Source organism: Sceloporus occidentalis, unplaced genomic scaffold (genome assembly GCF_023333645.1).
Source record: "Sceloporus occidentalis isolate IW3139 unplaced genomic scaffold, rSceOcc1.0.p SCAF_5, whole genome shotgun sequence".
Classification (NCBI taxonomy): domain Eukaryota; kingdom Metazoa; phylum Chordata; class Lepidosauria; order Squamata; family Phrynosomatidae; genus Sceloporus; species Sceloporus occidentalis.
The window spans coordinates 108,199,170-108,271,258 of NW_028316985.1; the positions used below are offsets into that span (position 1 = coordinate 108,199,170).

The window sequence follows — 72,089 nt, forward strand, 5'->3', positions numbered from 1 at the left end:
CTAATATGAATTCAAATTAACCCACTTTGAATTTCAGGACTAGTTTTTTCTGACTGTGATTAAGTTCTATTGTAGGAGGAGGGCCTAGACAGAATCATGCTGGTGTCTAACAAATGACTAACTTCCCCAACAGAAGAAGTGGGGTATTTTTATCTGATGTACAACATCTGCATTCAGTTCAAGGCCATGGAAGTGGAGTTGCTCATGTGGTGTCCTTGCACATGTGGATTTCTGGGCTGGTGTATACTAATTTTCACCTCCTGAAATTGGTAGTAATATTAATCTGGCTACATATTAAGTCACACATTTCATTGCTCATTTAGCTGCCATACTACACACAGACTGTGTAGCCCACTCAAGACATTACTCCACAGAGAGTTACACTACATAACACCGATGTAGGATCTCAACTATGAAATGATTCAGTTTGTTCATTTCAGAAGTAATGAGTTGTAAGCTGTGTAGTTACCCCAAATGAGTTTCCTTTTGGGAAGAGACCTGAAGGCCTGATGAACCAACATTTCAAAAACAAAGTAATTAGGAGGACAAAGAGTACCTTTTAATTTTTTTTTAATTTCTCAAATATTTGTCAGATTAAACTAAACAAAGAAGCCAACAAACATATATCATTTAAAAAATGAGGAATTTTTTTCTAGTTACTTTCTATTGTTTATGAAGTGTGCTTTAAAACATATTTACTGGGAATCAATTTGTGTAAAAGGTTTATATACCCTTAAGTTTTCAGACAACTACTAATGTAATTTTAGGATACTGGCCTTACTTCAGTGGTTTAGTAAATAAGCTGTTCTTTGTTCTAAATGTCTTTGTTCTGGTATTACTTAGTTTTTATTGATTCTTTGTTACCTACTTTGGAAGCCCTCCAGGGTTAAAGAGCTAGACAAAGTTATACAAATAAAAACTTTACAAAAATGCCCTTTGATTTAACATATGCTATTAAAGATGTTCCATCTTTAGTCAAATCCCAAAATGCCAGGAATTCACAACCATTAAGGGCCATATGGTTAACAGGGCTATGGTTATGGTAGAGTATCTGTGTTGGGGTTAGTTTCTTTTTCTTTTTCTTTTTTTATAATAAATTTTATTAAACATTTTAAAATTAAAAAAAACCAATACAGTCATATTCACATTAATTAACATGTATTCCAATACATCCTATAAAATATTTTTCTTCAGTTCTTAATAAAGTTGATTACTTCCTAGATTACTGACATCTCATTTGTTCTTTATTATCTTAATTCTTTCAACTGAACTCTACATAAACCTGTTTCCCCTACTGAATCCTATATAAAAAAGAAATATCTTATTCAAACATCCTAATACATCAGCGTTTTCTACTTTTTCCTGTAATTATTAACTTATCCATCATTGAATATTTCCAATCTTGTTGTGACTTACGCCTCATTTTCTAATCAGTTTCTGTATATTCTACAGTCTAGAAGTCAATAATATTGGTTTTACATTTCCACTGCTATTAATTCTTCTTATTATGTTTCTATTATAGTAGACATTTTATGCTCTTTTGCACTAATCAGATATGTCTTCCAAATTTCCCATTCCTCATTAAATTCTTCCACATTTTTATCATTAACCAGATGTGTCAGTTTATCCATCTCAAATAAATCCAACATCTTCCATCTCCATTCTTCTTTTCCAGGACACTCCTCTTTCTTCCAATTCTTCGCGTATATCATTCTAGCCGCGGCCAAAGCATACAATAATACTTTTTCATATATTTTTTTACCATATTCCTTGATGTCAAATATATTTAGGAGGTAAAATTTAACAGTCGGTCTTCCCTTCAATCCAATTTTTTTTTCATTTCAATATGTATCTTTTTCCAAAATTGTTTTGCTGTAGGACACTTCCACCACATATGTAAATAACTACCTGTCTCTTTGTTGCATTTCCAACACAAGTTTTTATTTTTCTTAAACATTTTTGCTAATCTAAGTCGGGTACGGTACCACCGATACATGGACTTATATATATTTTCTTTTGCGTCAACACTTATCATTTTTTTAATTTTTCCCCTCCAAAGGTTTTCCCATTCATCCAATTGTATTGTTTCATTTATATCTTTGGCCCATTTAATCATGAATTCTTTTACTGTTTCAGATTCCAATTCATACTCCAATATTAGTTTATATATATTTGAAATTTGTTTTTTTTTATCTTTTATAATCTTTTCTAAATTTGAATCACCCTCCCCAATTCCTTCCTCTTTTACATCAACTAGAAAGCGTTCTTGAATTCGTCTATAGGCAAAGCAGCTACTAACAATATCCTCAGCTTGTAATTCCTCCTGTGTTTTCATAATCCTATTCCCCTCAACCATTTTAGTAATATCATTATATGTCACCCAATCATCCTTTTTATATTGTTCGCTTCCAAACATAGCCTCATTTGTCAATGCCCATAAAGGGATTCTAGGACACCACTTTTTCTTAAATTTTTGTCAGTTCTGTAATAAAGATTTCCTAATAATATGATTATTAAAATTTTTGTCTAGTTTTATTTTGTCATAAAGTAAGCATCCATGTAAACCAAATTTCAATTCAAATTTTTCTAAATTTAATTTTCTTTTATTTTCTAATCTTATCCAGTCCAGAATCAAATCCAAAGAGCATGCTTGGTAATACCATTTTAAATTTGGAAGTGCCATTCCCCCTCTATTCACTGAATCATACAATATTTTCATTTTAATTCTGGGCTTTTTCCCATTCCAAATAAATTTAGATAAATCTCTCTCCCATTGTTTGAACGGGACATCACTAATTATAATAGGGAGACTTTGAAAGAGAAAAATAATTTTTGGGAGTACATTCATCTTAATGAGGGCTATTTTTCCCATCCACGATAATTTCAAATTTCTCCATCTTGCCAAATCACTCTTAATATTGTTCCAAATTTTCTCCTAATTATTTTTAAAAAGTTCTTTATTTTTTGTTGAAATATGAACGCCCAGATATTTCACTGATCTTTTAATTTGAAAGCCCATCATCTCTTTTAATTTGATAATTTCCTCCTTGGAAAGCCGGATTGATCTTTATTAATCCAATTAATTAAAACTTTTTTCATTCTATCCGCCAAAATTGCAACAAAAATTTTATAATCTGTATTTAATAGAGCAATCGGTCTATAATTTTTCACCAAAGCCAAATCTTTACCCTCTTTTGGAATTAAACTAATGTCTGATTGTGTCCATGTAGGTGGTACCTTATGTGTTGGGGTTAGTTTCACAAAAGTTGCTTTATAAACTGAGAAACTGAGTCAATGGAAAATAAATCAACTGGTAGTACCTTTCAAACACTTTGAAATCATTGATCAAAATGAAAACTCATATAAATTAACAATTTCATAAGAGATGTACCCTCAAATTGCTGTGATTAATTCTCAAAAAACCACCAACATAGTTTGGGGCTAATCCAATGAGTAGTTTTATTATCAGCCATAGATTCTACTGCCCCATTTTTGGTTATATGGGGAAATTTGTTTGCCCACATAAAGACAAAAACTAAAAAGGGAACTTTATGAAAAAATGAATGCATTGTTATTTTGTGTGTGCGTGTCAAATCTGTGTTTGTGTGTGTGTGTGTGTGGGGGGGGTGGTTATGTATAAAATAGGGCCAGAATTCTACAAGTACTACCTAGTTGTGTTACTATGTCATAGGTAAGTAGCATTTCCTGTCCCGTCCTATCACCAAGCATACTTTACTGGGCATCAGCCATATAAAGAGAAGAGGGTCCACTCTGCTGGTGACTGGGCAATAGTGCAATGCAGATCTGTTATGGGTGCATAACTCCAGGTTATGCATCTGTAAATCTGATCCTGGATTCTAGCCTGTTTTGTGCAAAAAACCTTAGATGAAATTTTCTCACATGTTAGTCAAATTTAATTAAAATGAATAAACAAACATACCATTGAAAAATATGCACTGTCCAGGAGGGGGGAGAAAGTTTAAGATGTTCCATCCTCACATAGAACAATGAAATAAGCAAGTTCTAAGTTCATCTTTATTGCTGTCATAGACCAGCACCAGGTAAAAGGCGGATACAGAATAAAAAATAAAAGTAAAAGTAAAAACAAGGTAAACATCAGCTAAAAACAAGGCATAAACACAGATTAAAAACAGTATTTAAAATATCCTTTTAATATCCAGTGTGGCAGAGCAAGTTTAATACTAGCCTACTGTGGATTTTAACCACAGTTGCACAGAAACTGGCAGCATTATATGTTATATCCACACTGGTGTCTGAAACAGCAAAGAAGTGTAAAATTGACTGGTGTGTCCTTGATGTTTATACAATAAAGGTTAAAAACGAGTGAGGCTGATGTCCCTGTAGTATGATCACCCGAGTAATATGTGCTCTGTTGTCTCTATTTGGCCAGAGTCACAGGGGCATAGTCTGTCTGAGAAGGGGATCTTCTTATATCAGCCTTGAAGAACAGCTGAAAGAAGGGCATGGCATCTTGCCAAAGTAAAGGCTTTGTGACAATAGAGAAATAAGCAAAGATTTACATCCCTTTTTCAGAAATATACAATTTATGAATTTAGTGATATGTAATATTTGATTTTAACTGTGTGCTTTTATGTGGTTTGTTAACTGTCCTGAGTGACATCCTCTGAGTAAAAACTGACGTACCTACAACAATAATGAATGAATAAACATCAAATAGGCTTGTACAACATTAAAGACAGACAAGTTCAGTTAATTTCCATTGTGTAAGGATAGTAAATCTCAAACCAGTTGTGATTACTCTGCCCAGTAATGTTTTCAGCAGCCACTCATGCAGGAGGTGGCAAGTGTGGGCTGGATCTTATTTGAATAGAACTGCATAAAGCCCAGTCTGTGTCTGTTACAGTTCCATTGAGACAAATACAACATGGTAAGTAAATCATCTAATGTGCATCTACCAAACTGACCTCAATTAGCATTTGCAATTGTCACTAACTTGCTACTATACAATTTGAAAAGATTAATTGGAACCATAAGGAAGTATTCCAAAGAGACAGCACATGGGCACCAGCCTTGCTCAATTGTTCTAATTCTTTATGACGGCTGATATTTGTGTAGCAAAGAGCAAATGTGCATTCTCAGAAGCTAATGAAAACCTTTCAACAGAAACATTACAATGATCTTTGGGTTGGTAACTGGCCTCATAAAAGTGTGGTAATGGATATTTTAAGCATCTATTTATTCGTCTATTTATTTGTCGATTTTTTTTAAAGTAAGCATAACAAATAGATAACAAGGTTATGGACTGGGGCACTGTTTCAGAAATGAATTCATGGAGAGAAAGTATTGTATTCAATGTTGTTAAAATATGGTGACATTTTAAGGGTAATAACAATAATGATGTTATCACCTATTCTTGTAAAGTAAATGATGGGTTTGGCATACTCATCTAGCATGGAAGCTTAATTTACTTGTTCATAACAGTAGTGCAGAGAACCAGTGATTTTTGGTGGAGTTATAGGAAGTTTTGAATGCAATTCCTAAGGTTTTCTGGAGTAAAGAAATGCCTTTTAAACCAGTTTATACACGTACAGTAGAACAATATGCTCTAGTCCAAACTACTTGAAGAAAAGGTTTCTGGTACCACAAACAAGAGAGATTTAGTGAAACAAGCAATTTGTTCTTTGATCTTGAAATAAAAGAAAAACTAGTTCACTTACTGTTGCTCCAGATTTTCATTTTACTCTTAAGCACCTTGTTTCACTAAGAAGACTCAGGAATGTGGCTGGTAACTGAGGGTTTTTTTTGTAATGGTCTGCGAACTGGAAAGGACATTGTACATTAGTTAAATAATCTAACAAATTAGGTTCTTTATTTCTACTTAGAAATCTGCCTTCTGCATTAACTGGAAAAATTAGGTTGACATTTAAAGTTTAAATAATACACAGGCTATTTTCAAGACATTGTTCTCCAATGTAAATTAAAATGTTAACATTGTACTAAACTCTCTAATGTTAAAAGGAATGCTCTTTGGGGACATTTTCTTTTAAATGCAGCACAGGCATATTTTTTTAAAAAAATACTCTACAGTTAAAAAATAATATAGATGATTCATAATTAACAGACGTTCTTTACTGTTGCCAGTTGACTTACCTTATCATAAAACAGACACATATCTTGTATATCAAGAGGCCTTAATTTTAAGGAACAGTCTTAACATTTTTTAAAATGAAAAACAGGACTTCAATAATATGATTTCAGTCATAGGATCCAGGTGGCATATAATTTTGGTGTTTGCTATACCAGAATATATATATATAAACTGCTTTGTGAAATGTACTGCATGTCAAAGAAAGGAATAGCTCCCCTGACATAAATGTCTCTGCAGTTTTATATAGAGAGGCCTTCCATAAATTCTCTCTCCTGCCTAGTAAAACTAAAACAAGACATTTGGGGATTGGGAAAGGTGTGTGTAGCACTGGGAGAGCATATCTGTCAACACCAGCTTCCAAGCACTTATCCAAGACCAACCAACCTCACTGAACTTTCCTGATGCATCTGAGACATTTACAAATAATCCCCTAAACATGCAGGGGTAGCTGTGCTGGTCATTTGGTAAATTCAAACAAAAATCCACCAAACAGTGGTATCTTTATTGGCCAACCAAAATGTTGCAACCTTTCAAAGCTCCACTGGCTTCTTCATCAGGCAAGATGTTACATACCAAACAGGAAAAAAAAAATGGAGATATTAATAAGATGCCTGCATTTTGTTGTTTCTGTCCCTAGTTAAGAAGGTATGGGGAGGGCATCTTTAGCAGACTGGCCCCTCTTCCTCTGGCCATGTGCCAACAGGGACATTTTCAGAGTCCAGGAAATTTAAAGTCCATTTGCATATTAACAAGGAATCCTCTTTTGCAATCCAATATGTATACACATTTTTGTTTGAAATAACCCACTGATTACCCTGAATACAAGTAATGCTTTCTATGGTCACTGGGGCACTGAAAAGAATTATTGATGAGTTCCATTACACTGCATAGTAATACAATTTAGTATTAGGAGTATGTAGTACATCTTTGAGAATGTTTTGCATACGACTGAGGAAAAGTCAAGCATGAGACCAAGGGTGGCCAACATTTCCAGCTTTCTTGAGGGCAAGGCCTGGCAGGGTGAGTGTCATCCACAGGTACGCAGTTCCCTTCTTGCTCACCTGCTCACTTATGGGTGACACCTTGCCTGCCAGATCTTGCTCTCATATGTAAAACATTCTCAATGATATACTACCTTTAATATTGAACTGAATTGCTGTACAATATATTGGAACTGATCAATCATCATTTGCAGTGCTCCAATAACCATTGCTACAGAGTATTTTTTAATCAATTTATTCCTTCATATCCCTCCCTTTCCCTCATATTGAGATTCAAGGCAGCTTACAGAATATTTTAACAAGAACTGTTTTTTTTTTAAAAAGCATCAGTAAAAATATATAAACAGTTTTTTTTAAAAAAAAGCAATTATGAAGCATTTTAAAAAGCAATTAATGCAGCCAAAGAGATTATTTCTTCTCCATAAGAAGGCTTTTCCATTTTTAAACCCCCCCCCCCCACCAATTATTGTTCAGATAATGAGAGAAAGTGATACGGCTGCATGACAAGTATTTCCCACCTCACCATCCAGCACAGTATGAGCCTATCAGAACTGTTTCAGACCATATGCTTGAATTCACAGAAATAAGTTTGCTACAAAACCACAAGCATTTGAATGTGCCCCTGTGAAGAACTTTATAGTTCTGTCATCATATCTGCATGCTGCCCTCAAAGTCAACTGAGCTACTTTATTAGATTCCCCCCCCCCATTTGTTTCTGCATGGTAAACTCCAAACCTGCCGTACTATTGCTCTGAACACCTGTTCTCCCACACCTGTTTCAATTTAGAAACCATATGCTGGAGTCACAAACTAGAACCACCACAGACAGGATGTGGTTTTACATAAATATTTCATAAGCTTACTGCTGCATTTCAGAAATTGTCAGAAGCCATTGATTTTGCTGAGAATCTAGGTGGAGATAGGATATTTACTTGCTATTGCAATTTGCTCTTTCCGCAGAGGGAGTTGAAATTTATGGAGTCATAACTAGACCCCCATATAGAATAACAACACTGGATAAAGTGTGTGTGTGTGTGTGATATAAAACTTTCATTCCACTAATATACACACACAACTATATAGATATAAATGTATCTACTTCAGAAGAGAAACAAAGAGGAGGAGGAGGAGGAGGAGGAGGAGGGTGATTCATTTTCTGAAAGGAATAACGGTACTGTACAAGCAACATAATACAAGTCAATGACCATCAGGGGCCTTAACCCTAACAATGGATGAGAAATTCCTTGGGGTTATATTTTAATGCATACTTACCAATTCACACTTCTAGCTCAAAATCCAAAATGGATTTGAGTCACAATGTGGCCCTCCTACTCTGTTACCAAAATGCCAGGGTCTCAGAGGGTACCCACAACCAATATTTAATAGGGAGAATTTTATTAGCTCAAGCAAAGCAGTTGACAGGGCTTTGTGTAACTAAAAGCAGGGGTTAAGCCTGATAATAATAATAATAATAATAATAATAATAATAATAATATACCAGTTCTGAAAAACAGGACTTCAGAAAGTAAGGTGCAAATGTAGGGTTTTTTTATAACAGCAAAAGAGAAATCAACTTTCATACAAAAAACCACACACATGCAAGAAGTAACAATGTAAAAGGTGTTAGCAGATAGTGTTTTTCAGGATTGCCAAGGTGATACTGTACCTGATTCCAGAAGCAGTGTTCTGTTCCAGTCAGGAATTCTGTGAGATGAAAGTAGCTCAGCACACTGCCAGTGGATCCGGGGTGGTCAGTGATTACTGAGGAGTCAGGTGAGATACAGATAGAATATCTGTCTGACCTCAAAACAAGACCAAATTAGAAGTGCCTGAACAGGAATACTTATAGGACAAAATGTATACCCCAGTGGTATTTATTTTCTATAAAAGGAGGATGTTGGCAGATAGTGGGCTTCATGTTGGCTTACGGGGCAGGAGCTGTATATGGCACACAGGTTGCACTTTCCCCACCCTTGCTTTATCTGAACTACAAATTTCAACTACGGAATGAAGAACAAGGAAATGAATGATGAGGGTGTGCTTGTCACGTTTGCAGATGACACCAAACTGGGGTAGCTAACACCACAGGGGACAGGATCATCATCCAAAATGAGTGTAACACATGTAAGATTTGGGACAAAATTAACAAAATTAACTTCAACAGGCAAAAATGTAGGATACTACACATGGGCAATAAAAATGGAATGTAAAGATAGGATAGGTGACACTTGGCTTGATGGCAGTACATGTGAAAAGGATCTAGGAGTCATAGGGGCTAAACACACTGGCACAATATGCCGGCTTCTTGGCAGCTTGGGGGTGTGGTGGCTGCGCACCGCATGCTCTGCCTCTGCCCCCAAGCTGGCGTCATGCCACACATCTGCACACTCACACAGTGGACAGTGTTTTGGCATTTCAGCGGTGTGGCTTTAAGATGCCACATGCCACCGAATGTGGAAAACTGATGTCGTGGCAGCAAAGGTGTCTTTTTCCCAGAGCAAAAATAATAATAATAAAAAAACCAAACCAAACCAAACCAAACCAAACCAAACCAAACAAACAAAAAACCAAAAAACAACAACACAGCTTTCTGCTGCTTCTTTTTGAACCAGGAAATGCTGGATTGGGGCATGCGGTTGCTGCGATTCTGATCCGGCGCTCAAAGGGACAGCCAGTCTATTTAGCCCCTTAGTAGACCAGAAGCTGAAAGTGAATCAACAGTGTGATGCAGCAGCTAAAAAAGTCTATGTGATCCTAGGCTGCATCAATATGACTGTAGGGTCTAGACTGAGGGAAATAATAGTAGCACTCTATTCTGCTTTGGTCAGATCCGACCTGGAATACTGTGTCCAGTTCTGGACACTACAGTTCAATTGATATTGACAAGTTGAAGTGCATCCAGAGGAGGGTGGGGAAAATGGTGAAAGATCTAGAAACCAGTGCCCTATGAGGACCGGCTTGGGCAGCTGGGTATATTTAGTTTGGGGAAAAGAAGGTTAAGAGGTTACCTGATAGCCGTGTTTAAATATTTGAAAGTATGTCATATTGAAGGTGGAGCAAGTTTGTTTTGTGCTCCTCCAGATACTAGGACATGGAGCAATGGATTCAAGCTACAGTAAAAGAGATTCCACCTAAGCATTAACAAAAAATTCCTGACAGTAAGAGCTGTTCATCAGTGGAATACACTGCCTCACAGTTTGGTGGCATCTCCTTTTTTTGGAAGTTTTAAAACAGAAGCTGGATGGCCACCTGTTGGGAGTGCTTTGAAGATGTATTCGTGCATGTAAGGGGGTTGGAGTGCTGCCACTTGAGCATTGCTGCCACCATTGCAGGCGTTGATGGGTGGAACAGGGAAAAAGCCTCTGCCACCCAAGCTCCACTGCCGCCACTACAGACACTGGGAAGGTGGTGAGTGGGACAGGGAAAGCCTCCACTGCCCAAACTCTGCTGCCACTACTTCAGGCACTGGAAAGGTGGTGGGATTAAGCTTCAATTTGTTTTCCCTCATCCAGTCCATTACATCTGCCACACATCAGTTTAGGACAATAACAACTTCCTTGGAATTAAGTGGAAAAGAGTGGTAGAACTATTATCAGTGTATAAGTAACACTTTACTCCAAAACTCAAGACAACATTTCCCAAGAGTTTCATGTAGATGTTGAAAAGCATAGGGGACAGGACTGAACCCTGAGGGAACTCACAGACCAGTGCACAGGGAGTTGAGCAGGAGTCCCCCAGCACCACCCTCTGGAATTGGCCCTCCAAGAAAGAATGGAGCCTTTGTCTTATTCTCCATCCACATAACACAAGGGCTCCACATGGTAGGAGAAGTGGTAGATAGGTATATGATATGTGTAGTAATGCATGGAAGAAAGTAGGTGAAATGAAGCATCATGAATAATTCTAACTGGTATTAGTGTATGTCGAATTGATGATTTTTATAATTTGTTGTATATAAATATATGTAAAAATATTTTTAAAAAGAAAAGAAATAAAGAACGGAGCCCCTATAAAACAGTACCTCCAAGCCCCATCGCAGAGAGGTGACTCAGAAAGATAGCATGATTGATGGTATCAGAAGCTGCTGAGAAGTCCAGTAGAACCAGCAGGGACACACTCACCCTCTCCAGTTCCCTGCATAGGTCATTCACAAAGGTGACCAAAGCAGTTTCTGTCCCATAACCAGGCCTGAAACCAAACTGACATGGATCTAGATAATCGGTCTCATCCAGGAACCCCTGGAGTGCTTTGATCCTTATCAAACAGTTTTTTCTAGTAAAAAAAATGTGTTTTTGTGAAATGTATAAAGTGCAATAGTTTCTATTTATTCAGCTTGGCTTCTTGGGAGAGTTCAGGCTTGGTTTGCCATAAGACCCATTTATTTATCTTTTGAGAAGTCCATGAGATCTATAGAACTCTCCTCCAGCCCGATGGTTCAAATCAGTTGATTTTCTTTCTATCAGCTTTCTTCACTGTCCAGCTTTCACAACTATATGTATAAATGAGAAATGTGATGGCATGAGCCATCTTGACTTTAATATTCAATGGGGCAGTCCAGTCCACCCTAAAAGAGTGGGCTGGACTTGCTGGTTTTACCTGTGGAAGGATGTCGCAGCTGCCAAACCTTGCAGCATCCCTGCACAGTAAAAAGAACCCAGTTCTTCCTGGTTCTTTTTGCAGCACCTGGCTTACATCATGAGTGCACCATTGGCGCACTCGTGACATAAGTGATGCACAGCAACCTGTGGATGCTGCATGGCGGCAATGTCATCATGGCAGTGCCCACTTGGACGGGATGCTGCCATGAAGCTGTGGCTGTGACATACTAGGGTTAGGGACTGTGCGGTTAGTGTACGGTCCCTAACCCTAGAACCACCACCGCCATGCCACAAAGTGCCTGTCTGTATCGGGCCAATGATATATTTTTACACTAAAGGATCTTGTCTAGTTACCTTATAGCTGCTCTCCCTAATCATTTTCTGATTTCTTATCTGCAGTCCATATTCTGATTAATGACTTAGCCAAGGTATGGAAAATCTTGACCTATTTCAATGTCTACATAATTTGCTTTAAAGCTGTGAAAATCATTTGTGGTCATTATTTTTGTTTTCCTAATATTCAATTGTAAACGTGCCATTGCACTTTATTCCTTGATTTTCTTCAGTGGTCATTCCAAGTCTTTGATATTTTCTGCAAGTAGTATGGTATCATATGAACATCTTAGGGCATTCTCACACAGAAAAACAGGTGCGGGTTATATTTGGTTTGTATCCATCTCCAATGGATCTTACTGCGCTGCCCCATGCCCTGGAAGTAGGCAGCCTGTATGCAACCCAGGGTTCTCCAGCAGCTTTTCAAGAATGGGATTTTCCCATTCTTGAAAACCATATGTAGTCCATGCCTGTTTTCCCAGGCAATAATCTTCATAAACTGTGAATATTCCCTCCTCCAATTTTCACAATTCCTCCCTCCAAGTAGAATTCTGCTTTACACATGATACATTCAGCATATAAGTTAAACGGATAGGGTAATAAAATGCACCCTTGCATGGCTCCCTTGCCAATTGGAAACAATTCAATTTCTCCATATTCTGTCCTGATGGTAACCTCTTCTACTGAAATACAGGCAATGCATTAGGAAAATCAAATGTTGGTGCACACTCATTTCTTTAACAGCAACCACAGTGATAGAAGATAGGATCCATGTTAGCATGATGCTCAGTGAAGAAAACCAAATAATGCTTTATTCATTATTCTCTGTCTCTTCCAGGAAAAAACAAAACTGGCTGCATATTTCCTGCATTTCAGGAGGCTATTAAAGGCACAGGAGCCAGGCCAGTAACAAACTGGCAGCAGTAGCTGTGAGATCTCCAACATACAGCCAATTTTTCTCTAGTTTTGTCCCTGTTATGCAAATCCTTTGGGGTTTATTGAGCCCTCTCTGTGCAGCAAAATTCTACGCACCATAAAAGATGGCAAAGCAAGGAAAAAGCTTCCATAGTTAATTGTCCCTATGGCTGACGGCCTCACTTTTGCCCTTTACAATGCAGTTTGAATCTGAATTCATTATCCTGTATAGAGGCAGTGAATCATCATGGGTGACTTTGTTAATGTAAAACTGAATGTTTGTTAATTAATGGTTGGGATAAACTAGAGCTCTATCACACTCATTCCTTCTTATTGTATAAAGAGCAGCAGCTGCCAACATTTTAAAAAAGCCAATTATGTTCATAATAGCTTGTGCTGCAGCAAAATTTATAGGCTGGTGGAAAAGGAGATCATCTTTTCATTCATTTTACTCTTCTCTCTTTACAGTAGTGTTGTCAGGTGTCCCTAGTTTCATACACTGCAGTTTCTTTAACCCATTGGTTTCCACATCAAAGTTTTTGTAATGTGCATGAGTCACTGCCAAATTCAAGAGGAAAAACCATGGTTTATAGCTTGAATCTCCTTGATCTTTATAGAGGCTAAAACAGAATATTTGACTTGATATAATTTGACCTTGGGCACTTTCACACTATGATTGCTATAATTTTCCACTTTAACTGTCCCATTCTAAGGAATTCTAAGATTTTCAGTTTGCAGGGAATGTAGAATTCTCAGCTGGAGCACACATGTATATTGTGTGCCTTCAAATAATTTCTGACTTATGGTGACTCTAAGATGAACCTGTCATAGAGTTTTCTTCCATCTATCCATGTATCTATCTTGATCCAAGGCAAGACATAGGTCGGTTACAGAATGCCCGTTTGGGGCGGCCTGCACCCGCCCCTTTCCCTGGTGTATCGGGGCCTCAGCTGCCAGAACGGCAGCCTCTGAGGCCCCAATCCACCGCTTTTCAGGCCGTGGGGAAGCTGCAAAAGGCTGCTTCCCCATGGCCTGGAAAGGGGTGTCCTTGGGGCTTCAAGCCCCAAGGACACCTGGCGATGGCGGGGAGGAGGAGAAAGGGGCCGCTTGGCCCCTTTTTTCTCTGCGTCACTGGCGCAGCCATGTAAAGTCTGTGCCCAGCGACACAAACGGCAAAAGGAGCTCCGTTTCAGAGCTCCTTCTGCGGCCGGGGAAAGGGTGCACTATGTGCCCTGGCGTGGCATGATGACGTCATGTCCGCGCCGCCCCATATAGAGGCGGCGCGCTTGTGACGCTGTAATGGCGGCACCATCTACATAGGGTGCCACTATTTTGTACGGACTGGGTCCGTATTAGGGTTAGGGGTGTCCAGAAGGGGCACCCCTTCCTAACCCTAGTACGGACCCAGTCCGTACTTTAAGGCCTGTGTGTAACGGGCCATAATTGATAAAAGCACATTTAAAACATTAAATAAATAACTAAAAACCAGTTATACACATGCCAAAGGTATCTTTAAAACCAGTTCTAATGCCAGTTTTAAAAACAGAACAAACATCCCTAATTTTAAGAGACACAGGGCAAATGAATAGCACAGTTTTCACTGCCTATCAGAAACTCAGAAGGGATGAAGCTTGACCTTCCATGGGAGGGAGTTTCACAGTTGGGGTGCTGCTACAGAGAAAATTCTGTCATGGCCCCAAACTATTTAGGACCAGCATCTTGAATTGCATTCAGAGTTCTTGTAAGAGTGTTGCTGTTAATTTCCCTTGAGTCGACTTCAACTCAGGTGACCCTGTGGATGATACCTCTCCAAGACGCCTGTTCTTCACTGCTCTTCTCAGGTCCTGCAGGCTCAGCACCATGTCCTTCCTCCCTGATCAAGTCTAACCATTTAGCATGTGGTCTTCCTCTCTTTCTACTGCCTTACAGCTTTCTTAGCATTGTTGTCTTTTCTAATTATTCATTTCTTCTCATGATGTGGCCAAAGTACAACAGCCTCAATTTAGTCATCTTGGCTTCCAGGGAGAGTTCCAGCTTGATCTGTTCTAGAGTGCATTGGTTTGTTTTCCTGGCTGTCCACAGTATTCTCAATACTCTTCTCCAGCACCACATCTCAAATGAGTTTTCTTTCTGTCATCTTTCTTCCCTATTCAACTGCCACATCCATACATGGTGATGGGGAATACAGTGGCTTGGACAATACTCACTTTAGTTTTTACAGTTATATCTTTACACTTTATGATCTTGTCCAGTTTTTTTTATAGCTACCTTTCCAAATTCTGGTTTTCTTCTGATTTCTTGACTGAAGTCTCCATTCTGATTGATATTTGATACAAGGTATGGGAACTCTTTGACTAGTTACATTTTCTTCTTATCTAGGATGAAATCATGTTGATCTTCTGTGTCATTATTTTTATTTTCTTAATACATTCAGTATTAAGCCTACCTAGGCACTTTCTTCCTTGACCTTCTTCACTAATTATTCCAGGTCTTTGTTTCTGCTAGTATTATGGTGTCATCTGAGTTATTGTTCCTTCCTCTGATCTTTACACCTCTTGTCTCTGATTCTAAACATACTCTGAATACAATATTTTCTGCATACAGGTTAATAGGGTGATAATATGCAGCTTTGTCTGCCCCTTTTGCCAATTGTTATATAACTATATATATATAAAATTAGGGTTATATGGTTTCTAAAACATGCTTGATAACAGTCTGATAGCTGTATTTTGGTCTAGCTGTAGCTTCCAAACATTTTTTCAAGGGCAGCCCCATATAGATTGAGTTACAGTTGTCAAATAAGGAGGTTATTGAGTTATGAATCACTGTGACCAGATCTACCCTCTTTAGGAAATGGCACATCCAGCATGTCAACCAAAGCTGGGCAAATACATTCCTGGCCACAGCAGCCACATTCATTATTTCCTTGTCATTAACTGTAAAATAAAGAATGTTGTAAAAGCATGCTGATGACAATCCCAGATGACCTCCCCCAGCAGCATAATATTGGTATTAAAAAGCATAGGCACTGAACCTTGTGAAACTCCATAGGTCAATAGCCAGGAGGCTGAACAACAGTTCTCCTAGCACTATCATCTGGGAATATTCAGCCCAAAAGGTTTGGAACCACTGCAGCACAGTGATTCCCAGTCCCACATCAGCTAAATATCCCAGAAGGATACCCTGGTTAGTGGTATCAAATGCCACTAAGAGTCTAGTAGAACCAACACAGGTACCCCCAGATGCCCAATGCTATTTCTGTCCAATAATCAGGCCTCAACCCAGACTGGAATGGATCCAAATAATCCCTCTCATCCACAAAAGCCTAAAGTTGTGTTGGCATCATGCTTTCTAAGACCTCACTTTAATAAGGAAGATTAGAAACTGGCTAACAATTATCTAAGGTGGTGGGGACCTGGTGTCTTCAGCAATGCTCTTCCAATTACTTCTTTTAGAGGGGTTGGAATGTAGTCTTCTTTTAAAAAAGCATACCACCCAGTTGGCCAGACCTCCTCTGGCAGATTTAATCAGCTAGGATTAAAGGTTAGTTAGTACTGCACGGAAGATGACAATGGAAAACTACCTCTGAATCTGCTTTGCCTTGAAAACCCTATGACAAAACGTCATCATGTGCGGACTTATTGTTGTTCATTCTGATGGGCTTTCATGATTTCTCTATGTAGCTGAAATTTGATTGTACCGTGTTTATATACCATAGTGCTTTTGAAAAACACCCAAAGGATCCACAAATCAATAGTGAATGTTAGACCCTGGAACAAATACATTTAATTTCTGTATGCCACTGAAATAGACTGGTGATCCCTGAAAGTGGTTTTTAATGTTGGTGACTATTTTTGCTGCATGTGAGATACAACTATCTTAGATTAGCCTGTAAAATCTTTGATGTACAGGCTAGATGTATAGGTGAGGAAGTTTATAATACAGTGCTCAGTATTTGGAGATGCTATTCATTCATGCATATCATTATCCGTGTCTCAGGACTATTTAATGGCAAAAGATAAGAAAGTCCAACAAAATAAGCAGTTAGGAAGGACAGTGGAACAAAGTAATTGATTAGATATTTTGCAGGACAAAATTAAGTAACTGACATTGTTACATACAGTATGTGGAAAGAGTTTTTTAAAGGACAGATCAAAAACACACTTTAGTTCTCTTTTGTAAAGCTGGCCGAGTGAACACGGAAGTATGCAGAGTATGCTGAGCCTTAAATCCTAAATCCATTCTTGTGATAATTTCCAAGTTGTAATCTTATATTCATCCGCAAATACTATACCTAGGTGCTTAGTAATTCCCTTAAATTCTGTAAAGCATATCTCAGCTACATGGTTTAAGACTGGATTCAGCAGTACTGATATTGCTTTGGATTAAGCAGCAAATCCTCAGCCCTACTAATGGACAGGATGTTCAGCCAGCACTAGTTGGAAGACTGCAGATAAAAACTGGACATTTTCTGCGCCACCTACTAGCCTTTACTGTAAGCTGTGTGGGTGAAAATGGTGCCAGATCAGTAAAAGTGTAGAACTTTCTGGAACCATGATTAGAGTTGCTGTTAGTTTTGGTCCCTCATGCCCTTCCTCCTGTGAGCAATAAAAAACCAACGCATATAAATTAAGGAGTCCTCGCCTCGCTAGAATGGAGACAAAATGGAAATGACTACAATGACTTTCAGCCTACAGTTAAAAGCATATGAGTGTTGGTAATTAAAAAGCTAAGAACTCCAGTCCTAATTCCAGAAGGTTCTAGAGAGGCAGATTTGCCTCCAGAGATACAGATTTGGACACTTCCAACGAAGAAACCCAGTAAAAGAAGGCACTATTTTGACACCCAATATAGTTGGCACTAAAAACTGAACAGTCTACGTTCCTTTCATATAAAAGCATTAGATTTTCAGCGAGCCCTGCTGTTTCTTGAACAGAATTGATTAAGTAATAAATAACTTAAAAATAATCACTCTGTTGTTACCAGCCACAAATAAATCAGGAAGCAAATGGAATGTAATACAGAGTGTATTAGAAAAATCACAGTATATAGAGAGCCCTTTATAGATTCATCATACTGTATATAAAAAAGAACTAATCAATTTGAGATCTGTTTCCTAATATAGGAGGACCACAGAAACGCAATGTGCCCTGCTGCAATCTTATAATGAATTTCTGAAAAGAAGCAGCACTGAAGACAAATATTGTCTCACTCTAGGCAGATCGCTTGCAGCAACATTTTCTGACATTTGGAGTGAAAAGCAAGAAGAAACTATAGTACTGTCACAGCTATGCCATTTTGTTGGGCACAGTGAAGGTAACACCATTGCTGTAGGTTTTTATATAGCTAAGGTGTGTGTTTAGCAGCCATGGACAATTCGACCTTAGTGTCTGTAATGCAAGTTATACTCTTCTGCTTTTTCTCTCTCACCTCCATGGGTGTTCATCTGGGTGGGGAGAACCAATCTTGCAAGGAAAGCATGAAAAAACAGTGTTTAGAAATTTTGAATCTAAGTAAAGAAAAACACACTGAGCCTGAATGAAAAGTAGCCTCGGGCACTTGCAAGGGTGTGATGTTGAGAGGCTCATGTTAAAGTGCACTTTGCCTGTTTGTGTGCCACTATCCCACCACACCTCCAGTTTTTATTAAACGCACACACACCTACAAGACATTATAGATGATTCAAAACACTGCATAGCTCTTGTTATTTTGCCTCATAAGGAAAATAATTCTCTACTTTGTCCCTGGGACTTCCTGCTACTTAAGGAAGAGTTGAACAGGGTGGCCATCAGGCCCTAGGCCAGATGTATTCTGGGGACACCCTGCCCTTGGCCAATTTCCTGACTGCCTTGCCTTTTTAAAAACCTGGTTATATGGTGGTGGCAATGACATTTTTGACTGGCTTGTTGCCTACAAACATAAAAGAGAAAGTACGAAATGGCCAATTGAAATGAGCTGCAGTTGTGTACAATTTTAAATTAAAATATTTCCCCAAATTTAAGGAGCAGTGAAATCAATCAGATGCAGGCTAAAGCTACATCTACACTGCAGAATTAATTCAGTTTGACACACATTAACTGCCACAGTTCAAGGTTATGGAATTCGTAGTTGTGGAAGATACAGTCAACCCTCTATGGATTTTTTATCCATGGATTCAACTATCCACTGCTTCAAAATATTATATATATATATTCCAAAATGCAAACCTTGATTCTGACATATTATACAAGTGACATTTTATTATTCCATTTAATGGCACTTGAACCTCCACAGAATTTGTTATCTATGGGAGGGTGGTAGTCCTGGAACTAAACCCCAGTAGATATCAAGTGGTCCACTGTGTTTAACCTTATCTTTCAGAGAACTCTGGTGCCCTAACAAACTACTAATCCCAGGATTCCATAGGATGGAACTATGACAGTTAAAGCAGTGTCAAACTGCATTAACTCTATAGGCTTAGGGCAAATAGGTCAATGAGGGCATCAAAGTAGAAAGAGGTCAGATTTCTTGTCCTTCAAGTGTCCTTTTTGGCCATGAAACTACAAAAGCTTTAAAATAGTGATAGTGATAATAACATGATTGCACAAAGGATTATCTTTCATTCTGCAATGAGAAACATAAGCGTGTTGGTATCAAGCAAAAAAGAAAATACTTCAGCAGCAAATGATTAAAAGATTAGCTAGCACCAAGGTAGATTCTGTTCCAAAATTCTTCTAAACTTTTCAGCTTTGTTCCACTACAAATCCCATGCTGTAATGTGATTCTGAAATAGGCACATGCATTTGTTGACTAGTCTTGAAATAATGAGACTGGATAGAGTATCTGGGGTTAAACAAGGGCCATCTTTATTGATCTAATACCTATTTAGGTGCTTGAGGCCTGGGACTGAAGGGGGAAGCAACCTGGTGCAGGTTTAGCTGAGACACAGATGTCAGCCTATGATAGCTCCCCAGCAAACCTTGGGCAAAATACCAGACCCAGAAGGTAATCCAAAGAGACTGGCTGCTATCTTATTTTAAAAGGCCAACCTGGAGAGTTCCCTCCCAAACCCCAAATACTTTATAAGAGAGAGTAAGCCCCCAGATCACCCCTAAGAACAGACCCTTTTACAAGCCCCCTGTCTCCTGGAGACAGTTCCAGAGTCCAATTTTCCACCACAAAGGGGCTACCAAGGTGTACATTGATCTCATATCTTTTCATTGAATTACCTGCCTTGGCCAAGGGACAAGTGTCTGCTTAATCCCTTTTGCTGACCAGGCCTGAGAAAGTAGTGTTCACCCCCCTTTTGGCAAATCCCCCAAGAAAACCAAATTAATGTGGACAGCTCAGTCCATCAGAAGCATATGTTTGGATGTGGAAGAAAATGGCCCAGTCTCTTCCCATGGCATTCCAGATTTCCCTATTCACCCATCTGCAGGCCAGTCCAACCATCTAGGGTTCCCCCTTGGCCACTAAACTTGTGTGGCAAAATGACCGACCAAATAACGGATGCCTCAGCCATGTATCTATTGTGACTCAGAAATCATGGAGGGCCTGACAGATTAGGGCTTTGCCCTTAGGAAGGCCAAAGTCATTCCTACCAAGATGAATGGCCTGTAAATCAGGGGGTTGTTCCATATGCCCCTCAAACAGAACATCATCACACCACACCATTTCAGGCCTTTCATGCCATGCCACTCCACCATGGCAGCACTTCCCAGGCCAAGCTGCTCACCTAAATGACTGTTCCTGGCCTGTTGGGCCACCCAGTAGACCATGGTATGACCACAAATCAGGACCCGATGTCTCAGCCAGCAGTACCTGGAAACGAAAAAAAAACACATGTTAGATAGTACTCCCAGGAAATTCCACCAAACAAATATACCTCTTGAAGGCAGCAAACCTCATTCTCCCTATCTGCTGAATGTCCTGCTGTTTCAGGTCAATGGCTGAAGCAGTTGATACTGCCCCAATCCTGAAAGAGCGTGTGCTAAAGGTGACATCTGAAATCCTAAGCACTGCATGTCAGGGGGTGACAGGCCCTTAAATAGCCTCCTGCTCATTCCCACTTGGCCCTATGATTTCAATAGCAATAGCAATAGCATGTACATTTCTATACTGCTTATCAATGAACTAAGCACTCTCTAAGCAGTTGACAGTCTGTAAGCTAATTTCCCCCCACAAGCTGGGTACTCATTTTACTGACCTATAAAAGGATGGAAGACTGAGGCAACTTGGAGCTCTGCTTGGGATTGAACTCACAACCTTGTGGCTGCAGTACTGGCATTTACCCACTGTGCTAGGCTCCCTTTAGGTTTGTTCCACTATAAATCCCATGATGTAATGTGATTCTGAAATAGGCACAGGCATTTGTTGAAAAGCCATGAAATAATGAGACCAGACAGAGTATTTGGGAGTTAAACAAGGGTCATCTTTATTGACCTAAAATCTGTTTAGGCCAAGAGACACCCCCCCCCCCACCTTTCCTGGTCTCCTCTCATGGAGCCCAACAAAAAGCCCCTTCCCCCCATAGTGCCTTTTGGTATGCAGCTTTCAGGGTTTAGGAAATCCTCTTCAGCAGCTCCTGCTATGAATGCCTAAACTGGAATCTCATCCAGTATTTCTGCCAATACACTCTCTGCAGTGTTCCCAGAAGAGTTTCCAGAGTTCTCCAGCCAGCAAAACAAGCTATAATTCCCCACGTACTCCGTACAAAACTGTATGGACATACAGATTATCACATCCTGACAACCACTTGAAAATTGCTTTGAAAACCTACCAAGTAATTCCCTATCAATAGATGCTGACCTAGATTTCTTCAAGGAGATATGAACTTAGAATTTGGAAAAGTTACTTTTTAAAACCATAAATCCCAGATTATCCATGCTGTCTGAAGGATATTGGAAGCAGTAGGAAAAAAATAAAACAAAAATAAAACAAAGTTTCCAAGCTCTGGATTTGAAATAACACCTGTACAGAGACACTGTGATGTGATTCAAAATAGTTTTACCTTTTGTTCTTAGCTTATACTTCATTTCCGTGACTTGAAAATTTGTTCTGGTTTTAATCTTAGAAAACAGGAAGAAATGAATAAATGTTAACTTTGAGATCTACCTTTGTGCCAGCTAATGTTTTAATCATTGGTTGCTAAAGCATTTTCTCTTTTGTTTGATATCACACTCCTTAACATGTTTCTCCTTTCAAAATGAAAGCTAATCCTTTGTGTTAAACAACAAAAGAAGCTTAAATACAGGTGATAATTATTATTACTATTTTAATACTTTGGTTCAGGAAAGAAAGAAAAATTGGTAGACGTAAGAGACATTTTTCAACACTGTTCTAAAAGTGTTGTGCAACTTGTAAATTAGATCTATCTCGTGACCAAGATTATGATCCTATGCAGAGATATCTGAAAGTCAGTCCCACTGAGGTTGTTTTCAGTTTCTTGCTACGATGGTTGCAATTGTTGCTCTTTCTTCAAAGAACATGTTTGCAGTGATCAGTATCTAAGAGTATCATTGGGGGACTATAAACCTGTTCCAGCCCCCTTCCATCAGATTTCTGCTATCACTAGCTGTGCAAAGCAGCTTAACAGAACTGGGGTGCATTCTCATGGTCAATCAGGGTGTGTGTGTGTGTGTTTTGTGTGTTTATGGTGAGGCTCCTAGGCACCTTACAGCTGCATTTGTGCATTATACAAGTTTGCTAGATGTCTGGGAAGACAATGGCTATTCCTTTTCCCCACAGGGCAGAATCCTGTTGTAGACTTATGCTTGTGTAATTCCTGGTTATGAAAGTGTAAATATTTTAAAGGGTGTTGCACAAGGGGGTATACTCTGCCTCTTTGTGCAGTATCATTCCCTGGCTGTGAAAGGACAGCCAGAGAGCTCCCAAGCACAACTCCAGCCCTGACCACTGGTAGGTCATGGAGGTATACCTAGGTGTTACCCTGCCACATTTTTGGGCAGCTAGGAAGGCAGAAGATTTCAATCTTGTTTGTGTGAAGAAATGTTAGCTCTTATCTGTCCACACAGGGCTATGTAAGAGGCATCCAAGGGCAGTCCCATGGCTAAATATTTGTTGGGATGCAGAAAAAGTACCTGTAGAAAGAATCCTAGATTGACTCAATCTCTCTGGAATATCCAAACCATCTACTAAAAGGATCAGGTCCATTACCTTGGACAGATCCTTTAAGGTTTGGTCTAAATTCTGGAACAGATTTACTGCCTCACTATGGAGCTGCCAATTGCAACAGATTAAATGCAGAAGCAAAATTGCTGCATTGGATGGCTTTGCTTTAGAGATGGTATGAAAAGAGTAAATTGCCCCTTCATTGAAAAGACTTTGAACATATGAAGTAGTACTCTAGCATAGCCTCATACAGTATGTTGCAAGGCCTCATCATCAGGAAAGAAGGCTTAGAAACAAAACTCAAACCCCCCCCCCCCACACACACACATTTGGGCAAAACGGGCCACAAAAATGCAGTTTTTAGCCTTCTCCTAAGTAAGCTAAAACTGCATTTTTGTGGCCCATTTTGCCCAAATGTGGAGTTTTTTGGGGGTGGGGGTGGGGGTTGAGTTTTGTTTTTAAGCTTCCTTTCCTGTTGGTGAGGCCTTGCAACATACTGTATGAAGCTATGCTAGAGTCTTACTTCATATGGCCCAGATAACTGTGGCCCAGTAATCTGGCCCAGTTTACTGTGAGAGCAGAACTCCAACATATTGATGTGTGCATTGTTGTTGTTATTTGCTGTCAAGTTAACTTTGGTTTATGGTGACACTATAAATGAAAGGCCCCTTAGAGTCTTGGTCAGTAGCCTAAGGACCATAGCTTCCTTGGCTGAATCAATCCACCTGTTATCGTCCTCTTTTCCCCATTGTTTTCCACTATGCTGAGCACTATAGTCTTTTCTAGTGTGTTATGTCATTTTATAATATAGCCAAAGTATGACAGACCCAGTGTTGTCATTTTGGCATCTTGTGAGAATTAAGACCCGAATTGTTCTAGGATCCATTTATTTCCTCTTCTTTTTTTAAAAGCAGCCTAAGGCATCTGCAGAAGTCTCCTCTATTACCATATTTTTTATGCCATGTATTTGACATGTTTTATTGTTGTAATTTGCTGATTGCTGTAATCCCGCCTCGATCCGTAGGGAGAGGTAAGAAATAGAAATAATAATAATAATAATAATAATAATAATAATATTTCAAAGTGTTTATTTTCTTCCTGGCAGTTTTGTTCACTGTCCAGATTTCATATCAATACACAGAACTCATAAGCACTATGGTATGGATAATTCTGCCTTTGGTATATACTGGTCTGTCTTTACACTTGAGGATCTTGTTCTGCTTTCTTCATAGCTGCCCTTCCAAGTCATGAGTGTATACATGGTAATAAACTCTGACTTTGATTGCACAAAGTGTGATTTGGGTGTGACAGATTGCACTAAATGCTAGTGTGAATTCATTGGATCTAAGACTTCAGTGTTCCATTCTTTTTAGCTATGACTGATACTGATTGTAGTAGTTTCACTAATAACTGAAAATCCTAATGAGAGATTGGGTTGTGGTGGTGGGAGGAAATGAAAGACAGAAAGAGAGACAGAGCAAGCTCAAGGGAATGATAGAGAAGGTACTTCATTATAGCGCTTTCTTTTGGACAGCAGAGGAAAAATAATTAGAGCAAATTTAACAATTCTCTGTCAAAAAGGCTCTTAGCAAAAGTGAAATATGCCTATTAACATGGTAGATTACTCTTAATTTTGGAGAGCTTCAGTGTGGTTGTTGCTGTATTCAATGTGGCCATGCGTAGCAAACAACTGGCCTCCAATTACTCAGCAAATCACCGCACATGGTGGATTAAAACTCTGTTTCCTCAGTTCTGAATAAAAGCTTCTAACACTTGACCTAAAATAGAAATCCATTATCCAGCACTTAACGTTCACAGGACTTGTCAGAAGAGAAGTGGAGTGAAGCACATAAGTCCTTCAAGCCTGGGCCCCTTGAGATATGCATAGCTCTCATCAACATAAATGGGTTTACAAGGAGTGCCTGGCTTGTGTTTTGTATAATGTTTCACTCCGTTGTGTTATAATTCATCATTTAGAATGTGCCCCTTTCTCTCTGTGTTAAGACTATCATCTTTTGAGCCCAGGTCCATCATTAATTATTGCATCTCTATTTTCATTTCTGATTTTGGGGGATTGGGGAGAGTAAAGTTGGGGCAAGTTAAACAGTTAATCAGTTGTTGTCATGAAGGACTGAGCACACAAACCTCTAGATACTGCTTACACTATCTCTGGGTCACAAATCACATAGACAAATATTCTTGTCTATAAATGGATTTTAAAGCATAAGCATTATACTGAATGCATCAAGGGAGGGATAAGCTGTCCCAATTTTTATGTGTTCATCTTAAACAGTTGTTATATGCACATGTACCCCAGACATGAATAGTTACAGGGGTTCCATACATAAAGCTAACAAGTAAATCATTGGAGATATAGGCTGTTTCAATGACATAAATCTATGCAAACATATACATAGGCTTAGCATAAGGTGAGTGTTAAATTCCTGACTGTTGGCCAAGTTGATTGGGGCTTCTGGGATCTGAAGGGTTCGCTAGTTTAGAGCATTATCATTCCAATAAATTCCAATAAATGTTCAGGAGAACCCATAGTACCACCCTAGGACTTGCTGCAAAGAGCTCAGCCAGCTCTCTTCTCCTTTCAGTCCAAGTTCCAACATAAACAGTCTGAAAGTTAAACTAAGCTTTCTTCTATTTATAGATTTTAGAAATGACAGTTTAGGAGGAGCAGACAAGAGAAAAGTAAAGCCCATCCAGACAGAGAGAAAGAGATGGGAAGAAAAGTTGAGTTAACTCTTGACATTACCTATGCCTTCTTAGGCCAGCCTCTTTCCCATTAAAACACATTACCAGAATGCTACTATCCATCTCCTGTCTATTTTCATGTCTTGGAGTACACTGCCCTAGGAATCTATGCAGATAGCTCTCCCTACATTAATCCTAGATTAAAAAATTACATAATTGGTAGGGATTCAAGATAGCTTTGCCATCAGAGTCACTGGACTGTAAGGGATGCCTTCAAGGTCATCTAGACAAACCTCTTACACATTATGAAACCAAGCCCTCCCTCCAGTCCATCTGCCTTGGTCCAGGCCTTGGAGGTAGAGAGGAACTGCTGGACCTCCTACCCTTTCCCTCCACCATTCCCTTCTCCTTCTGTGTCATGTCTTTTTAGATTGTAAGTCCGAGGGCAGGGATCCATCTAACTAAAAAGATTGCATGTACAGCGCTGTGTAAATTTACAGCGCTTCATAAATAAAGGTTAATAATAATAATAATAATAACAATATGCATAGATCCTACATACTTATAGTCAATGGCCTAGTGAGCTAGGTAGGATTCACAAGGTAAAAGTTCCAGGACCTTTTAATTATCAGGGCCTGTCACATCATCAGTGGGTGCCTTGCCACTATTCCGTTGCCTCTGATTTTGGGCATAATCACCACAGTAATGAGCAGGGATTGCTTTTCACAGTAATGGGCCAGGCTTCCTTTTGTAATCCAAAATATTTGGATGTGGTGTTACAAGAGAGATGAAACCTAATATAAGTTGTTTCAGATCAAAACCCTAGCCTGTGTGCTCTTGGTTTCTACATGGGGGTGTTGTATGGAGAGTAGGCTGGTAAAGATCTGCACTTCGTATCAGTACATCATTATGTACACATGTGATCAGAACTATGTAATTTTTTATTCTAAGAGTAATGTACATAAACCTATCATCATACATCCAAAATACACTGCAGAAATAATCCAGTTTCAGACCACTTTAACTGCCCTGGCTCAGTGCTAGGGAATCCTGGGAATTGTAGTTTATTGTGGCACCAGAGCTCTCTGACAGAGAAGACTAAATGTCCTTCGAATTGGGCCAGGGCAATTAATGCAGTCTCAAACTGGATTATTTCTGCAGTGTATTTTGGACCGTAGATGCCTAAAGCAGTACCTCTTCCCATGTAATTTAGAACTCTCATTTTCACAAATTCATTGAGTTAGGAGAGACCACAAAGTCCATTTAGTCCAACCCATTGCTTTGTAGGAATATGTAACTAAAACAATGCTCATCTGTTTAAAGACCTCCAAAGAAGGAAAGTCCATCACCTTTTGAATCACTTAACATCACTAAATTATGCCTAATGTTTAGGTGAAAGCTCTTTTATACTTTGATTCCATTGGCTTATGTTCTGGTTTCCAGAGCAACAGAGGGTTTTTAACCACACAAAAAGAATGCTATAGGAATACATTTGAATATTCATGGGAATAATCTGTACTGTATTTTAAGATGAACACTCTAGAAATGGGAGTGGGGTCAGTACATAGAATCAGATGCCCTTGCTATAGCTCCTCTTCATGGAATGTGTCAAAAATGCTAAAATTAATTAATAAAAGTTGTGGCATAGTGGTTTGAATGTTGGACTATAATTCTGGAGATTAGGGTTCGAATCCCCACTGAGCCATGAAACCCCTTGGGAACGTCATACCTTCTGAGCCCCAGAGGATGACAATGGCAAGCCCCCTTCTGTCAAAAGAATTGCCAGAAAAATCCTGTGATGAGTTTGCCATAAGGCACACAACAACAACAACAACAACAACAACAACAACAACAACAAATGATTCTGAAGCGAAATAGAGTGGTGTAGTGGTTTAACTATGGGGACCAGGTTTTGAATCACCACTCAAGCCACTGGGTGATCGTGGGCAAGTCATACTCTCTCACACTCATAGGAAGGCAAAGGCAGCCCTCCTCTGAACAAATCTTGCTAAGAAAACCCTGTCACTCTAGGGCTACCATAAATTGGAAATGAGTTGAAGACACACAACAGCAACTGCTCCTGAAATCAGGCTCAATTCCATTTTGCAAAATAAATCTATGTGAAACTCAGTATGTGAATAGGAATTAAAAGTAGCAGTTTCCACCCCCAGCATATATTGACTGGGATCTTAATACATGCACAAAACACCACAATCGTCAAGCTTTTTTTGGTTGGATGCTGGATTTCCTGTAATAACCATGTTTTCTTCCTTTTCTCTCTCAAGCATAAGTTCAATCAATCAATTGATCAATGCACAGCAACAATAACCCTATGCAGTCATTATCTGAGAGTGTTCAATCAATACTTGAAGAAGGGAGCATGCTAGCTATCTCCAGTGCAGTTACCTCTCCTCACATGTAGACTGACAAGTCTGAATAGGAAAGTTTTCCCTAGATGTGGACACTCCCCACCATTGGAAACAACTCACCTCCTTCTCCTCTGGGTCTTACTTACACCTGCTTAAAATAAAGTGCACACTACATATTGTTTTCTATTCAAGGTTCAGGCTGCTTCCACTTACTTTAGCTGCTCCTTTTTTTACCAAGCATGCAAAGTCCTAATTGAACTATTTCGAGGGATGTGCTATCTCCCACAGCTTTATTCCTTAAACATTTGTTGCACTTCTATAAAATTCAAGACTCTCTTAGTTCTCATGGTACCTCTTATGTATGAGTGGTGTGGCTTGGGCTACTTGAGTAATGGCACTCACAGCCTGATTGTCAGAAAGAGAAGGAGGCATACATTATTTCTCTACTGCAAAGGCTGCATAGCCCACTTCTTTGGGAAACATTCACCCCTCAATAAATCCACATGGGAATGATACCATTAATGAAAGCAATGCTCTATGCCTTTGACCCTCCCCAACCTCATCAATAGCCTCTTTGGTAATAATACTGACAGGCAGCCTTTGATAAATTCTCTGCTGTCTGAGAGAGACAGAAAGTCAATCCAATGCTCTGCCTCCCAATTTTACAAGATAACAATTAATGCTAATGGGTTGTCAACAGTTTCCTGGTACAGGGCTTTGCATTGGTCAACAGGCAGAGCCTACCAGAGGCATCAAAATGAAAAGAATCCGGATAACTATCTCATCAGTATCATGGGGTCAAAGACATCACAAATCTAGAGCAAAGATGGAAAGTGAAGTTTGCCTGTCCTAAGAATCTAAATTTGATCACAATGGTAAAAGAAGGTTGTTTCAAAGATCACATGAAGTAGAAACTGTAGGAAGAATGTTGGAACTTAATAAACACAAGCCCCATTGAAAATCCTCATCATCACCATCATCATCATCCTGCTTCTTCCCCCCAACCCCTATAGAACCTCACAATTTAAAAGAACACGATAACAATCCACATGGATTGTGGATTCTGTTCATATACGACCAGGAGAAAAACACACCTGCTTTGGACAATTCATTCCAATGCTCTTCAACCAACAAATCTATAGGTTTTATGGATAGAAATCATTTTCATAATCTCTACCCAATGACAACACACTTCTACAGTGCACCCGTGTTATACATGGGTGCCTTTTACGCGGCTTGGTGCACCAGGATCACAAGCCCCATTATTCTCAATGGGGCTCGAGCATAGGTGGAATTTGCCTTATGCGGCGAGGTTTGCAATGGATCCCTCACCTAGGGCAACTGACCACTGTATTATCTTATCGAAAGATTGTAAAGTTGGTGTTAAAAATTAGTTAGTTACCTCTTTCATTCCACAAAACAATTTGTTACCCAGTATAGGTAGTTAGATAAAAGTAGCTACTTGCTTTCTCCTATCTCAAATATAACTCAGAAAAAGTTGTCTTGCAGTTACTTTAAAATAAGTCATGTGAACACTATAAGCTGCTGACCTGCAGCACAAAGCATATTGTTTTTCCTTCCATCTCACTGTTACCTTAATACATTACCAATAACTAATTTCTGTAACTAGTTTTTTTCTAAGCTCTGATCCTAATATAACATACTTTTAAAAGTCAGCATTTTTCAAGGTATTTCAGTATGGGGTGGAATTAATATTTTATTTAACAGCTAGCTCTTACAGAGAGATGATGGGTACAGGAAAACTTTTCTGATTGGCAAAAGAGTTTGTAAAAGTATAGCCTTTGCATTTAAGTTACATCTCTTCAAACAGCAACATTACAAATGGACTGTTGCAATTGTGGCTGGTGGTGAATACACTCCAGCCTTTTAAATGCATGCTAAAAGAGTTATCCAATGTACCAAATCTATTTTGGGGATGGGATTCAGTACCTTAGGTTCAAAATAAAGCCCAGGGTGACTTCATCACTCAGCTGATATGAAAACTATCAGCTGACATTGCATTATTCTTTTAGTTCTGTAGCTCAGTGATTCAATGTAGATTTTCCTTTTCCAGTATTGAAGGGTTGGGTTTTTTTAATTATTCATTTCAACTAGGGGTGTAAAATGTTTCTTCTTAAATGAAGCAAGTAGTATATTAGAAATGTTCTTCCCACTGTGAATTTGGAGCTATTTGCAATTCTGGTCTAATTCTGTGCAAACTTCATTCATGGTTGTTTTGTTTAGAAAAAGCGTTTTCTGTGCAGGAAACGATATTGCTTTGCAGAAATATTATTTTCTGTCCTGAAAAAGCTGTTTCCTGTTCAGAATAGCTGTTTTCTATGCAAACCACCATATGCAAATAACATATGGAGCAAGTCCTCAACTGCAGCATTTTCTGAGCAGGAAATGATATTTCTATTCAGAAAAGCTGTTTTCTGTGCAGAAAAACAACCGTTTACTGTGTAGAAGAACCATGTGCAACGTTTGATCAGTCAAAGTATACATTTATACAATATACAAGTATACAGAACTGTGTAAATTCCTTCCTGTCCAGGATTCTTTTCAGCAGGGTTTTTTTAAAACTAGAAAAACCTGCTTTTTTGACAATTTTAGAATATGTTTGACTATTGTTTCCATGCCTTATTTCAGTCATGTGGGTGCAGCCACATGTCCTGTTTCCACAGCAGATATGTCAATGGAGGTCTACTCAGTAGTGACAATGGTGGAGAAAGGTAAGAGGCACCAATGGTAGTGGCTCCACAACACAGAGACAAACTGAGATTAAGACTGGGTCAGGATAGCATCTGGCCCATGTTATCCTGACCCATCTGCTCAGCTGCTACATTTCATGTGTTTCAGAAGACTGAGATTTTCCCCACAACCTCCCAATATTCTTCAGACAACATGACCACCACAAGGTGTTCCTTCTTGTCTAGCAAAATTCAGGAGGTGAAAAATGTATACTTTTATTGATCATTTCAATAGGGTCTTGGAGGATACGGATTATCTGGACCCATTTCAAACCGGCTTCCGGGCGGGCTATGGGGTTGAGACTGCCATGGTCGCCTTAGTCGATGATCTCCGTCTGGGCATGGACAGGGGTAGCGTGTCCCTGTTGGTGCTCTTGGACATCTCCGCGGCCTTCGATACCATCGACCATGGTATCCTTCTGGATCGCCTGGGAGAGTTGGGTATCGGGGGCACTGCTTTGCAGTGGTTCCGTTCCTACCTCTCGGGTAGATTCCAGATGGTGGAGCTGGGGGACTGTCGCTCCGATAAGAGGGCCCTCACATCTGGGGTCCCTCAGGGAGCGATTTTGTCCCCTATGCTATTTAACATTTACATGAAGCCGCTGGGAGAGATCATCCGGAGACACGGGGCGCGGTGTTATCAGTACGCTGATGACACCCAAATAGTCTTCTCTGTGTCTCCGACTGATGCAGTGACTAGGGATGGCATCTCTCCGCTCAATGCCTGTCTGGAGTCGGTAATGGGCTGAATGAGGGAAAACAGACTCAGCCTGAATCCAGAGAAAACGGAAGTGCTTGTGATAGGTTCTCCTGGTCTTGGGAAGGAGGTCTGTCCACCTGTCCTGAACGGGGTCACACTCCCCATAAAGGACTCAGTTCGCAGTTTGGGGGTGCTCCTTGACTCGTCGCTTCACCTGACTCCTCAGGTGGATGCGACAGTTAGGAGCACCTGTTATCAGCTTCGGCTGATACGCCAGCTGCGTCCCTACCTTGACCGGGGGGACCTTGAAACAGTGGTGCATGCACTGGTAACCTCTCGACTTGATTTCTGCAATGCGCTCTACATGGGGCAACCCTTGTACCAAGCTCGGAAGCTGCAGTTGGTTCAAAATATGGCTGCTAGGCTGGTCACTGGTAGCTCCAGGCCAGCCACATAACACCGATACTGAAAGATCTTCACTGGCTGCCAATTCGCTTCCGGGCCCAATACAAGGTGTTGGTTGTGACCTATAAAGCCCTAAATGGCTTGGGCCCAGAGTACTTGGAGGACCGCGTCTCCCCATACAATCCGCCCCGCACACTCAGGTCAGGGGGGAAAAATCTCTTGAGCGTCCCTAAGACTAAATATGTATCAACAGCGCAAAGGGCATTCTCTGTGGCAGCCCCGCAATCTTGGAACGCTCTCCCCGAGGAGCTCTGCTTAGCCCCCTCCCTGGAGTCGTTTAAGAAGAACCTGAAGACTCATTTATTCCGTCAAGCTTTCCCTCACATGTCCTGACTGTATTTCCCCTATGTACTGTGTGTTGTATTGTATGGATTTTTAGATTGATTAGAAATTTTGATTGATTCTATGTGGATTTTAATGATGTATAGTTATGCTGGTTTTAATTGGGGTGTTTTTATTGTGAAGTTTGTTTTTAAACTTGCATTGTACTGCATTTGTATTGCTTGTAAACCGCCGTGATCGTGGGAACGGCGGTATAGAAATAAAATTTCAATCAATCAATCAATCAAATTTCAAGCCAAATGAATTTTTTTTTCTAGTTAGTAAGACCTTTTGAAAAGTCATCTCAGAAATCACTATTTTTGTTGTTGCTGTGGTGTGGTTTCAAGTAATTTCTGACTTATGATCACCCTAAGGTGAACCTATCATGGAGTTTTCTTGGCCAGATTTATTCAGAGGAGCTTTGCCATTACCTTCCCATGAAGCTGAGAGCATGACACTTGCCCAAGGGCAGCCAGTAGGTTTCATGGCTGTGCTGGGAATTGAAACCTGGTCTCTAGCATCATAGTCTAACCACTATGCCATGCACAAACATTACTTTTTAGACCAATGAAGATAACAGGCAGTACAACATGCTGCGATATGATGGAATAAAACAAAGGAAGAAATGGCAAAGTCAATCTGAAGAGTGCAGTACCACATTAATTAGCATTCATGCAGTGTAAAATCAGGATCAGGGTATAATTGTTCCCAGCTGCATACAAGATGTAATGGACTTGTCCCAGTGATCCTAGCCCTAAAACTGGGGTCATGTTACATCGTGGGACTATGAAAGGCAATAGGTAATAGTGATTGTAACAGAAGGGCAGGATTTTCTATACACACTGGTCTATGTATTTACATTATGGGTGTTCCATTGGGCTCTTTCTGCACAGATGAGTGGTCAAGAGACAGCAATTAATCACAAAGAAGTTCTGTGATGTTAATTAATCACTGGTAGGCCACCTGCCTTGTCAAATTAAATGAGAATTACAACCCTCAGCACTGTGGAAATCAGAATTTGTTAGCAGCTATGCTATGGAGATGATTTTGTAAAGAGAAACAACAGAGAATCAAATGAGTTTACCAATAGTAGTATCTGCTGGGGTTTGGTTTCAGAATAACCCATGGATACCAAAACCAATGGATGCTCAAGTCCCATTATATACAATGTCATAGTAAAATTATATCCCAACATATTATCTTTCAGGCATCTACCTTTTGCTTTGCTCCTTCAGGCCAAAATCCAAGTAGGAGTGGACAGAGTGCCTGAGACCAGCAAGCGTTCCACATTGTCATGGTCTTTGTTTTGCCTTATGAAGCAAATGAGTCTTATTATATTGCAAAAGGAAATTCTTTTATGAATTGACCTATGGCTTCTATTGGTAGCTGGCAGACTGGGTTCGGTAATGGGAGACAGGCATCTCTTCTAATAGGACTGAGTGGTACTGTTGCTAGTAACATGCAATTAACCACCTATGTCAGCCAGTAAATTCCTTACATCACATGCTTTATATTAAATTTAATTTATCCTGACTTTTTTTTAAGTAAGGGGTTCTTCCACTCACATATTACTTGACCTTATATCAGATCAAATCTAGATATGGGACTATCTGTTCATTCATATTCATCCTACATTTACATTATGTGAACCTGAAGATATATATTTTTTCACTATTTCGGTTGCCCTCCTCTAGACACACTCCAGTAATCTAGTTGTGTATAACTATTTTACCCCTTTTTGGAATTCTGCAGTTAGCATGAGCCAGTACAATTCAAGTTTCATCCAAAATGTTGAGTCCAGTGTTGCTGCTGTGTACCTCCAAGTTGCCTCTGTTTTAAGACAACCCCAAGACAAATCTATCATCGGGTTTTCTTGGAAATATTTGTTCAGAGGGGATTTATCTATGCCTTCCTCTGAGGCCGAGAGAGTGTGACTTGCCCAAGGCCACCCAGTGGGTTTCCCTACCTGAGCAGGGATTTGGACCCTGTTCTCCAAAGTCCCAGTCCAACACTCAAACCACTATACCATACTGACAGTCATGTAGGAACTAGTCCTAAAAACAAACAAACAAACAAACAAACAAACAAACAAACAAACAAGCAGTCCAGTAAGCTGCAGTGCAATATGGCAAAAATAAACAGTTTGGAGACATCAGCTGTAAGGTCTTTTTTAAAAAGAGAAAGCCACTGTCAACACAATCAGGATGAATTTATATCACATTGCTACTCACATATTTTCAATGTTTTCCTGCTTGATATTTTAATGAATCAGAAGAAATTATCTAAAACATGTATTTTCTTTGATATTGTTTCTACTGCACATACTTTTGAGCCACAGAATGAAAAACAAAAACCAAACACAGGTTTTAATGATGTTTCCTTATTTCTAAGTCAGAATTCATAGACTGAGTCATGCAAGTGACAGCTTCTTCCCATAAGCATAAACCCTCCCACTTACTTGGTGTAATTGATTGTCTAAAACACATTCTTGTACTCACATTCATCCAGGGTGAATTGGATGATTCATGTGGGAACAAAGCATCAGAAGAATTCCAAAATGAACTGAAACAAATGGGCTATGAAATTTCTTGTGTGGGTATTTGTATTGTTTCCACACAAGTCTACCTAGAAGACACAGAATACATTAATCTCAGCTGTTGGTCAAGTAATGCAGTACTGGCTCATGGTTTCCTTTTTTGTAAAATGGGCGGGTGGATTCTCCTCCAGTTTTAGTTTGACCCTTAAAGGAGTTACTGAAAGTGCTGAATATGATAAGTTGGCACATCATCTTGGATAGCTCTTTTAAAGTTTAGACTACAAGCCAAAGCAGATTTACCACTTCATTGATGCCATCATGCAAGGTTTAGTGAATAGAGTTGCCATTGAATTTCACTGGGAAGAAGGGGGGAAATCAAAAATGGAAATTCCTTTTGGAAGAGACATCTCAGGGATTTGAAAGAAAGTAAAGATAGTTCTAATCACAAGAGAAATGTCTCTGATGCAAATGCCCTTTGTTTTCCTTAAAATCTAGTGGTTAAATTGTCTTCAAATGATTCATTACTCCACCTTTCCTTGTTTAGATTTTCATTAAATGGTGTTGGTTCATTTAGATGCAACTAAAATGAATGGGGTAAGTGAAATTCAGAGAATTCAAGGGGTCCAGAAGCTTATAAAGACTGAATTTTACATATTGAACCAAACCTTTTAGCCAGAACTAGGATTGCTAAAACACGGTGTTAGAAATTAGTTTTATATCTGTTAACTAGGAACAGATAAACTTTCAGAAGGTATGCTTTCTGGTGACATATTTGCCATTGTATTCATTTTTCTTCCAAAATTTTAAAAAGATGTAAGCCCAATGGTATTTGCCTTATTTTAAATTGCATCAGTTATGAGTTCCATCCTTGGTTTTGCTTGAGGATCAATAGACAATTTGGAAAGTGCCTGTAATTTATTCATCAGGCATTTCATGCATACTGAAGGTACATTACACTCACGAAGAAAAAGTCTGTACCAGTATTGATCCATATTTTGCAATGATATCCAGCCTATTAAGAAATGAGCCAGCTCTGACTTTTTGAAAACAAACTCATCACAGAAGCCATGGGACAAAAGTGAAATTTTAATGAAGCCAATCAGAATAGCTTTGGTTAAAAATGCTCACAGTGATTGAAGTTTTTCATTGTTTTTTTAAAAAATGTATTCTTCAGTCCATTGTACATTATCAAACAGTTCTTATTACCCAAGGGTGTTTCGGGCAAATTTGCTTCTTTTCCCCAATTGCTGAGTGATCAAAGGTTCTTTGAGGTCAGGATAAAAGAGAACATGAAGGCCACAGTCGGTCAACCAGAAAGTTTTTCTGGCCTTTATTTGGTGTTATGTGGCAAGCCTACACTAAGGTTTTACTAGCAACATTTATTCAGAGAAAGCTTGTCTTCCTCTTTGGCTGAGAGAGTGAGATTTGTCCAAGGGCACCCAGTGAGAATCTATGGCTCAGCAGATATTTGAACACTGTTCTTTTGAAGTCCTAGTTCAACACTCAGACTATTTCATCAGGCTGGTTTCTGTAGTTAACTCTCTCTCTCTCTCTCTCTCTCTCTCTCGCTATATATATATATATATATATATATATATATATATATATGATTGCCCTTTGTCAAAGAGTATAACCATGCTCTTGCTGTTATAGGGGCTACCCAAGGTGGGGAGCTGGGACAGATTGCTTATGTAATCTTACTGCATCTCTGATGCATTACACTTAACTTAGAGTGCTGACTATAAATAGAAAAAATGGTCAGGGGCCAGCTGAACAAACAGTTGAGCTGTGCTGAATCAAAATTCATTCAATTTATCACTTAGGATTTAAGTCTACTTAGATCTACCATCACTCTGCCCTAACTTTGTGTGTGGGTTTTTTATTGTTATTCATCTATTATTCAACAATAGTAACAATCTAACAGTCATACAATCATACAATCATGCAACATCATCATCTCTACCTTATCACCATCCACCACCCCCATCCCCAATCCAATATTTCTAACATCCTTAATATAATTAAACACTATACATTATACCTTATAGTTATACCTCTATAAGCCCCTAAATATACCTACTTATTATCTTATCTATCACATATATTCTCCTTAATTCCTCTTACTCCTGTTTCAACTCCCTACCTTTCTTTCACACCTTCACTCTCCTTCTAAATTTACCTCCTTCCAATTCCTCCTTTTTTCCTCCTCTTTGGACACCTCTTCCCCTCCTATCCAACTCATCAACTTTGTGTTTTCATGGTGGTGATGTTCCTGGGATGGGGAAAGCATAGGGGCTGTCCATATGGGCCCAAAGGTCTGTGTTTTCCCCAGCCTTGCATCATTCTATTTGGATGATGCAGGCCATTAGCCCTGAGGCAAGGTCAGGCCCAGATCTGCCAGATCAAACATGGATCTGGTGGATCCATCCTGATCCTAGGGCAAAGAGGCCTTAACGTGGGTCAAAATGACCTGCTGTTTGCTATGGAATTTCACAAACTCAATGGAAAACCATGGCAGAAGAGATAGTCTCAGATGCCCCTTACCTTACACCTCTGTTGCTGCTAATGAGAAATCTCCCCATTGCAGATTCTGACATGGAAATTGGGTTCCTGGCTGCAACTATGTGGTCATCTGCCCTGTATTCCTGTCAGGTGGTGTGATGGGGAGCTTCTCACTAGTGGCAATGGAGGAGTAAGGTAAGGGACACATGACAATATTGGCTGCTGGCACAAGGACAGGCAGTCATGTCAATACCCAACCATCTCAATGCCAGCCTGAGGACCCATTGGTGTTGGGACTGGAGCCATCTGCTATTTACCTCCTCCCTCATCTCATGCCTTCTGCACTGGCATATTGTTTTATCCATCAATCTCTGATACCAGCTTTCTGTTGGGGAGATGAGGTTTGTGCTTAACCCTCAGTCTTTGTATCTGGAATATTTTTGGATTAGGATTGTGCTGCCCAAAGCAAAGTAAAAACTGGAAAGGAAATCCGGGGAGGACATCTAGCTCCCAAATCAGTTTGGGAGCTAGAAGGGGAAGCTTGAAGATCATTTCTTTGGTTGTCTTGAGGCTGCAAAGACCTCCAAATCTAAAATTACCTCTTCCTGTGCGATCCATATATATGACATAATCACCATATGGAGATGGAGAACTGCATTAGTTCTTACTGGATCTTATTGGATCAGCCAGAATATGTATTACTTAAAGCTAAAAGGTTTAATTTCTTCAACATGTAGTTTAATCAATTTAGGCTTTGGTGGATTAACTAATGGGAGAAGTTTTAATTTAAGGAGGCATATTATAATCAGGGAGTATAAAGTTGAATTTAATATGTTTGATTTTGAAGTGAATATGTTACCAGAATAAGGATTTTTTTAAAAAAGAGAAAATATTAAAGAAAATGTCAAAAATACTCTGTTGTTTGATTGTTAGTGATGCTCCTGAAACTTTTCCCCTCAAAAAATTCCCCTGGATTTTGGCATTTTGTATTATCTGAGTCTTGCTTCCAAACTGAAATCAATATACTAGGAGCTACTTGATGCCCCCATCCTGAATTTTGGGCATGCGCTCTGAAAGGGATCTGCCACAACCTCTCAGCTTTCCACTTCCACTTCATTTTCAGTTCACCCACCAATTCACACTCTTCCAGTTTATCCGCCTGCAGAGAATATCAACAATGATGTAATCATTTTATGTCTTGCTATGAGAACTTAGCCAGATACTTCTCTGATCCTGCTAGCTCTCTGTGAGGCACATAATGACTGTGGAGGAGTGCTTCAGAGGCTATACAGTAAGTCCAGGGGAAGGGAGGGCTTTAGATGCTGTGGAAGAAGGAAGGGAATACTAACCTCCCCAACATACCCAAAGGATATACATATCCATAAGGAAAACCTGCACATGTGTCTGCCACTTTATAGAATACCAGCCCATGTATGTCCATGAGTGATTTGGTGGAACATCACAGAAAAGCAACCTTGAAGATACTTTATGTATGATTAAATCAATTGTTAATCCACCATCACAGTGCGAAGGCCTCTGGTCATGGACTTTCTCTACCCACAAAGAAAGCTCTCAATAACTTTGGCTCAATATCTATGTCCTTTAAGTGACATAGTACTGAATCCAAAAGAACAGGTGATTAATAAATTAAAAATGATTGCTGATCGATTTCCCTAGTGTAAAGATATACTAAGAAGGTTCCTGATGTCTTACTCCCTCTTGCTCTTCTTCAATTAAGTTACTTTCATAGTCACTTTTAGATCCTAATCTTTAATTTAAGGCCTGGAGACCTGTGGTACTTTTGAAGACCTGTGCTCCAAAAGGTTAAATTCTATTTTGTGTTATCTGCTTAATCAATTAGTTCTTCCCAAACTTCTGCTTACCCTGAACCAATTAAAATGACACCTCTCTAAACAGGTTTATATCAAGGACATCAGGACAACATTTCTGAGCATCCTTCCAAGTGAAAGAGTTTTGTCAGCAGTTATGCTTATCTTACAGTGTGTTTCAAATGCAGACTTCTTTCCATGTAGTAGTAGTAAGCGTCTGGAGCTAATAAACGCAAATCCTTGGCAGGAAGAGGGGATATACAGCTGGACCCTTCCTGTTAACAGGATTCCTGTTCCTCCAAAATGTTTCCTGGCCTTACTTTGTTTCTACATTGAAGATATTGCCCTTGGAGAATACAGTGAGCACAATTCAAGGACACCATTCAGCAACCCAATAGTATATGATAGAGCCTTTTCTTGGCATTCTAGCCATAGCCACATTAGAGGTGGTCAACAGTAAACCCAGCTGAAACAGGTCACAAATTGCCATTCTATGGTCCCGTACAGATAGGTCAAAATAAAACTGCTTTGGGTCACTTTGGAGGTATGCTGTTTAAATGATGCATGCGTCCTAAGAGTCGTGAAGCTGTGCCAAAGCCACGCTCCAGTCCTAAGGACCGGAGCGCAGCTTCTGGCCTCTTAAGATGCGTGTGCCATTTAAACAGCATACCTCCAAAGTGACCCAAAGCAGCTTTATTTTGACCTGTCTGTATGGGCCCAAAATACAAGCCTACCCATTTTTTGAATATTATTTCACAAACGCCTATGGGGTGGGGAAATATGATGGAATTTTGATCCATTCTGGCTTTAAAAAATCAACTGAAATGAAATTCTCAGCCATTCCCAAGCCTCTCCCTAAATCACTATATCATTTCAACAATTGTTGATCTTTACCCCGTTCTTTGTCTTGGCCTTCTAACTGAGTATGGCCATTCAAGAAAGAGGAGGAGGAAAAAAGATGGATGAAGCAGCTAAAGAGAACTGCTTATCCAGTAATTTACCTTGTAATCTACATTCTCTAGTGATTTAGCATGCTTAACAGGAATGGTAACATAATAATGCAGCCTTCATAATATATTATACATAATACAGATTTAGATTACATTAAAATCTTAGAGCCTAAAACCTTAAACTTATATGGTAATCAATGAAACTTGTTTGTAGGTAATACTTACAACCATCCCCAAACCTAAACCATTTTATGTGTTTTATTTTATGTTGCCTCATGTGTGTAGGTGTTGTAGTGGTGTACTGAAGCCGTCTCTCCACTGGGAGACAAAGACATTTATTAAGGGATGTTTTTGCTGGATTCATCATCATCATCATCATCATCATCATCATCATCATCATCGATGAGGTCTTCCATTCTGTTTTAATTTTTAATAGTTTTATTTATTTTATGAATTAGAACTATTGTATTATATGCCACTTTGAGTCCCATTTGTGGGTAAAGTGGAATATAAATACACAAAACAAAGACTTTCACTGTTTAACGTTTGGACTTCATTGGGTTGAATTATTCACCTAACCATATATTTTTTCTTCCAGATATCTTTGATTCAATAATGAAATGGATGAAATATCAGTTTTGCAGATGGGTTTTCTCCTCATTTCTGTCTTCATGGTGCATCCTATCACTCAGAGATAATTTTGTGTGAAGACATTTAACCCATCTAGTTTTAACCACACTTCAGTTTGAAGCACTATTTGCAATGAAAGATAGAGATCAGGTAGGGATGCTGAAATATCTGTGATGTTTCTCCCTGTAGTACTGAAACCACATATTTGTTAATGGATACATCTACTGAACAAATGGCAATTTTAAGCATATTATAATCAGGAGAAAATGTGGTTTTAGTATCTGTAATTAAGCATGCAACACACAACACTTCAGAGATGCATCCTGTTGCTTAAACAACCATAAAATGTACTGAATCTGATGCACACTAAATGAGATACAAAAATATTCTTCATGTAATGTACAGCAGTAATCTCAATCTGTACTGTGAAAAGCAAATACCTCTTTTTGTAGCTACAAAGCCACCATGTGCTGTGAAGGAAATATTATCTCATATGAACGTATATGAAATTAATGGGGTTACCATAAGTTATCAGGAGACTTGAAGACACATAGACACACATACACATATAAAGTAAAATGGTTTACATTCCTCTTGTAACATCTCTTCTTTCCATATCACAAAGAGCAGAAAATATTGTAAGGAGAGAAATTAAAGGCAAAGTGTGTATTGAAAACTACTATGACCTGTATCCTAAATTATTATTATAAGGCAAGATAGTACACTAGTGTATACATTAACGGAGATATATAATAAACAGGATACTTTTTGTGATCCCAGAAGTGTACATCTTTTATGATAATGCTATAATTTCAAGACAATTTTCTTTATCAATCCTCCCTTGTGAATTATTATTGCTGTGTTCTATTTCCCAGATGAGATGAGAGATTGTAAGGTGCCCACTTATCAATGGCAATATTCAATCTGAGTGATAAAAGGAATTATACAATGCCTCGATCTTAAATCAACAGGAAATACATAGTATCCTTTCAAGAAGGCCAAAGGAACAAGTGTTTGTTGTCTCCCCTTAGAGGTTAGGAGAGTCATTTTGGATTGTTGTTGATTTTTGTGTGTGATAGAATGGGTTAGAAATGCTATGCATTTAGATTGATAGCACATTTGAAAAGTTTTATTACTTTTATGGGGAGTGAGTGGCTGCTGTTTGTCAATTGACATGAGTAATCGTTGGCTCTACATCTCTTGAGAAATGAATAGAGAAAAACAATAATAAAAGACTAATGTCACACAATGACTACTATTCTGGCATTACACCTGAAGATCACATCTGACTATCATTCTAGGTGGATACAGACAGGTGAATCTCTGTCCTTGCCATTTCAGTGAGAAAAATTGCCAAATATGTGTTTCATTGTTCATTAGAATGTCATGCAAGTAACAATTAACTGGAAATAGTGAAACGATAGGTTCTTAATTTACTGCCTTGAGAAATGAGACCAGAAATGGAGTCCCAAGGGCAGAGTCAACCTACACAGCTATAAGTGTCCATGGGTAGGTGGGTGGTACTGCCCCTCAAATGTTAAACTTTTTTATTTATTGTAATGTACACAGATGCCCATCTACACAGTGTGTAGTAACTGTTCCTCCTGAGACTATGTTGGCCAGATTACAATGCTGTGGAAGTAAATCTCCATAGACCAGCAGGAATCTCAGATTTTTTTTTTTTTAAAAAATCGAATGATTCTTCTCTGCAAATTTTAATATAAATATCCTGATATTACAAAACCTGAAAATGCTTAAGTGGAGTATTGATGTTAACATGGCCTGTCTCTGGTTTGATCAACATCATGAATGTTCAACCACTATCAGATGTTGATAATGGGACACCAGACAGAATCTAGAATTAGCTGACTAGAGGCAAGGTCTTTCAATCCATCAATCTAACAGATAGGGGTGTGGAACCACTTCAGTTTGACATTAGCTTTCTCTCAGGCTGAGAGAGTATGACTTAGCCAAGGTCACCCGGTGGGTTTCCATGGCTGAGTGGGGACTCATTCCCTGTCTCCTGGAGTCTTAGCCTAACTCTCAAACCATGCAACATGCTATCTCCCTAGTAGAGCAGGGCCGTTTCTAGTGGAGTAGAGCTAGCAGCAATTATAGGACACAGCATTAATTCCCCATGCAAGCAAAATTATGCTAAAAATTCTGCAACAGACACCAGTCATCCATAGACAGATGTCCCAGAGGTACTATCAGAGTTCAGAAAAGGAAGGGGCACTAGGGACCACACTGCAGATATATGATGGCTAATGGAGTGCACCAAGGGATTCCAAAAGAAAATCAGCACGTGTTTTATAGACTACAGCAAAACCTTTGATTGCACAGACCATAAAAGGCTATGGAACACTCAACATAGGAGTGCCACCACATCTGATAGTCTTGATGAGGAATCTGTTCTTAGGACAAGAGGCTACTTTTAGAACATAATATGGAGAAACAAAAAGGTTCCCAATTGGCAAAGTGGTCAGGCAAGGCTGCATCCTTTCATCCTATCTGTTCAACTTGTATGCGGAGAATATCATATGAAGAGCATGGTTGGACACAGAAGAAGGAGGAGTGATGATAGGAGGAAGGAATGTAAACAAGATAAGATATGCAAATGACTCCATACCACTAGCAGAAAGTGTTGCAGACCTGGAACAATTATTAAGAAAGTTTAAAGAATGATGTGAAAAAGCTAATTGCTGAACATAAAGAAAACAAAAAGAATGACCATGGGGGATCTACACAAATTCAACCTAGACAACAAGAAAATAGAAATAGTAAAGGAGTTCCCATACCTTGGGTCAAACATTGACCAGAATGGGGATTGTACTCAAAAGATCAGCTGAAGACTGGGAATGTGGAGGGCAGCTATGAAGAAATGAGAAAAGATCCTAAAATGTAAAGATATACAATTGACTACAAAAGTAAGAATCATACCAGCCATTGATTTCCCTATTACCATGTACAGATGCCAGAATTGGGCAGTGAAGAAAGCAGATAAGAGGAAAATCAATTCATTTGAAATGTGCTGCTGGAGAAGGGTGCAGAGGATACTGTGGACAGCTCCAAAAGACAAACAAATGGGTCCTAAAAATCTCCCAAGATGACAAAGTTGGGGTTGTTGTATGTTGGCCAGGTCATGAGAAGGCATGACACATGGAAAAAGACAATAATGCCAGGAAAGATGAAGGGATGTAGAAAGAGAGGAAGACTGCATGCTAGAGGAATGGACCTCTTAAGGAGGTCACGGAAATGAATTTGCAAAACCTAGGCAGAACAGTGGAAGACAGGGAATCTTGGAGGTGTCTCAGCCACGGGGTTGCCATGAGTCAGGACTGACCTGAAGGCAGCTAACAACAAAGAATTAGCATATCTTATATAAGCTGTAAGATATTGTACCTTTCTCTGTTCCTCCCTTTTCCTCAAACTTTCTCCATTTGATTGGCTGGTTTTCTACTTTTCTTCCATTATAGGCATTTGCTGAAAAGTTAAAAAAAGAATGGTCAGCAAATAAACAAGAGAACCAATTACAGCTCTTTCAGCTGTGAAATGCAGAGGACTCCAGAGACAAATCAGGACTCAGCCTTGTTCCCACTGGAGCCATAAAACCTACCTGCCGTTTTAGATTTGTCTCCTCTGGGGAACAAATCCCAGCAGCTGCCTTTAAAATGCTGAGGATAAAAAGCTTTTCCCTCCCTGATTGCTAGGAATGCACATTTGAGGATATGCAATGCTCAAATATGCACTTAAAAGCTAAAATAAGGCATTTGCAAACATTTGGAATCACTCACAGAGCTTTCATTTCTAAGGTGGAGCAATTGGAATGGTGCCACCTAAGCAGTGCCATTTTACCAAAAAGAAAAAGAAAAGAAAAAACCCAACAATATCTGTTGTTTTATTTTTGTGAATATTTCTACTTTGTGTTTGCAAGTGAGTGAATGCACTTGGACACTTGGTATGTTCACACATATGGGGAAAAGAAAGGGAGACAGTCTAGAAACACCTTACTGATTTGATCTATTTGCTTCCTCTGAAGACCTTCTATGGGGTGGTCTGTAGCTGCCCCTTTTTGCCCCCATCAGGGTTGCAGCAACTATATGCCACAGCCTCGAACTCTCCTTTCCACAGCACAAAAAGGAGCTGTAAAAAGTGGCTCCTTTTTGCACCCTGGAAAGGGCGCCATAGCTCCTCATTTGGATGCAGCCCCAGAGGAGTGCTGTGATGCTGCACGCTGTGTGGAGCAGTGTGCAACATCATGCCAGCCTGGGAGCAGAGTCGTGGGCATGTGTCATGTGGACACCATGCCCTAAATCTGCCCCCAGGCCGGGCTTTATGGCCGATCTGTCGGGCCCTAAGTCAGTGAATCATTATTTCTCCACTAAAAGCAGGGCTGGGCCTGCCACTAAGCACAGCACTATATAAAAAAGTATACTACTACTACTACTACTACTAATAATAATAATAATGAAGTGATTGTCTCTGGTGGTAGATGCTGCAAGATGCAGGTGTAAGGTATTGGTGGAGAAAGAGCCATGAACCTCATATTTTGCTAGGCGTTTCAAAAGCACATATACTGCCCTCATGCTAGATGTCCTGTCACTTATCCATTTGACTTTCGTATGTGGAAGGAGAAGAGTTATCATTTTGTTTTTTGAATCAGAAACTAAAGTGTAACCCATCCAGAAGTGTTTGCATATGGTTGTAACCTCTTTCTCCCACAAAAGACACTCTTGTATTTCATCTGGGGATTGAAAATGGTCTGTGGTTTGGAATTCCTTGATGAGGGGCACATTGGCTGCTCCTTGTGAATCTTCATGACACATCATTGATAGCAAGGTGGAATTTCCCCCCACACCTGGTATCCTGAATGCCTCCTCCACTCTGCTCTATAACCTTAAGACAAAAACAGTGAGACCCTACCTGCAGAAAACAGAGGCCACTTGTTCACTAGGAGTAAATGCAATTGCTTTCCCCTTGGAAACACATTGTTACTGATATCATTCAGTCAGACTTTGCCTTATATCCTAGACAGCTTTTACTCTGTCTTGCCTCATTACTAATGCTTCTTCTTAGTTTGTCATTTTCAGAGTAAATGCTTCTTCTTAGTTTGTCATTTTCAGACTAAAATCCTATGCAATTATCTGTTTGAAAATGTTCCGTTCCTGTCCACAATAGCTCACTCACACTATTACTGCTTATGTATCCCATTTCTTGTTTTATGATTTCTAGATTTCCCTAATCTGAGCTTCCCACATTTCATGTTCTTATTGTGCTCATTGTGCAGCCTCAGAAGGAGGCAAGGGCAAACCCCATATGAACAAATCTTGCCAAGAAAACCCCATGATAGCTTTGCCATAGGGTCACTCTAAGTTGGAAACAACTTGAAGGCACACAGTGACAACTAAATCATTTGTTAATACAATAATAAATACTGTCTTGCTGCATGAAAATTTCCTGTAACTGCAAAGATGTACTGCATAGACTGACCGGAGCTTGTGATTCTTTCCTCCCACTTGGCTTGTCAGATCTGGGCGCTGGGCAATGGACAAATGGGAGAAAATCATATGTCCTCCTGATTGATATTACCAGATTGGCTGGCCCCTGCAATGAATAAGACCAAATCAATTGATTTACAGTTCAAAAGTAGCCATATATGAGAAACCATGTATTAAGAGAATGCCAGCCTTATCTTAGAGTTATTAACCCACCCATTCCCCTAGTATAATGGATTTCCCTAAGTGCTGAGTCAGCCACCAGTGACATTTCAGTAATTTTTCTTTTAAACCCCTAAAATGCTGTTTCTTATTTTTTGTTGTTGCTGTTTATCTGTATTTTTCAGCATCAAAATTAGCATGGAGTGTGAAACATTTGATCTTCTTCACTAATCAGTGTGCTCCTGTTGATTGGAAGGGATTTTGATAATTCATCATTTTACCCTACCTTCCCTGTCACTAACAGATGGTTAATTATTCAGTTCAAGAAAGGAAATCCTTTTATACTAGCTGCAGTAGGTGCCTATTTTTCAGATGCCATTTTTTTTCTTAGCCACTTGTATCAATTCATATAAATGCTTCTTATTAGTAGAACAAGATTACTGGCCTTTAATTTCATAGTGCTGCCTTTTGTTGAACATTGTAGGAAGAGTGAAGTTATTCCAGTTTTAAACATCACATCTTACAGATTTATTTCACCTTTTTCCCCAAGACAACTTGCAGTGCTCTTTAGGAAACAGAAAAGCACATTTCAAATTGGCTGAACTATCTGACTTTGTAGCCTGGAGACAAGCCACTAGTTCCCCAGGTGGACACACAAGACAAGCCTTAGGACATTGAATCACTTTACAGATGTGGCTATCTGCTACTGATCTTTCAAGTCTGTTTCTATAGACCTTTTACCCACCTCCAAGCTGTTCAATACTTATCTTTTTCCCCATGGGAGAAAAGAATTCTCTTGTATGTATTTTTACATGAATTTTTCAAATGGTTGTATTTATAGATATATTAATAAACACATTAATATGTGTTGACCAAAGCATGATTCTGTATATTAGAAAGAAAACATAAATAGTGCTCTTTGCAAATTTTTCAAATACATGTGGAATACATATTTATCCCCCCCCCCCATAATGATTAAACCCCCCAGAAAAACACAGATTTCCAGCAACAAATTGCATCTGCTTCCATAAGAAGTGGCTAATGTGAAACTACCTTGTTGGGTCCTGTAACTACCAAGGTCTAGAGGTATTCATAGAGCTACTATTACTATGCTACTATTTTGTTTTCCTCTTGCAATGTGAGACCCTTCCACACTACATAGTTTTTGCCTATAATTCTTCTTTAACTGTCAAGGCAAAGTGAAAGAATTCTGTAGAATCCTAGGAATTTAGGGTATTTAGAATTTTAAGCCAGAGTGCTCTAGTGCCTCAGTAAACTACAAATCCCCAGATTCCATAAAATGGAACTGTGACAGTTTAAATAGAATCATAGTGCTATGATTGCATAATGTGAAAGGGCCCCAAGACAGAGAGGCTTATGGGAAGAAGGCAAGGGATCTGGGAGTGCACATACACTGTAGAAATAATGCAGTTTTACACTACTTTAATTGTCATGGTTATAGATACAGAATCCTAGGATTTGTAGTTTTGGGAGGCACTAGAACACTTTGGAATAGAAAATTAAAGACCTTGTAAAATTACAAATCTCAGAATTCCATAGGATGGAGCTACAAGACTTAACTGGTGTCAATCTCTATTATTTCCACAGTATAGTTCCACTCTGGGTCTGACCCACTTCAGACACAATCCACTAAGGATGGAGGTGGGATCTTTCAGCATTCCATCAGTAACATTATCATTGCTTGCTAAATGAATAATGTTTCCTTCCTGTTTTTAATTGTTTTTACCCTTTAAGTTACCTTGAATGTACTTTCAGGTTTTGCATCAATCAATCAATAAATACCAATCCCTGTCACCAGGAACTTCTCCTGCCAAACTCTACTGGAAATGTGTTTGTATATTTCAATCATGTTAGTGCTTGAATAATTCTCAGTGGGTTGTACCTATGATCTACAGAGAGCAAGGAGAGACACTGAATGATTAAAAGCACAAGCACCTGTACACACCTTTTTCATGAGAAGGCGTCATTAAAAACATCAGCCTTCCCCTCCTTTCTCCTCTACAGCTAACTGCTCCTCTAGCACCCTGCTTCTAATGTTATTCCCATATTAAACATTGGAAGGGGAGGGGGAGAAAACTGCAGACACATCTATTTATCCATCTTCAACTGCATCCATTTAGAGGCAAATTATCTCACTGCATTTATAAATGAAGTAATTAGAACTCTAATGAGTATAATTGTGGACACAAATAACTGTGCATCATGGTAATTAAATGTGCTGGGCCTGGTTCTTAGTTGTTTCAATTAGCACAAGTTCCATGCTACCACCTTAAAAGCTCCATAATGTACCCCTCTGCAAAACAGCAATTCTATATGGCACCATAATTTTGCTACAGTATTTTTACTTACCCTGAGCTTTCCCAGATTATGTTTATATTACATAAATAATTAAATCTGCATTACTGAATTACTTCCATTCATTGTTTTTCTCATGGTAAGAAGTTTTACAGTGCAAAACCTATGAAGCTCTTAGGCCTCACTGAACTACAAGCCTCAGAATGCAACAGGAGGTAGCCAAAGCATTAAAAGTGGAATAGCAGCACTCTAAGAGGGTAGTGTGGTAATGTGGGTTGTGTTGTACATGTGTGGTTGCTTTGCTCTTTATAGTCCATATTTTGCATCTTGCTTTTCTTAATATGCGTCTCTAAGTTGTGGAAAGAAAGGCAAACCATGCCTACAGATGGACAACAGGATAAACATGCTACAGAAAGAAGATCTGTGGTTTGTTTAGTCATTCCAACCACAATTAGGAGCCGCACCGCAGCAACACTGATTGTTCATGGCAAGCAGGGTTTTCATTGTCCCCTTCTTATCATGTCATCTGGACTCACCTACAGTGAAGATCTAATGATCTTCTGGAGAGGACTCACCAATCAATGGTGCATCATACATCTGGGGCTGGTAACATGATCTTGGACAGGTAGAAATTCACATATGTTCGTTTTAAAATGAGGATTTTCTAAAATTTGCAAATCTCTAAATGTGATGCAAGGAACTTGAGGTTTTTTTTTTAATAAACATGGGGAAAAACAAAACTGATAGATATTCAGGTACAACATTTAGAGAGTTTAACTTGATAAAATGTGGCTTTGAACGCCTGTGAATTCAACCATATTTGTGGTGCTGAATTAGGGTTATAAATTCTGCCCCCCCAACATGCTTTAAAGACAGTTACTAAAGGTCACATGGCAAAGAGAAACAACATGACCTCCTGCATGCTACAAATGTCTTTAGCTATTCCATTTGTCCAGTAAGATGTTTAAGAATTTTCTTTAGTTTGTTTTACATGAGAACTTGAAAAAAATCACAAATGTCTTCATACCTTTGAGTGAAAACTAAAAAAAGGGAGAGGGAGAAAGCAAATTAAGTTCTTTCCTTTTTTCTAAGTCTAGGAAAGAATATAATGGCTGGAATGCATGATGTGCTTCCATAAGAAAAAGCAGAAACAGCCCCCCACCCTTGCTCCTTAAAAATTATTGATGCCAAGGAGGGAGGGAAGAGGAAATGGGGTAAATGCACCACAAAGGACTTTATCACATTGGGGGAAATTGGGGGGAAATCAGGGGTTTAAAAGGCATTTCCCCGGGACATTTGCACAATCGCAGGAAAGATTTTCCCACACATTGCGCTTAGAGAGGACTTATCCTGGAAAACAACTAGGAACGCTCCAGCAACAAATCATTCACAGGATTTTCCCATGAATGATTTGTTGCTGGCATTCCTGGTTCTTCCCAGGATAAATCTTCTTTAATCCGGACATTGTGGGAAAATCTTTCCCACAATGGCATGAATGTCTCAGTAAAATGCCATTTAAAAACCCTGATTTTCCCCATGTGATAAAGTCCAGTGGTTCAGCTGAATCTGTCTCAAAGATCATTGCCTGCAGCTGAAAAGACAACAATATAAGTGACAGACATATTACCTTGGGAACCCCTTGCCTGACGTCAAATGTCGCCACTGAGGTGGCACTCACTACACAGCAATCAAGGTAGATCTCACCCAGGCAAGAGTCCCTAGCAATGGTTTTATGGTACAGGCAAGCTGATATGGAGATAGGAGATCCCAAAAGTACCCTGGGCTCATGAGGTGAAGTGCTCCAAAGATCAACAGCAGAATTTGGTGACTTGAAAGCACAAACACACATGGAGTGCTATGACTGTGAAAGCCCCCCCCCCACCTCTGTAGCAGTTCTAGTCTGAACTAATTGCTGGTTCCAGTTTTAAAAACAAAACTCACAGAGCATACTAAAGTACATTTGCATCAAATGATTATATAAGTTTCATACTACTTCAATTGTCATGGCTTCACTATTTGGAATCCTGGAATTTGTAGTTTGAGGAGATAACTCAGAATTCTCTGCTATGGAGTGGGAAGTGCCCTGACTGTCCCTTTATACTAGAGAAATGAAATGTTTTAATTCTAAATCTGTCTCTTGCAAATATACTTTTGTGCCTTCTGAATACACTACCAGGATACAGCCATGGCAATTAATGAAAGTGCAGTGCAGATCTGTGGAGCAAGATGCACAGTCTACAGGCTCTTGACACCAGTTCTGTGGTTCCTTTGCCCCCTACTGCTTAGTTATGCCCCACTACATGATGATAAATGCTCTTTGGCCACTAATAGCAGTCAATATTAGATATTAGCTATGCAGCTACTCAACTGTTGTGCACTCTTGCCTTGGAAGTTATCATCTTTGGCATGCAATTCTGAACTTCTTGGTAGATATAATGTACATTACAATAACATTCAAAATCCTCAAAACAATGGGTTAACCAAAATGCACAAAATACAAGCAACAAGCTTTCAAAGCTCCACTGGCTTCTTTATCAGGCAAAAGTGTTAAAAACCATAAAGGAGAAAAAAAATGATGGTGTTAGTCACAGGCCTGCGTTTTGTCAAGATGTTGTTGTTCTTGTTGTTCTCTTCCTCCTCCTCCTCTATTAAGGTGGCATTGAGAGATATCCATGCAGGCAAGCCATTCTTCCTTCTGGCCATGTGGGTACTGGGAGACAAAGCATCTTAAAGTCCCAGAAATAAAACTAAGAATCAGAGAATCATAGAATTCTAGAGTTGGAGGAAACCACAAGGGCCATCAGGTCCAACCACTTGCCAGGCAGAAAATCACAATCAAAGCATCCTCAGCTGAATCCGTTAGCAACGCAAAAAGATAATTCCTTTGAGATCAAGGTTATCTCTCTCATTTGTGAGGAGACAAACCCTTTATTAGATATAGAATACTGAATTTCATAAGCATCCATGCTTTTGCATTAGGAAAACTTTGCAGTTCAAGTTTTTAAAAAATATTTTACCTTTGGTGGAGGTAGAAACCTCACATAATAAAGTTCCAGTCCATTGGCTCTCTCTTTAGGATTTCCCTGTTGTAGTTAAAATGCAATATCTTCATATCCAGAAAAAATATCCAGAGGTAGCCTTGTTAACCATATAGCAAAGTTCAGTAACACCCAAAATTCACAATACAATGATACATGTATTGGGCTAACCAAAACATGTGTGAAGGTTCTGAGTTCCAGCAAGTTTCAACCTGATCAAGAAGTGATCTGTCCATGACAACCAAACAGTAGAAAGCTAATCTGTTTCCAGATCACCACCATCCCTCCCAGTACAAAAAACAAGTGTGCTTAGAGTGGAGCCAGATACCACTTGGGGCAGACTTATGGCAGACATGAAGTCCTGAGCACACCCAACAGCCTTGGTATGGATGTTGAAATCCACCAGCAGCTGCAGAGACTCCAACATTACCCCATAGACCACCCCAGCTAGGTCAGGAAGGGAGACTGTTGAGCAGTGCTGTGGGTGGTACATCAACAGAACCCTTAATCTGTCCTGGCTACTCACCTTTAAATGAACACACTCAAATCCTGCAAACTGAGGATAGCGCAGCTGATTAGGGGAATATTATCCTGACAGACCACTGCAACTCTACTCCCCCACCCCCAGGTTTTGCCTGCTGCTGCACAGAGAACCCTGGTAGGCAAAGCTGAAGAGAGATCTTCCCCCCACCCCCATCTATCATAACTGCCAGGTCGGCCTGTTCATCTGGGATCAGGTTCAGAATGGCAGCTGTTTTACCATTCACCAACCTGGCATTAAGCAGCAGCATTTTCATTCCATGGGGGTTGCTGCCATTGCTATCTGATTATTTGGGATGGGAGACAGATTGAGGATTTAATAATATATCAAATACAGTTTAATAATCTGTATTACATAATATTATTTAATATAATTATTGTTAATAATGCTAAACACACACCTGCACACACAGATACAGCATATAATATTTATTGATTTGCTGTTGTTTCTCTTTTTAAGGCTTTCATAAACTCAGTACATACATAGAGATTATGTATTTATAATAATGATTTTCTGCTTTCTTCTGTTTTCTCTTGTTTCTGGCCTACATCTTTTTGACCACACTCTGATGTTGCTCATCCACACATTTCCCAGTTTTAATATGTCATATGCTGGAGGGCATGGTCTTAGAGGCAAAGGACATTCCCCTGTTGCAATTATCAGTGACTTGCAAAACAATCTCGATATGGTATTTCTACAGTTTGTTGTGTAAGACAATCAGTCTTCTCAAGCTGGGTGTAGCAGAAGCATTCCTGTAAAACGAATGGGACTGAAATAATCCTTTAGCAAGTCTTATTGTGCTAACCCAAGAACAACCCCATCAGATCTCTGTTAGTCTTTTCTCTGACCTAGTATCCTGTATACAGTCTCCCTTAGAGGCTGCAAGTCAGACCTTGCTTTCTCCCTCCCCTTCTGAACTTCTGACTCTGCTTAAATATCTCATCTGGGAGTGACTGTCCCAATTAATTCACTTTCCCAAAGGATAAGCTGTTCTACAAAGATATGGGCTAATGCTCTGTTACAGAATGGAGGAAATTAACGCATGTGTGGCCAGATCATCAAGCAGGTTAAATTGCTCCCCACTTCATTGACTTCAAAGGAGACACCAGCCAAGGATCAAATCCTGTGATTATGACTTTACTAACATACTCTTTAAAGACACTTTTTAAAAAGTTCCTCTGGATGAGAAACAGCCTATTTTGATGACTGATTTAGTAACTCTTTGGGATTAACTATACTTCTCTATGGACTTTATCACAGAGAGGCAAATTGGTTAAATCCTGTGCAGAAACGAGATTTTAAAATCTGTTTTTGTGGGTTGTTTTTCAGATGCATTGGTGTCAATGAGAAATAACGCAACATTAATCAGAACACGAAGTCGACAAAACACACTCTTTTTACTTTCAGGAAGTTCCTGAAAGTCAAAAGGAACATGTTTTGTCAATTTTGCGTTCGGATTAATGTTGCGTTATTTCTCATTGATGCAGTCGTCGTCTGAAAAACTACCTGCTTTTGCCAGTTATTTATAATATCTGTTTGATTAACCCCAACATCGTGTGAAAAATAACCTGCTTTTGCAGGGTTACCCCCTCCCCCTTTAAATCAAGTTTCTGCATGGGATCCATCCTTTTTAATTCATCCTAGTTGATAAATTAGCAGCAACATTCTTTTACAAGAAAAAAAGGAACTCTACAGTCCCCTGAATTCAAGGTGGATGAAGTTGTTTAGAAGATGCTCCTCATTTTGCTTTTCTCCCTCCCTCTTGCAAACTAGTCAGTTTGTGAGAGAATAGAAAAGGAGAGAGAAATAACCAGACAGATAAAAAAGCGTGTTACCTCATCAATTTAACCATGGGCAATACTGAAATAAGAAGGCGGGCTTTGTTTCTACTACCTTAAAGATTTCTGAAATTCTATCATTCTTCTCTTTTTCTGCTTCAATTTTTTATTTTTTCAACTTTTCCATTTTTACTTTGTTTCAACCTTTCTTTTTTATTTTCACATGACTGGTATGTGACACTTTTGTGAGAAATTTGTCTTGATAAAACTCCTTTTGCTTTCTTTGAAACTTCTTCGGTTCCACTTGGGTGAATTTTGGTGGCTACTCTATTCAGAGAAATTAAACAAAACATTACTTTTCAATTGCAAAGGTACCAGATCCTGGAGAAATAATAGGATCAGGCCTAGTTAGTGTTTGGATAGGGGAATTACCAAGTAGTATAAGGTGCCTTGACTTATATTTCAGGGAAAGCCAATCACAAAAATCACATTCCTTGCTTAAGAAAACATTGTGAAATTAATTAGATTGCCATACGTTGCCATGTCAAAATTTGCCTTAAGTTTGTGAGACCTTTTTTCTTGTTCCTAGCACAACATAAACTGCACATCTTTTGAGAAATGTGCAAGAGTTTGAGAAACTGCTTAGCATAGCAGTAAAAATCTATGCTCATGGGCTTTTAGCGACACAGAGAAAACTGCACAGCTTTCTGAGAAACAAAACCCACCTGCTCATATTGGTGTGTTTTTTTTCCTTTGCACTTGGGAGAAGTGTGCAAAATTCAAAACTAAACTGCATGCTATATCCTTATATAAACAATGTGGTGAATGGTTTGACATCATGGAAATCTGAGGTGGTAGGAAAAGTGATGGAAAACCAGAGGGAGATGCAGGGTACATCTACATGGTAGAAATAATGCAGTTTGATGACACTTTAACTGTCATAGCTCAGTCCTACATAATCCTGGGATTTGCACTTTCATGAGGCACCAGTAGTCTTTGGCACCGAAGGCTAAAGGCCTTATAAAACTACAAATCTCAGGATTCCATAAAATGGAGCTACACTACTTAAAGTGATGTCAGACTGCATTATTTCTACTATTATCCATGGCAGGGCCCTGGGATTGACCAGGGAATATATACACTACTATCGCATTATTTGTCACTGGAATTAGCAATGGGAGTCATTAGGGGAAATATGTCAAGATATCTAATATCGATAATTGAACACTGTTCCATAATCAATCATTCCTAATGGCATCTTGTATTTTCCTACAGGAGTCTAATATGCCTCATTAGTTATTTTTACAGGGAGGTCTATTTAATATCAATATCAAGTTAGTAAAGTGATCTTTATAAAGGTAGGAGCTAAAAATAGGTAGTAAGATTAGTGATGGGGTGGGGAGTTGGGTCTTGCTGACAGTGGATAGAATGCTTGATGCAACTCTTTTGGATTTTAAGAGGCTACCTTGAACTTGCTGATTGAGAAAAAATAACAAAGCACCTCACTGATCCATGTATTGTAGTTGATAGATTGCTTCTTCTGGCAAGAAGCCAGTTGTATTTACAGTCTTTTTGTTTGTTGTCAGCATCTTAGCACTCAGCATGAACTTCACAATTGCAAACTGTCGGAATAAGTTATTTTCAGTCTGTAATGAATCCTTCTCCAACTTGTTATTATTGAAAATAGCAGGTTTCAAATGTGTGACCGTATGGTATATACATTCATTTGTTTCTTCAGTAAAGTGTGGACTCTTCTTCATTTAAAGGATTGAAGCCATTTGAACAATGCACTGTGAAAGACATAGGTGGTGATAAGGTTCATCAAACTCACATCCGCAGAGGGGGAGAGAGAAAGATAATAGCTTTGATGTCATATGTAGATTTATTTCATATGGATTGCATACAAGACATACACTTGACAGAATCTATTTTATAAATTCATATTCTAGACAAGTTTCACACTTTTAGTACACTATGAAAGAGAGGCAAGATAAAAATAAAGCAGAGATAAAGTATATTCCCAGTGGGCTTCATTAATTTTTTCTCAATTGTCATTCTTTTATAACTGTGATAGCTAATTCTAGTGACGTTTGCACACAGATATTTTATTCCTAATATCATTAAGAGTGAGGTGGGGAGAAGGTAAGAAATACAATGTACTGACAGAGGATACATAGTAGGTTGAGAAATGGCTGAAAACAGAGGTTGGAAGGCTATTTTTAAAGACATAACCAGTTCCAGTCCCAAAGCCCTCTAAAGTAGTTAGTTGCTATTGAGGTTTCACTTTTAAGTTCCTCTTTACTAGCTTTTTATTCAAAAGTGACCAAATAGTTACTTGGAATTACTTTTTATAAATACTAGACTGCTACAAGCAATTCACACAAAAAGACTGAACTGATCCTTTATTAACTTACAGAAGTGATGAAACTTAATTATGCTTTAGTTATTGTAGACTTAGAAGTAATTCATTATTTGTAACATGTTCCTCCCAAGCTGTAGCTTGGGGGCCCTTGAAGCAGATATGAAAGACAGAATGGGTCTTCCTCACATAAGCATCTGTTTTCCTGTTTTCTGTATTAACAACTTCTGTGTTTTTAAGAAACACAGCTGATTACACAGAACTAATCCATAGACTGATGTGGTAAAGATCTGATCTCTGTCTCTATTTCCATGCTTCCCAACATGGTAAGCAACAGACCAGGGTGAGGGTGCTTAAAGGTAAATGTAAAGATAGTCCCTTGACATGAATGTCTAGTCATAACCAACTATAGGGAGCACTTCTCAACTCTGTTTCTAAGCTGAAGATCCAGTGTTGTCCGAGGACTGCTCTGGTAGTCATATGGCCAGCATGACTTCACTGAACGCTGTTACCTTCCCACTGAAAAGTACCTGTTTATCTACTTGCATTTGCATGCTTTTGAACAGCTAGGTTGGCAGAAGTTGGCACCAATGACAGGAGCTCACTTCATCATGCAGCACCCAGTGAACTGCCAACCTGCCGATCTTGCAATCAACAGAGTCAGCGTCTTAACCACTTGAGCCACTGCATCGTTACCTTCTTCCAAAGGGATAGGTATTAAGTGGGAAGAAGTGTTGTTGTTGCTGTGATGGTGATGGTGATGGTGATGATGCTGATGACCCTAATTTCCCCCCAGAACTGGGACCAAAAGGTATCCTATTGTCAGGCCCCTTCTGAGGTCCAAGCAGCTCTGCACCTATCAATAAGTGGACATCTGCAGAAATTTTCTGAAGAGAGGATAGAAAGCTACATAATTCGTGGCATGTTGTTTGTACAGCTGTAAAGCACACACACATTTACGTTTCATATTCATATAGTTCTGTCTTTAGCACTACCTTCAGTGATTCTGAAGGGTACACCACACAGTGAGAGAGCCTGGAACTAATGCAAACTGCAAGACATATGATGAACTCCAACAAAGCTCTATATGGAATGTGGGACTTTACAAAGATAAACACAAAATAACCTAAGAAGAAGAGGGAAAATACCCCATGTGGACAGAATGCATAAAAATGTATTGGCTACTTTCTGGCATTGCCTGACATGCCGTGGGAATATATCATTGACATACATGTCTTGCCATTAAAAGGCTTACCATGTAATAGAATGATTTCCTTCATCTTGGAAACATTGCTCAAGAGACTGTAGAAAATAGCAGTCAGGTCTGCAGGGAGTATCACTGGGAAGAGATGCTGTAATGTTTATGGTTTGTTAAGAATGTAATTTTTTTGCTAATTTACTTCTTTTTATGAAAACAACAAGTAATTGTCTTCCTCCTGCAAGAAATTTTTGAAAACTGTAGCTTTTGCAGTTTGGCCCTTATTCTGCACAGAATTTGCACATATAATTTTTGTACAGAACACAGCATATACTGCACTGAAGACAGATTTTTCCACCCCAAAAATAATATAAAATACACGGTTTCATGCGCAAATCAACCTCATGAAAATGTTGTGCCAAATAAATCCCAAACTATTTTTTGTGCAGGAAGCAGCATTTTCTGAGATGAAAATTCTGCACTGGAATGCTGTCTCCCAAGCAAAAATAAATAAATACATTTCTGGATTTTTCTCTCTGAAACAACTATGTGTAAATTTTACCCAGAATAAGTCCTGATCTGAAAATCTTAATATCAGTCCAGGATATTTCTCACTACAGTCTCTCAGCACTCAAGAAACACATTTGTTGACCATTTTCTGAATGTTTTTTTAACATTCTTTTCATCTCTGTTTTTAATCGTAAACATTTTTACGTATTGTTATCAGCTAATTTTTATACCCATGAATGTAGAAGAAATTTAGCATTACTTTAATTTGAACTTCTTAAATTATTATTATTATTATTATTAACCTTTATTTATAAATTTACACAGCGCTGTACATACAATCTTTTTAATTGGATGGTTCCCTGCCCTCAGGCTTACAATCTAAAAAGACACGACACAGAAGGAGAAGGGAGAGGTGTCTATTGTTTATTGTCTAAATGTCTATTGGACCCTGATATTTAGTCGATGTAAACACAATATAGCTCAGTAGTCTGGAAATCAGGTTTACTATACTAGAGCTCATTTCTGAGAAAGTTATGCTATGCTTACCACTCTGTTGTTTCATAGTGGTAGACTGAGGTTTAATTGAGCAGCTTGCTTAGTTTGCCTGCTCAGTGTTCAGTCCATCCCTTGTCTCTGCTGTCCAAGTTACACTCTTTCTTGCCAATATTATGGTTTGTGTGGTTTTCTCCTAGTATTATGGTATCATCAGCTTATCTCAGATTGCTACTATTTCTTCCTCCTATTTTCACTCCTCTTTCTTCTGTGTCCAAGTCTGCTTTTTTTTTACAAAATGTTCTGCATATAAGTTGAACAGGTACGGTGATAAGATGTAGTCTTATCTGATCCCTTTGCCAATTGGGAACCTTCTGTTTCTCTGCATTGTGTTCTGACAGTAGCCTTTTGTCCTGAGTACAGATTCCTCATCAGGACTATCAGATGTATTGGCATTCCTATGACTTTAAGGGCATTCCTTAGCCTTTCATGATCTATGCAGTCAAAAACTTTGCTATAATCTAGAAAGCACATGATGATTTTCTTTTGAAACTCCTTGGTGTGCTCCATTATGCATTGTATGTAGCCATCATATATATCATATGTTTACATCGTATACATCGTATGTAGCCATTGTATACGACTAATCAAATGTTCATTTGCAAGTGGCAAAGGATGCATGTGTGAATGAATGCTTACTAAAATAAAACAAATCAATGAGCAGTAATCAAACAAGATGGCACTTTGTTTTTGTTCTAATTCTTAAGTGTCACTCTATACCTGTGTTAGGCAAATGCTTTCCTGAGCAACATGATTAGTAGTTTTCCCCTTGGCGGTGTTCAAGTCTCAGGAAGCTGGGAGTTCATTAGAAACTCTGCTTCAGGACTCAGCCTTCTAAGGGTGGCCTCATTTCTCAGACTAATTCAGTGCCAAAAGACTAAGACCAAAGGGCTAATATGTGAGGAAGGTGCTTGTCATTTCCAGCTCAATTTCAACACTACAGTGAAATTTCCCTGAAGCATCATGTTTGAGTAAGAAGTGGTCTAGCTAATTAAACTTAACTGGTGAAATCTAGTTTTGGGGCTACCATGATAATTGGTTTATCCCAATATTCAAGCCTCAGGGTGTGTGGATTTCTGTATGCATCATCTAAAATTGCCATTGGGAGGTGTGAAGGGAAAACTTTAAGAATCAGTGAAGGGAACTAACATGATATAACCATATCTCAAAGCTATAGTCACACATGGGACACTTTACTCAAAGTGTGTTCTTCAATCTAGGCTGCCCTGTAGTCAGTTGCTGGGGCAAGGTAGATGCTGATATAAAACAAGCAGAAAGTAATGTTGTCATCAGTAAGAAAAGTGTATGACAATTCTTTTCTATGCTTCAAGTGGCTTCAGTAGATACTGTCCCATGTAAAAATGTGAAAATCTATCACACTCATTCTTAATGTGTTGCTCAAAAACCCAATAGCATTTAGTTCTGTCCTTGCTGTACTGATTTGCAAGAACTTTGATTCTTTGAATATGGACATTTATGTGTAGAGTTATATTATTATTATTATTATTATTATTATTATTATTATTATTATTACTACTACTACTATTATTATTATTAAGCTTTATTTATAAAGTGCTGTACACTTACACAGCGCTATACATATGATCAATTAAAAACTAGAAAAATAAAATAAACCTACCAATGGCATACATTCTAGGTAAAACAATTAGAAGTTAATACATGTTAAATTCAAAACAATAAAATATAGCAAACCAACAGGTTAAAATAAGCATACCACAACAATCATGTAATGTCTGGGAACACTTTCCTAAACAGAATTGTCTTCAACAGTCTTAAAGCTGGTTTAAGAGGTGATGAACCATGCTCATGTGGGAAGGTGGTTCCATAAGTTGGGGGCAGCAAGTGAAAAGGGATGGATCCAACCTGAGGAGATGAAAATTCTAGGCTGGGATTCCAGACCGGAGGGCATGAGTGGGAAGGTAAGGAGAAACTAGCTCCGACAAGTAAAGAGGGGCCAGACCTTGCAGAGCTTTAAAAGTCACCAACAATTTGACTTCTGTAAGACTTCTGTTAAAACAAAGAGTGAAGGAATTATTTTGGAAGATGAGCAATTTCCTATTATCTGATGAAAAAATAGTAAATAAAATAAGACAAGAAATTAAATTATATTTTCATGAGAATATGGAAAAAGGAACGCCTATGCAAGTTGTCTGGGACGCGGGCAAAGCGGCTTTTAGGGGACTGTTAATACAACAGGAAAAAAGGAAGAAGAGAGAAAAGCGGGAAAAAGACAAAGACCTGTTTGAAAGGTTGAAAATTAAGGAGCAAGAGGCTAAAAGCAAACCAGGAGATGAGGAAGTGATTAATGAATTGCAGTGGATTCAAAATAAGATTAATGAAAATATAATTCAGGAAATTGTAGATAAAATTAAATTTAGTAAATATAACGAATTTGAAAATGCTAATAAAGTTGGAAGATGGCTTGCATTTAAATTGAAAAAGAGAAAAGAGAAGAGATTAATATCGAAATTGAGACAAGGAGAAGTTCTGATTACTCACCAGGATAATTTAAAGGAAGTGATTAGGAATTATTATGAGATTCTTTATAGGGAAAAGGAACCATCTCAAGAATCGAGGGTTAATATAAGAGAGTACATAAAAGATAAAATTGGTCTTGGTTTATCTGAATCTCAAGTTAACAACTTAAATGAACCAGTCTCTGTAGAAGAACTTGAAAATGCAATCAAAAAGCTCAATGAGGAAAAAGCTCCCGGCCCTGATGGGCTGTCAGGAAAATTTTATAAGACCTTTAAAGAAGAACTAATACCCCCCCTACTTAAGACTATAAATGGTATAGATCGGGGATCTTACCCGGAATCTTGGCGTCAATCTGTAACAACGTTAATTCAAAAAGAAGGTAAAGACCCTGAGTTAATAGAGAATTACCGTCCTATTTCGCTTTTGAATAGTGATTATAAGATCTTTACTACTATCCTTTCAGAGAGATTGAAAAAGATACATCTATAATTAACTTAGAACAAGCAGGTTTTTTACCAAAAAGGCATTTGAAAGATAATATTAGATTAATTGTTAACGTGATAGAGTTCTTTCAGATGCATAGAAGTAGAAAATTGGGGTTAGTATTTTTGGACATTGAAAAAGCTTTCGATAGCGTGAATTGGGATTTTTTAGAGATTGCATTGGATGAATGGGGTATAAAGGGTAGATATAAGAATTGGATAATGAACATATATAGTAAACAGAGTACAAGGGTTATAGTAAATGGGGAGAAGACGGACTTAATTAATATTGAGAAAGGGACCCGCCAAGGTTGTCCATTGTCACCCTTGCTTTTTTTACTAGTAATTGAAATTCTCAATAATAAAATAAGGAAAGATGTCAGAATACAAGGGTTGGAATTCCCAAAATATAAATTCAAACTTCGTGCCTTTGCGGATGATGTGGTGATTATTTTGGAGAACCCAAAAAAATCAATTCGAATACTAGAAGAAGTTTTAGAGGAATTTAGTAATCTATCAGGTCTTAAGGTGAATAAAAAGAAAACTGGGATCCTAACCAAAAATTTGTCTAAAAGAGAAAAAGAGGAATTTGGATCCTGCACACAGTGGCAGTTGATTGATAAAGCGAAATACCTAGGTATAAATTTGACTGAGAACAATCAAGACTTGTATAAAAATAATGTTCCGGTTTGGGAGAATATAAGGTTAGATCTAAAAAGATGGGGAAAACAAAGATTATCTATGTTAGGGAAGATCGCAACAATTCAAATGAAGGTTCTCCCCAAAATGCTTTTTCTTTTTCAAACATTGCCATTTATAACAAACAAGTTACCTTTCAAGATCTGGGAAAAGGATATTGTGTGATTTCTGTGGCAGGAAAAGAAACCTAGGGTTAAACTTAAGGTACTGCAGGACACTAAGAGCAGAGGAGGATTGGGATTACCCAATTTGGAACTGTACCATAATGCATGCGCCCTAAGCTGGATTAGAGATTGGATTTCGTTGGAGGACGACAAGATGGATTTTATAGAAGGTTATGGTTTAAAGTTAGGCTGGCATGCATATATTGGTTATGAAACAAATAAGGATAAAATGCAATTTAAACAACATTATATCAGGAACTCCCTGCTAGTTATTTGGAATAAGTATAAAAAATTATTTTATAGAGGATTACCAAAATGGACCTCCCCACAGGAAGCATACCACAAGAAAGAAAATAATGTAACAACTAATTGGTTGAGATATGAGAATCTACTAACGAGAACGGGAAGTTTAGAGGTTTTGAAATCTGAAGAGGATCTATTTAAACTAGACCCCCACCTTACGTGGTTAAAATACTTGCAAATTAGAGAAGAATGGAAGAGAGATAAAGAGGCATTAGATAAACAAGATACACAGCCTGAATTTGATAAGATTATTAGAGGTTCTAGAATTAAATTAATTAAAAAAGTTTATATATTTCTTTTAAGTATCGAAATGTGGGATGAAACAGTAAAAACCAACATGGTAAGATGGGCACAGAATATTCAAAGGGACATACCTATGACCAGTTGGGAAAACGTATGGAAAAGAAATTTACGTTTCACTTCTTGTAATAACTTGAAAGAAAACTACTACAAGCTATTTTATAGGTGGTATTTGTCCCCAACTAGACTTGCTAGAATTGCCAAACACAGAAACTCCAGTTGTTGGAAATGCGGCGAAAAAGGAGGCTCCTTTTACCACTTATGGTGGACATGTAAGGATGCCCAAAAATTCTGGAAGCAGATCCATAGACAAATAATTGGTACTTTAAAGAAGAACATACCTTTGAGCCCAGAATTATTTTTGTTAAATATAACAGATGGTATTCAGGATAACTTGATACAAGATGAGCAGAGTGTTTTATTATACATGATTACTTCTGCGCGGTTGAAATGGGCTCAGTATTGGAAATCCAATAAGACCCCAACAGTAGGAGAATGGGTACTAAAGTTAAATGAGTTGGCCACTTTAGATATGATTTCTATGTCTAAAGGTAACAGAACCCAGCAACAGCACGAAGAGAAATGGCATAAGGTTTCAGTATTATGGGAAAACCAATGTAAGAAATTTGGATAAAATAATATTAACTTCTCTCTTTTTGGTAATTATACTTTTCATTATTAATATATATACTTGTCCTTTTGGTGCTTCTATTGTTTTGGAATACTGTATATCGGTATCTGAATGGGGTATATGTGTAATAAATTTTTCTGGAATAATAATAATAATAATAAAAAAAGTCACCAACAATTTGAAGATGCCAGCCACAGATGCTGGTGAAACGTTAGGAATAAACTCTTATAGAACATGGCCACATAGCCTGAAAAACCCACAAAAATCTATGGATGCTGGCCATGAAAGCCTTTGACTTTACTCAGCAACAGAAATTTATAATGAATATGGAAAGGGAGGGAGAGCCAATGGAGGGGTGACAATAAAGGAGAAATGTGACTGAAGTGGTGAGCAGACATGATGATATGTGCTACTGAATGCTGAACAAAAAGGATGGAGGTGAGAAAGAGGAAGCCCCACCAGAAGGAGGTTACAATAATCCAGTTGTGAGACCATTAAGGCATGGACCAGAATCTTGGCAGTGGATGCTGAAACAAATGATCTGATTTTTGTGACATTATAGAGAAAAAATCTGCATGCCTTGGCAATAGCCTGAATCTGGGGAATACATGACAGTGAAGAATCAAAAATGAAACCAAGACTGTAGACTTCCTGCACAGATCGAGTACAGATATTATCAACTAAAATAGACTTCTCCTGTTCTCCAGGAGTTCTCAAAGATTATTGCCAATGGCTGTGGTCATTCCACAATCTGGTATGGCTGACCGAAAGGTTTCTGGGTGATAGTTGCTAGTCTAGTCCTGGCTAGTTGAAGTAAATGTCCCCCAAAGGACCTGAATGTATGGGTCAGATTATACAAGAGGACGTGATCCTGTTTTGAAAAACAGCTATAGTCTGCCAGCTATATGGGCCAATTGAAATCTATAGACAAAGAGCCAAGACTGAATTTCTAAATGTGCTTTTGCATTTGAGTGCTGCTTCAGACAAACTTAACTGTCATACAATTGCATGTCTTCATGTGAAGTCTTCACAAGACTTGTACTTGTTACTATATATACTCTGAACTTCAGTTTTTGGGCATCTACATTGTGGTAGATATAATTGGCTTTACCACATGCAATTAGTATTGAAATCTGTGCCACTGCTGAAGCATTGCAGTGTAGGTTTGGCTCAGCAGCAAGCATGAAGCAGTTCTCTCTCCCTCTTCCCCACACTATGCTTGGAAAATCTGCCATGGCATTTCTTCAAAACAGACCCAATTATCAGGTATACTGTTTCACATACCCTTTCAGAAGTCAATTCAAAAAGAGATAAGTGACAATTCCTTTTGCAAAAGTCTCCGTAACCAGCCATATGTGAAGACCTCTTGTGTTTATCAAGAGTAAGCTGAGAAACAGGGATCTCAGTTTTAAGGAAGCATATGTTGTGAAGCAGTAGTTATTAGCTTTCAGACTAAAGTGACAAACAGATATTAGTGGATTTCCCCCTCAAAATATTCTCTTTGTCTCCTAAATCAGCAAAAGGTATGTGTGGAAACTGATATTGTCCAATACAGCATACAGTATCTGAAATGACTGGGTGAGATACTGCTTTGAGAGATTTATCACTGGGACATAGCTAGGATACCTGCCAACTCCATCTTTTTGGTTCCTCCCACCCTCCAGGGGTGGGAGGAACAAGAAGGGGAAGGGGAAGCAACAGAGATGCTATTCCCCTTTAGCTAGATGCACTGTGAAAGGCATCCTCCCTGGGGTCCTTCCTGGACATTATTACTATGTATCCAGCTAAAGAGAACTAGCTGGATGCATCTCTGCTGCTTCTTTACTCTCTACCACTACACAAATGGCCATGGGTGGGAGGACCTGCTGCACTTTAAAGGTGGATTGTGAGCAGGATGTGAAGTCGAAGGCTTTCATGGTCAGCATCCATAGTTTTTAATGAATTTTTTGGGCTATGTGGGCTATCTTCAGAGAATGCCAGCTACAAAACATCAGGAATAAACTCTTTTAGAACATGGCCACAAAAACAAAAAACGATGTGAGCAGGATATTTGTCATTGTAGCCAGGACAGAATTCTGACCTTCACAATGACCAAAAAAATGAGTCACAATGATGTCTGTTGTGCCATTATAACTTGGCAACAGGATGCCAGCCAATATGTTCATGTAGCTTGCAATTTAAACAATTTCAGAGTTGTTATATAGGATGTCTCCCAGGCTGGAACATCAGCATAGTCCTATTTAGTGTTTAACTCTAACAGAGAATCAACAATGCAATCAGTAGCGGGTATGCTGTTTTGTATAGCCTTTTAGAATACAATTTAATTATCATGCGCCAGGATAGGACATTCTAGTCCCCCAGAGCTTTGTTGGTTAATCCCTATAAAACAATTACCTACAATGTAGATATTCTGTCCTGTTGTTGTCTGAACAGCTGCATACAATGGCTTGTATCCTGTTGGTGTATTATGACAGTGGTTGTTATGTTTCTTGGGGCCACACAAGGGTGATAAACAAAGATAGACAAAACCTGACATATATCTGGGGAGAGAAGAGCAAATAACAGTATTTGCAGATAGATCCTGAATTCCAGTAGGATACTATAAAATATGAAGCTGATTTTTTTTTTAAAAAACCATAAACTTTAAAAACAGGTGTTTATAACAAAGACCAAACATTTAAGCTTCCACAATCCTTGATGAAGATCATTGGAATGGAGGGATGGAGGATCAACAGCTTGCTGAGGCAGATAAAGAATTCCCAGGGTCTAGTCACATACACACTCATACACATGAGATTAAAAAGCAAACCATCAGCACTTCTGAAATGTTTGTCCTGATCGAAGAAGGAAGCTGTTCAATACTGGAAATATATGTATATGCTTGTTGACATGATTAATAAAATAGACTTAAAAATGCAATCAAGAAGAAAATGTTTTGGCTTCCATCTTCCTTAGTTGCAGAGATGAAATTGGGTTGCATACTAGGTGGCAGTTTAGAATGCTATGTTACCAGGATTCTTAATGGATGTTGATATTATCTTCTAAGTTGAGGCCACGTGGTTTAAGCTTTTACTCTATAAATCTAAAAATTCTCCCTTTATAAATTCTGTGTTTGTGTCTGTCTGTCTGTGTGTAGAGTGTTACATTTAAGAGCATAGTGACTGTCAGAAACTACAATATTAAGCAACATATCACATGCCAATCCTTCAATCTTATTTATGTGGTTAAATGCAGACATATACTGTAGAATGCTATCTGCAGTACATGGGAAAACAACCATAGATCAGCATACACATTTCAGGAACCACAAGTCTACAATCTTGACTAGGACGCTGAGGAAACCAGCAGCTAGACATTTTAACTCAGAATATCACAGCCTTTCTGATTTGTCCTGTTTGATACTGAGATGCCATGTTCTTCAGGCATTTTGGATCAAAGGAAAAATCTCTGGATCCATAGATTTAACACTGTAAGACCACATGATCTCAGTCTAGTGCAGACCTACCAATCTACCTAAAAATATCTACTTTCGTTAAAATGTAGGGGCTACATTTTTATACAAACACTTTAAAGACTACTTCTGATGTTCATTTGAGGAACTGAGGCATGAATGGTGGACACTGTAATATTTAGTGAAAGGGCTTGATGTTGATTCTACAGAAACTGCTGATTCAAGTAACCACATTGTAAAAAAAGAAAAGAAAAAAGAAAGACCCTGCAGTGGTAACGTTGTCTTTCTTCTGAGGAAAGGCACCTTAGACAAAAGAGCAATTTCCAAAGGAATCAGAATAGTTCTAAGATGTATGTATCACCATTTAACTATAGCCATTGAGATCGTGGATTGCTTGATTTCCCCCCCTGTCATTATAGCTGGATGCTGGTCTATCAATGTGAAGTTAATTTTTTATCTTGGAGAGGGAGGAAAAAACACACAAATGGTATATTTTTGGAATGGAGTAACCAGACCACCTTTCATGCTCCTTGTGGTAAGGTAATTTAGGCTGTAGAGGATAAAAGGCAAATAGACTTCAGACTCTGAGATGGCTCCATTGACGTTGCTTGGCAATAAATTTTTCCAGGTCAGGAGGCTTTCACCTAGGCAACCATCTGGTTTGCTATTTGCTTGTACAATGTTTTCAACCTATTTTGTTTTGGAGCTGTATCTTGGCTTTGGCCTTCAGCCAGGGAATGTCTTAAGTCTTTGAACAGCCTGGTTCTAAATGATATCTTGAGCTGCAGGTCAACAACTACTTTATCTCCCTGGTAATGGAGGTGCTTGTTTCTGTAGGTACTTATATTTGGCTCTGCCTTTCCTGCTTAGGAGCAAGCACTGACAACTGACAGCATTGCTTCATTAACATCTGTTGTTGTTTTACCTAGGCAATATTAAAATTCTGAAGTCTAAAGAATTTGTCCATGAATATTCTGTGTCTGCCATTCTGTTCACCTAACTACTGTTTAAACATTTACCAAAATATTAGTAGACTCCTTTAAACCTCGATGCATTTTTTAGGAGGGGCTTCCTAAGACAACTGTAAAAATAGAAATTCATAAAAGAAAAAGAATGATTGTATACTGATATTGGGTTAAAAAAAAAGAGAACTGCTTGGCCAGCAGTTCAAATACTTGAATGGGCATTTTTTACAATAACTTATATGAACCCTCATCAATTTATGTTGACTGCAGCTGAGAAAACTGCACCTTCAGCAAAGCCAAGCCAGAGACTAACACATTAACGAAATTCATTTCAGAACTCGCCATCAACTTGTCTGCTCTGGCTTTGCTTCTTATACACAGATAACTGGAATAATCACGTACTTATTCCAAAGCAGAATCTCTTGGTTTCTGGTAATCTTGAGGAAAGCATTTCTAGTCATACCAGGGGGTTCAGCTCTTTAAAAGATTTGTTCTCTATTAGGTTTTACAGTATTTAAGTGATTAATATCAGAATTATTTTATAAGGGGGAAATAAATATTATGGCATCATTAATTATTTCTCAATATCATTACTTTCCATCTCACTCTTGTGCCCCTCAAACACATCCTATTCTCTTCAAAAAAATAACTGTGAAATTGTGAAATCACATGCATTTAGCTGATGATAACTCCTGACTTTAAAAAGACACACACAGAAACTTACTAACTAAATAAAGAATACTTTGGATTTTGAAACTGAACCACAATTTGACACCAACACTCAAATTATCCTGTTTTTAATATTAGGATGATGTTTCCTAATTTCATCTTTTATTAGAATAATAGATGCAATTAGTACCAAGTCTCCTTACTATTACAAATCAGCTAACAAATGTACACGGCAATGTCTTGTCATTTGTCAAGCATTTAGGTATGTTATTGTTTTGCTTTTTGTTGATTATAGAATCTACATAGAATCCCAATAGTGCCAAATACTGGTGGTGACTACTTCATATTACTTTTATTTAATTTATATCCCACCTGTCTCTTTGATGTGGACCCAAGGTGGCTTATAACAATAGTAAAATGAGCTACAGGTAGAAATCTGAGGATATATATTTTTAAAAAACAATCATATTAAAACATCACTAATCTCAAAGAGTACAAAATAATTTTTTTAAAAATAGCAAGGACAAAAGTGCAACACTCAGAACACCCAAAGACTCTTAATCACCAGATGCCTTTTTAAATAAAAATGATATTTACCTGTTGGAGGAATGAGAGCTGAGAGAGATCCAGTTTATCATCTCAGAAGAAGGAATTTCATGGATCTCAAGGAGCCACTGAGAAAGCCGTCTCATATGTGTTTGTTAGGCAGCCTGTAACAATAGTGGGACTGAGAGAAAGTCCTCACCTAAGCATCTTAAGACTCAGGTGGGGATACAGACCTGCACTTTGTGCCGGCCTATGAGCAGAGTCATGGCGGAGCGTCCACATGTTCAACACCGTGACTTCTTCCTCAGGGTGCCATTGTGGGATATGTCCATTTACATAGTGCGCACCATGATGATGCCACTCTGGTGCTTCAGCTACACGATGCACTGCCAAAAGGGCATCATCATGCCATGCCATGGCAGATATGTCACCCTTTAGAGGGCGCAAGAAGGAGCTGTATTTTGCCGCTCCTTTTTGCATTCTCTAAAAAGTGGAAAGGGGTCATGGCATGTGGTTGCCATGGCCCCGATCTGGGGTGAAAAGGGGCAGTGTCCCACCGTCCCTTCACCCCAATCTGTACAGCCCCTCAGACAGTCTTTTAGATATGTCCCGATGTACCCTATGTTTATAATTATTTGAATCAGAAAATATCTTAATCTTATAATGCTTGTTCTACAATCAGAACACTGAAACATGCTCCCCAAAATTTCTTATCCCAAGAGAAATGTAATTCAGAGATTGTGCCTGTGCTGTTATATAGTCTGCACAGTTATGGCTGCTTAATCTCTCTTTGTGTGCCATGGCTTCACCCTACCGTTTCTTGGAATTTCTAGCTTGGTAAGGTACTTAGAATTCTTTTCTTGAGAGCCTTAGTCTAATTGAGTAGTGTGGATACACTCTTGGTCTTTGACTAGCATTTCCCAGTTTCCCAGGCACCTAGAATTCTTTTCACTTTCTTCATAATGTTATTCCATGTACAAGGAGCCCTAGACTCCACATATTCCAGGGCACTCATCCCTCCCACTGCAACATGCATGGTATTCTTTTTCCAGTTCTTAAAAATGATAGAGAAGTGGGAATGGAGGTATTTCACCATCTGCAAATTTCCAGCTAAGTAGGAAATGCCTGAGGCAGCAGTAAGACGAAGGCATTCTTAGACTGTATTACAATCCCAGTGATGTTGTCAACAGTGTAATAGGCTCTAGTTTCTAGAACTCTGCTAAGAAGGGAGTTCATTTTTTGACATTTTGTGGACAATACAAGGTTTGCCAAGCTGAATTCTGCACTGAGCCAAAAGGAGTTTGCCAATCATGATAAAATATGACTGCATTGTGCAACTGTCAAATATTGTCAGATGCCATCAATATCCATCAAATATCCATCAAATATTGAATCAGGTATTGCCAGATGTCAGTTGCTGATTTTGGATATCAAACATTTGCCGAATATGCACATATCCCTAGAATATTCAGAATCTATTGGTATCAACATTTGCATAGGAAAATTATTTGGGGCCATTTTGTTTCAGTAGTAGTTGATGGCATCTTATGTTGATCCTATTCTGTCAGCAGAATCACCATCAAACATGGCTTTAGCTTGTTGGCAGGGCACTTACATCTTCTATATAATTGCCTCATAGTTACAGTGGAAATATAGAGAAATGTAAAATTATGGGTGGAATACCAATACATCTATGGTGAATGAGCCATTGGGATTTGCTATATTTTTCTATCTCACTAATGTCTATCCACCTAACTTTTAACCAAGATTGTATCATTGTCACTTTGATATTTAAATAAAATAATTAAAGCTTAAAGTTAAGGAGGATCAGTGTGGTCAGTGGAAGTTGGAGTCAGGAGCTTCAGCATTATGATGACAATGCAGGATCTTGGTCTTCATTTCTGAAAATTACTGATGCCCTCAACTGCTCTTTCAGAAGCAATTGTAGGGATGGTGTGGCTTTGGGTTTCTTAACTAGATATTTATAAATTCACATACCCAAAAGGTATGTTGGAAATTGCCATATTGGATGATACAGTAATTTTTTTGTTGCAAATAATATTTTCAATGGTCTTTTCTACTTGTTTAATGAGAGACTGGCCATTGTGGAACTATTTTTTCCAGCACAGGGGAAAAAACCCCAAAGATGGCTTGTAGGGAACAGCCTATATTTCAGAAATTTAATCCTGTGCAAGTGTAGCATACATATGAACACTTTTATTCTGAACCAGTGAACTCTGACATGAGTAGAGATTAGGGAACAGTTGAGTGCCAGTGCTTTAAAATCAATTAATCTAATAAAATAAAATATTCTCTTCTTCCAGCATTTCTCACTCTGAGGTTTCTCTCAATTCTTGGAAACCCAAAGAAGCATAACAATTCCTTCACACTATACCCAGCACCTTGAAAACCTGCAACTCTAATTAAAATCCACATAAAACAACTCAAACGCACATGAACAGAAATAATACAAGCAGTCTCAATTTTAAATTGTAATTAAAAGCAGAATGGAACCAAAAAAGTTGTTGTGTGCCTTCACATTGTTTCCAGTTCATAAAACCACTATACTGAAAATTCCATAAAGAGGTT

The 72,089-nt window shown here is 38.7% G+C and overlaps 1 long non-coding RNA gene across 1 annotated transcript; it reads right to left on the reverse strand.

The window, feature by feature from the left end:
* Positions 1–5,705: 5,705 nt before the first annotated feature.
* On the reverse strand, positions 5,706–44,531 carry LOC149312640 (uncharacterized). Its single transcript, XR_016281421.1, has 5 exons — positions 44,459–44,531; positions 44,245–44,325; positions 21,967–22,024; positions 20,692–20,777; positions 5,706–5,801 (listed from the first exon to the last, which is right to left on the reverse strand). It is a non-coding gene; the product is annotated as an uncharacterized LOC149312640 (long non-coding RNA).
* Positions 44,532–72,089: the final 27,558 nt, after the last annotated feature.